Source organism: Humulus lupulus, chromosome 1 (assembly GCF_963169125.1).
Source record: "Humulus lupulus chromosome 1, drHumLupu1.1, whole genome shotgun sequence".
NCBI lineage: Eukaryota > Viridiplantae > Streptophyta > Magnoliopsida > Rosales > Cannabaceae > Humulus > Humulus lupulus.
The window spans coordinates 22,165,253-22,237,341 of record NC_084793.1 but is presented as its reverse complement, the minus strand read 5'-3'; the positions used below and the strand labels follow the sequence as shown (position 1 = coordinate 22,237,341).

The 72,089-nt window shown below is 36.5% G+C and overlaps 4 protein-coding genes and 1 pseudogene across 7 annotated transcripts; 3 read left to right on the top strand and 2 right to left on the bottom strand.

Moving 5' to 3' along the window:
• The first annotated feature begins 25,597 nt into the window (after positions 1 to 25,597).
• Positions 25,598 to 29,407, top strand: LOC133788955 (LL-diaminopimelate aminotransferase, chloroplastic-like). Its single transcript, XM_062226644.1, has 10 exons — positions 25,598 to 25,807; positions 26,004 to 26,080; positions 26,178 to 26,245; positions 26,844 to 26,960; positions 27,250 to 27,312; positions 27,560 to 27,664; positions 27,756 to 27,806; positions 27,959 to 28,279; positions 28,380 to 28,586; positions 28,867 to 29,407. The coding sequence occupies exons 1-10, from the start codon at positions 25,722 to 25,724 to the stop codon at positions 29,158 to 29,160; spliced, it is 1,389 nt and encodes a 462-aa protein (XP_062082628.1). The 5' UTR covers positions 25,598 to 25,721; the 3' UTR covers positions 29,161 to 29,407.
• A 6,213-nt stretch (positions 29,408 to 35,620) lies between these two features.
• Positions 35,621 to 40,811, top strand: LOC133788978 (LL-diaminopimelate aminotransferase, chloroplastic-like). The gene is made up of 10 exons (XM_062226683.1): positions 35,621 to 35,803; positions 36,002 to 36,078; positions 36,198 to 36,265; positions 36,493 to 36,606; positions 36,875 to 36,937; positions 38,522 to 38,626; positions 38,721 to 38,771; positions 38,943 to 39,263; positions 39,889 to 40,095; positions 40,255 to 40,811. Exons 1-10 carry the CDS (start codon positions 35,709 to 35,711, stop codon positions 40,546 to 40,548), a joined length of 1,395 nt encoding a protein of 464 aa, XP_062082667.1. The 5' UTR covers positions 35,621 to 35,708; the 3' UTR covers positions 40,549 to 40,811.
• Positions 40,812 to 41,094: 283 nt separating this feature from the next.
• On the bottom strand, positions 41,095 to 44,749 carry LOC133788962 (uncharacterized). Of its 3 annotated transcripts, none has more exons than XM_062226653.1 (4): positions 44,598 to 44,749; positions 44,409 to 44,454; positions 43,811 to 43,922; positions 41,095 to 41,622 (listed from the first exon to the last, which is right to left on the bottom strand). In XM_062226653.1, exons 3-4 carry the CDS (start codon positions 43,905 to 43,907, stop codon positions 41,393 to 41,395), a joined length of 327 nt encoding a protein of 108 aa, XP_062082637.1. In that variant the 5' UTR covers positions 43,908 to 43,922; positions 44,409 to 44,454; positions 44,598 to 44,749; the 3' UTR covers positions 41,095 to 41,392. The 3 variants fall into 3 exon arrangements, with proteins under 3 accessions (XP_062082637.1, XP_062082655.1, XP_062082646.1); XM_062226671.1 differs by having other exon boundaries at positions 44,559 to 44,735; XM_062226662.1 differs by lacking the exon at positions 44,409 to 44,454 and having other exon boundaries at positions 44,598 to 44,740.
• A 1,074-nt stretch (positions 44,750 to 45,823) lies between these two features.
• On the top strand, positions 45,824 to 47,282 carry LOC133796767 (ubiquitin C-terminal hydrolase 12-like; annotated as a pseudogene).
• A 3,306-nt stretch (positions 47,283 to 50,588) lies between these two features.
• LOC133788945 (uncharacterized) lies at positions 50,589 to 54,198 on the bottom strand. 2 transcript variants are annotated; one of them, XM_062226622.1, is made up of 2 exons: positions 54,029 to 54,198; positions 50,589 to 52,890 (listed from the first exon to the last, which is right to left on the bottom strand). In XM_062226622.1, the coding sequence occupies exon 2, from the start codon at positions 52,739 to 52,741 to the stop codon at positions 50,984 to 50,986; it is 1,758 nt and encodes a 585-aa protein (XP_062082606.1). In that variant the 5' UTR covers positions 52,742 to 52,890; positions 54,029 to 54,198; the 3' UTR covers positions 50,589 to 50,983. The 2 variants fall into 2 exon arrangements, with proteins under 2 accessions (XP_062082606.1, XP_062082616.1); XM_062226632.1 differs by having other exon boundaries at positions 50,589 to 52,792.
• Positions 54,199 to 72,089: the final 17,891 nt, after the last annotated feature.

Genomic DNA, 72,089 nt, shown 5'->3' with positions numbered 1-72,089 from the left:
TTGGCCACGTGTCAACTACGTGTGAGAAATCCCTGCCACGTCATCAGCAGCCATTTTTAGGGTAAACAAACGTCTTCCCTGCCTGATCAGGAACTCAATCTCATCTTTCAACTGGTTACATTCATTGGTGTCGTGCTCGTAGTTGTTGTGAAAACAACAGAACTTTGTCGTATCTCTCTTGGAGATATCTTTCCTTAGTTGTGGGTCATTTGTAAGGCACGCTTGAGCTGGTCGCCTAGTAGACTTCAGCTCGGCTTTCGACAAGGGTAGTGTAGTTGGTGAATCTTGGCTCGTATTGATTGCCTTTGGGGCATTTACTCTTAGAAGCTGAGGGTTCATTGTTCGCCCGTTTTCTACCGTTCCTACCATTGCCATTCCCGTTGCCCTTGTCGTTGCCATTGGGCTTTTCCGACACGTTGGCGGCTTTGGCGGGTTCTTTCTTGGGCCCCTTGTCTTTTGTTGGCGATTTCCCTTCGTTAGCAATCGCGTCTTCAAGCTTAATGTATCAATCAGCCCGATCCAAAACTCTTGGGTACTTCTTACCCCATTCTTTCTGAGGCTACTCCAGAGGGGTGAATGGCGCCTAACCCCAGCAGTTAGAGTCATCATCTTACCCTCATCGCCCAGTGTCTTGACTCCAGCAGCTGCTCGCATGAAGCATTGGACATATTATTTCAAGGGCTTTCCTTCTTTCTGGCGTATCTCGACCAGCTGGTTGGCCTCTGTGGGGTGTACGCGACCCGCGTAGAACTGTCTGTAAAATTCCTTTACGAACATCTCCCAAGATACTATACTAGCAGGAGAGAATTTAAAAAACCACTCCTAGGCGGTGTCAGACAGTGTCGCAGGGAAGATCCGGCAGCAGGCGTCTTCCGGCACTTTCTGTATATCCATTTGTATCTCAAACTTATTAACAAGAGATACCGGGTCTCCATACCCGTCAAAATTCGGCAATGTCGGCATCTTGAACTTACTGGGGGTTTCGGCCGCAGTAATCCTCTGTACAAAGGGGGTGCCCCTCCTCCTAACGTACTCAATATGGAACGTTCATCCCCCGACCAGTTGCTGTACCGCCTGGTTCAGGGCATCAATCTGAGTCTGAATAGCTTCTGGGACTGCTGGGGCCACCAGTGCCGGGGGAGCGTACTCATCGTGCCTCCCACGGCGGTCGTTAAGTACATCCCTTAGATCTTCGTCTCTACGTCTCTGCTCGCTAGCTCCTAACTGACTAAAGACGTTCTGCTACCTTGGTTGCCCCCTAGTGTTGTGGCTAACTGGCCTATTTTCTCTAGGTGGGGGGCTTCTGCCTCCACCTCTTTCTTCATTTCTCAGCCCAGCATTTCTTCTACCAGAATTAGCTTCATTATAGTCATGGACATCTCTGAATTGTGGCTGACTACAGCGTGACTGGCTGTTCACGCTATTTCCTCCTCGGGCTGGCATTTCCCGAGCGTCAAGGGGAGGCCTACGCTGGTCATTGGGTCCCCGTGCATTGTTATGCTATGGGGGGCCCTTGACCGCAGAGCCTGACTCGATGTTCCTCCTATTGGCAAAAGGACGCTGCCCCCTGCTCGGTAGATTCAGCTCTTCATCCCCTTGGCGTCTAGGGCTACGGGGCAGCTGCCCTGCCCTATTCTGCCTCGGGCGCTGGGGATTGCCTCGACTAGCCAGGGATGGAGGCTGCTGCTCAGGATCCCTAGGTGGGACATCATCCTGAGCCACAGGCAGCTGCTCCGGCCTTTGAGGGCTTGCTGGCTGGAGCAGAGGGCTTGGATTGGGACCTCTTTGAGGTGGTGCATTCAGTGGCTGATCTGGTTGGGAGGCTAGCACAACCTGACTCCTGGCCAGTTGAATGGCAGCTTCAAGGGCGGCCATGGCATCCCTCTGCCGACAATCCATTTTCGCCTACCGCTCAATCAGCTCTTGGCGTTGGCGTTCTATTTTTCTTTGCTGCAATGCCATTGTCTCCGCATCATTCTCCTGATTGGCCCTCAGATTAGCCAACTCATCTTGCAACACTCCTAGCGTTGCCCTCAGTGTTTTAGAATCTAATTCCTCCTCATCGAACTCCAAATGTGGTTCATTCTCAGCCATATTTTGGGGAGGAGGTTGGGATGGTGCAGCGCCAGTAGCCTGTCCAATCTTCTTGGATGTTTTCGCCATTAGATTTTTTCACAGTTTTTTGTCAAACTCTCAATGAAAGCACCAGAATGTTGACCCATGATTTGGCCAACGACATGGAGTCAAATATACGGCAACAAATAAAATGGCAAGTAAGAAAGATAATCTAATGGAAGAGAAAAAAACACCAAGGATTTATAGTGGTTCGGCCCCAAAAGATGGTAATGACCTACGTCCACTTAGTACTATTATTAAGATTGAATCTCAAAGCAGTGATCAAAGAACTAGGGTTCTTGAGTTTCACAAACCTTAGAAGAAATACAATAAAACGATGGATAATTGCACTATAGCTCTCTCTTTTTCTCTATCTTAGCCAAAAGATTCAGGGATCAAAAGTCCATTCCTGGAGCTATTTCATGCATATTTATAGGCTCAAGGAGGGTTACATGGGCCATATCTTTCCTTAATAACCGCATATCAAGGTCATAATGAGGAAATATTCAATGTATTAATTATAAGATTGCAGTTCAAGAAAGAAACAAATCAAGTTATACGACCAGCCTGGTCATATCTAAATGTTAAGCCCCGATGAAGCGATATGCTTCTGGTCGATAGTCGAGCAGTACTTTGGCCACGTGTCAACCATGTGTGAGAAACCCCTGCCACGTCATCAACATCCGCTTTTAGGGTAAACATTTGCCCTCCAAGTTTATTTATTGTGACTAGCAATAAGTAAACTTAGGAAATTGACTCTTCGAATACCCCACGAAATCTGTCAGAGCTGCCCATGCTTTCTCGAAAAAGGGTGATCAATCATGTCCAATCAAGTCTTTTCAGTTTCCCAATAACTTGTCTAATGGTCATTGCACTTCCCCATGTTTTGAAAAGTTACCCTTTATGATCACCTTGGTAACCGCTCCTCGGCTAATATAAATTACCCTTCAGAATCAGTTTTTACTTTTTACGCTTTAACTTTATCCTTAAGAAAACTGAAGAACCGGGAGCTATATTTCCAGAAACCCAGAAACTCAGATGGATCATGAAGCTCTTGCCCAATGGAATCAATTTAGCACCTTAGAAATTTACTCCATCTTTCATTCAAGTATGTTTCTTCAAACCTTTCAGTTGTTGATACGCCATGCAACACTTGTTTATCTCTATTTCTGATTTCTGAGTTCTTGGAGTTTTTTACTGTTCTTGACTGAAACTGTTTTGGGGAAATTGGGAATGTTAACCGATGCTTGAAAGAGTGATGAAACAACGTCTTGTAGGAGTTAAGAGCCAGTTTGGTAGTCGATATTGTAGATTTAGGGCGTAAAATCGAAGTAAAAATTTGATTTTTAGGCTAGTTGAAAAACTGGGTTTTTCCCGCCCCTTCGGAGTTGAAAAAGCTTTTTTCTCGAAAAACTTTTTACTTTCGCTTTTCAATATGTTTTTCAAACTGTTCGTATAGAACTTAGTGTTTTCGCTAGAATGTTGCTGGCCGTATAAAAGCTTAACTTTTTATACGCGAGCAACGTTACTCTAACTCGCAACACAGATTTTTAGGCTTTACGTTCTCACCTCCCCCTTTCTCTATTCGCAGCTTTTCATGAAAGATCCATGAGGAGGTGAAAGGCCTATCAATGGTGACTTGCTTGCCCAATTACTTGAAGACGAGGAGCATCCGTCGCTGCTGATACCAGAAATTCCTTTTTCTCGAACCCCACCCAATAGACCTTAGTCAAACCTTCCAGCCATGGGTAGAGTAAAATCCCCTGCCCAGAAAAAGAAACCTTCAAACCCTTCTAATCAGCCTGCTCCTCAGGCTGGAGTTCCCTCGACCAGTGGTCAGGAAAGAAATATCCCTGACCCTAACATTCAAGCTCGCGCTCAGCCTTGAAACGCCGTTCAACCAGATGTTGAATGGTACGTCGCCCCTGTCATCCAGGTAACAATCAGGATGATCGCTAATTATATTAAAAAATACAGACTTCTCAGGTTGACACTAGTTCAACCCACTCAAGACCAACGGGAAAACTTGCCTGGAGGCGCCTTCAGTGCTTGGTCGAGGTACCACATCGAGGCAGGAGCGACGCTGCCTCTTCATCCTTTTTTCCAGGGGGTGGCCAATTACTTCGGGGTCGCCCCTTTTCAAATAACTCCCAACAGATATAGAATGCTTGCTACACTCTATATCCTCTATAGCCACAAGAAATGGCTCGTCCCCACACCACATGAGGTCAACTATCTGTTCGACCTAAAATCTAACCCCAACCAAGAAAACACGGGGTTTTTCCACTTTTGTCACCAGGAAACAGGTCGCACTTTCTTGAATGACACCACTTATATCTCGAACGCGGGGAAGTACCATAAGGAGTATTTCCTGACGACTGACATGGTCGCAAACAACTTGGCCTTCACTCAAGGAGGTAAAGTCTTTGTACCACTGGTCGTTTATCTTTCTTCAATTTTTTGCTGCATTTTCCTTAGAAATTTAGCGCGTTTCAGGCCCATGGTTGCGACCAGACCCTACTCCAGACATGGAGATGAGATCAGCCCTCCTGGCCAGCATGACCGACATAGAGAAAAGTGTCAAACAACTGGTCATAGAGGCCAATCTGGGACTGGTTGGCCTTTTGGCCCCTCATCAGGATGTGAGGGAGTCAACAACGGGGAGTGCCACTGGTGGAGAGGTTCCCAAGTAGCACCCAGACGTGTCACAACCCCCTCCGAGGAGGGCCACTGGAGTGACAATCAGGGAACCCTCCAGCACCCCGCGGGCTGCTGCTCCCCCCGCCCCAACGAGAAAGGGAAAAAGAAAGCCAACGAATGTCTCGAGCCCCTCGACGAATCTTCAGATGAGAACGGTACTGATCTCTCGCTCTTAGATAGTTTGCCAATTCCCTGCCACTTATTTGATGGGGACGACAATTTTAAGTACGCTCCAAATTTAGATTCAGACTTCTTCATGCCAGAGAGTGAGTGTAACACTAGTAGAGTATATAATGTAGCGACCAATAATGATAGCTCGGGTATTTCACTTACAATTTTCTTTGTTTTTTTTCCTGACGTAACATACTCAATCGTTTATACTATCTCACTATTCATGTATTTGCTTTTCTTACAGACATGGACTCTGAGAATGTGTTCGACATATACAGTGCCCCCGAGGCTCTCAAAGCTCCCTCGAGCAAGAGGCATCCCAGGGAAAGCAGTAAAATGCCTCAAGCCAAGAAAGCCCGTACTGAAGGCCCTTCGGCAGACGGACCCTCAGCAAATGTAACACCACCTCCTTCTCCTCACTAGCAGCAAACTCCCCCAGCTCCAATCTGGTCGACACCTTCTCCACCGACCCCAACTGACCAGACTCAGCAGGCTACTCCTGCTTCCACGAGGGGCGACATATTGAGTCGCGCCTTGAGATCGGTAAAAGACAGGGTGGCCAAATTTTGAAGCACGAATGCTGCCGAGAGGCGATGGCTTCAACGGAGACGATGGACGTCGACCAGATCTTAACCCGCGCATTGAATGAGTTCGCCAGTGTAAGTTATCTTTTTCTGTAGAGACAGCCCCCTTTATACTCTACAGTCAGTCTAACCTTTGCTTTGATCGCAGGCAATGCTAACCCTTACTGTCGGTTGGCTTCGCTCAGGTGCCGTCACCGAGCAGTCCAGGACTTTGGAGCAACGACACATTGAAGAACTCAAAGCTGCCGAAGCAAAATACGCTGAGCAACTTGAGGCGGTGCTTGTGGAGAAGAACAAACTGGCCGAGGAGCTAAGGGAGAAGCATACTGCTCTTGATAAGGCCATCGAGCAAAAAGACAACTTCAAGGAGTCTAACCATATCAACTATCGTGAGGCTAAAAAGCTCGAGCAGGAATTGGTTGTGAGTAGACAAGAGACTACAACCTTGGAGGGTCGGATCGAGAAGCTTGAACAAGCCAACGCCAACAATTTGGAAAGGTACAAGAACGCCACTGCTAAGTGTTTCTATGACTTCTGGAAACACAACCAAGAGGCTGACTTTAGCTACCTTCCCAAGCACTCAAGGCATGCTAAGATAGCCCGCTGCGTTGCTTGACTGGCGGAAGAAGAGAGAGCAAGGGTACCTGCCTCGCCTGAAATCTCCTTGGCAACTGGCGTGGACGGGGCGGACAATGAAGCTACAAATGTTGTCGACCAGGGCACCCCTCAAGATCCTCTAGCCTCGTAGTCTGCTATTTTTCTCTCTTTAATTTTTCAAATACACGACCTACAGGTCGTGATGTAAAGACACTTATTTTCAAGTTGACTATTTATTGCTGCATTGGCAGCTTTTACTTTTAATTGAACAATTACATCCGAGCAGCGACTGCTCGCGGTGTAAAAGGATACATTTTGATATTATAATATATTTGCATCTTATTATAACATATGTTCGCATGACCGAACTTAGCATAGTACTTTGGTTTGATTTAACAAACTACAAAATTTTGAAAAATACTCTAAGTACCCTAGTATGCTTTCACTTATTTTGCTCATGTGTTTACATATCTTTCGATATGCTTTGCTTACTAGATACCTTATATGCCCCCAAAGTGATCGAGGAGCTCTAGGTCCTTGGTCACTTGCCTTGACCAAAACCTGTTTGAACAATACTGCTCGTAGCAAAATAATTAAAAATTGTAATACAACAAAACAACACACGTAATGAGCAAATACTTATATAAAATACAATAATTGGCAAGAATGACTGGCTGCGCTTATTCCCTTATATTTCTTGTAATAAATGGACAAAAAGTGTATGTACGAGTGATAAAAAAGATCTTACACTTATAAGCAATTAGCCACATAAAATGACCAACCCTTTATCATAACTTGTAAAAAGTAAAATTAATACAAGTCAATCCTTTAAGAAGGATTGTACATTGATAGTACTTGCACAGGTGTTCTCCATTCCAATAGCGAGGAACGAGATCTCCGTTTAAGCGAGCAAGTTTATAGGTGCCTGGGTGAAGGACTTCTTCAATCTGGTATGGCCCTTCCCAATTAGGTCCAAGTACTCCAGCAGCTTGATCGTAGGTGTTTAGAAAAACTCTTCGGAGTACTAGATCTCTGACATTGAATTTCCTTTCTCGCACTTTAGAATTGAAATACCGAGTGAATTTTTGCTGGTACGCAGCTACTCGGAGTTGGGCTTGCTCACGCTTCTCATCGATTAAGTCTAGGGATTCCATCAGTAGTTGGCTGTTCGAGCCTTGATTGTACGTTATTCTGCGATGCGAAGGCGGATCTAACTCAATAGGCAACATAGCCTCATATCCATAAGCTAAAGATAATGGAGTATGACCTGTTGTTGTTCGATGGGAAGTTCTGTACGACCAAAGGACTTCAGGCAATTGTTCTAGCCACGCCCCCTTAGCTTCTTCTAGTATTTTCTTCAGTGTATCCTTTAGCGTTTTGTTGACTGCTTCGACTTGTCCATTTGCTTGGGGATGAGCGACTGAAGAAAAGCTCTTGATAATGCCATGTCGTCCGCAAAAATTCATGAATAAATCACTATCGAACTGGGTGCCGTTATCCGAGACGATTTTCCTTGGCATTCCATAGAGACAAACGATGTTTTTGATCACGAAATCCAGCACCTTCTTGGTTGTTATGGTTGCGAACGGCTCAGCTTCGGCCCATTTAGTGAAGTATTCGATGGCAACCACAACATACTTAACGCCGCCTTTTCGTATGGGCAAAGATCTGATTAGATCTATGCCCCAAACTGCAAATGGCCACGGACTTTGCATCTGTTTAAGCTCATTAAGGGCTGCTCGTGGGATTTTGGAGAACCTCTGGCACTTGTCGCACCTCCGCATAAACTCCATCGAGTCTTCATTCATCGTGGGCCAGAAGTATCCTTGCCTCATGATCTTTTTTGTAGGGGTGTACACGGTTTGGTTTGGTGCGGTTTAGAAGAATTTTGAAACGAAACTGCTCATGCGGTTTTTTCAAAATGAAAAACCAAACCAAACCATTAAAATTAAAAAACCAAACCAAACCAAACCATAAATAAACGGTTTGGTGCGGTTTGGTTTGGTTTTAACTATATAACTAAATTATTAAAATTTTAAACTTTTTTTATTATAAAATAATTAACTAAATAATTGTATTTAAATAATAATAATTTTAGCTTTACTTTTAAGACCATAAAAGTCTACAAGAAGCTTATTTTCTTTGTTGTTGTAAGTGTAAGTATTTTGAATCATTTTATAGAAGTGAGAAAAAGAAATGTTTACTTTCTAAACAATGTGGGACTTTACATTTCTCTTTTTTTAGTTTTAAAAACTTGTGCATGTATTAAATACTACTAAAAACATATCCTAAACAATTAAATTGTGTTGGCTTGGATGGTTTGGTAGATTTTATATTAACTTAAGTGTAGGGGTTCAAATCTTTGAACCATCATTTCTAAAAACTATTTTTTTAGAAAAAATCACGGTCCGGTCCGGTTTAATTGGTTTTAAAAAATTAGAAACCGTGACCAAACCATTAAAGTTGAGCGGTCCGGTTAAAACCGAACCATCAAAAACGGTTTCACCGGTTATGGTTTTTGGCGGTTTGGTGCGGTGCGGTTTGGTTCCAAACCACGGTTTGCGGTTTATATGAACACCCCTACTTTTTTGACAAGCTTTTCCCCCCAGCGTGGTCTCCACAAAATCCTTCGTGTACCTCTTTCATTAATTCTTTGGCCTTTTCTTTTGAAATACATCTGAGGAGTGACATTGAGTATCCCCTTTAGTACAAGATTCTATCGACCAGGATATACCTAGCAGCTTGCCGCTGAAGGGTCCTAGCTTTGTTTCTGGCCGTTGGTAACACGCCTTGCGTTAGATACTCTATATATGGTGCCATCCATGTATCCGCCATCTGGATTACCATAGTGGTCTCCTCTACTCGGATGCTTGGCATAGACAGCTTCTCAACCGGTACTATATTCAAAGTATCAGCATCCTTTGCACTTGCTAATTTGGCCAAAGCATCAGCATTGGAATTCTGGTCGCGAGGTACTTGCTGGAGGGTTTATTTGTCGAACTGAGCCAATAGATCTCTTGTTTTGTTTAGATAGGCAACCATCTTTAAACCTCGCGCCTGGTATTCTCCCATGACTTGATTCACCACCAACTGAGAATCAATGTAGATGTGAAGCACCTTTATATTCATGTCCCTGGCTAACCGCAACCCAGCGAGTAATGCTTCATACTCGGCCTCGTTGTTAGAACCAGTGAAATCAAACCTGATTGCGCAGTGAAATTGATTCCCTTCCGGCGTTATCAATATCACTCCTGCTCCAACGTGGCACTCGTTAGAAGAATCATCTGTAAATAATTTCCACGAGGGAGCTTGGTTTTGACACTCAGGCTCATTAGGCTCTTCAATCTGCTCGCTATCTGTAAGTTCAGTGAACTCTGCAATGAAGTCATCCAGGGATTGCCCTTTTATCACTGCTCGCGGCAAGTAAGATATATCGAACTGCCCAAGTTCGACTGCACATTTTAACAATCTACCCGCAGCCTCTGGTTTTTGCAAGACTTGTCGTAGAGGCTGGTCGGTCAAAATCGTGATGGGGTGAGCTTGAAAGTAAGGCCGCAACTTCCTGGAGGCCAAAATTAGGCAATAGGCTAGCTTCTCGATGGGCAGGTACCACTGTTCTGCTCCAATTAGCCTTTTGCGTACATAGTAAACAGCCTTCTGCATGCCTTCTTCCTCCCTTACTAAAACGGCACTAGCAACATACTTTGTGATTGCCAGGTAGATGAACAAAGTTTCCTTATCAACCGGCTTTGACAGGATGGGTGGTTGCGCCATGTGAGTTTTTAATGCTTGAAAAGTCTGCTCGCACTCCTCCGTCCATTCAAACTTTTTGTTGCCTCTAAGTAGATTAAAAAATGGAACGCACTTATCTGTTGAATTCGAAATGAATCTACTGAGAGTGACAATTCTTCCGGTTAAACTTTGAACATCCTTAATCTTTGCTGGTGATTTCATATCAATCAGGGCTTTAATTTTCTTGGGATTGGCTTCAATTCCTCTCGAGTTAACTATAAATCCCAAAAACCTCCCTGATCCTACTCCAAAGGAGCATTTAAGGGGATTCAACTTAATCTGATATTTGTTCAAGATGTTGAAGCATTCCTGCAAATCCTTTATATGCCCTTCTGCCTTCTTCGACTTGACCAGCATTTCGTTGACGTAGACCTCCATGTTTGTGCCGATCAACTCTTTAAACATGTGGTTAACTAGTCGCTGGTAAGTCGCACCAGCATTTTTCAAACCAAAAGGCATTACTTTGTGGCATATTCTTTCAAGGGCTCTCCCTCTTTCTGGCGTATCTCGACCAGCTGGTTGGTCTCTGTGGGGTGTACGCGACCCGCGTAGAACTGTCCGTAAAATTCCTTTACGAACATCTCCCAAGATACTATACTAGCAGGAGGGAATTTAAAAAACCACTCCTGGGCGGTGCTGGACAGTGTCACAGGGAAGATCCGGCAGCGGGCATCTTTTGACACTTTCTGTATATCCATTTGTATCTCAAACTTATTAACGTGAGATACTGGGTCTCTGTACCCGTCAAAATTCGGCAATGTAGGCATCTTGAACTTACTGGGGGTTTCGGCCGCAGCAATCCTCTGTACAAAGGGGGTGCCCCTTCTCCTAACGTAGTCAATATGGGACGTTCATCCCCTGACCAGTTGCTGTACCGCCTGGTTCAGGGCATCAATCTGAGCTTGAATAGCTTCTGGGACTGCTGGGGCCACCGGTGCCGGGGGAGTGTACTCACCGTGCCTCTCACGGCGGTCGTTAAGTACATCCCTTAGATCTTCGTCTCTATGTCTCTGCTCGCTAGCTCCTAGATGACTAAAGACGTTCTGCTGCCTGGGTTGCCCCACGGCGTTGTGGCTAGCTGGCCTATTTTCTCTAGGTGGGGGGCTTCTGCCTCCACCTCTTTCTTCATTTCTCCACCCAGCATTTCTTCTGCCGGAATTAGCTTCATTATAGTCATGGCCATCTCTGAATTGTGGCTGACTACGGCGTGGCTGGCTGTTCACGCTATTTCCTCCTCAGGCTGGCATTTCCCGAGCGTCAAGGGGAGGCCTGCGCTGGTCTTTGGGTCCCCGTGCATTGTTATGTCGTGGGGGGCCCCTGGCCGCAGAGCCTAACTCGGTGTTCCTCTTGTTGGGAGAAGGACGCTGCCCCCTGCTCGGTAGATTCGACTCTTCATCCGCTGGGCGTTTAGGGCTACGAGGCGGCTGCCCTGCCCTATTCTACCTCGGGCGCTGGGGATTGCCTTGACCAGCCTGGGATGGAGGCTGTTGCTCAGGATCCATAGGTGGGACATCATCCTGAGCCACAGGCGGCTGCTCCGACCTTTGAGGGCTTGCTGGCTGGAGTGGAGGGCTTGGATTGGGACCTCTTTGAGGTGGTGCATTCGGTGGCTGATCTGGCTGGGAGGCTGGCACAACCTGACTCCTGGCCAGTTGAATGGCTGCTTCAAGGGCGGCCATGGCATCCCTCTGCTGACGATCCATTTCCGCCTGCTGCTCAATCAACTCTTGGCGCTGGCGTTCTATTTTTCTTTGCTGCAATGCCATTGTCTCCGCATCATTCTCCTGATTGGCCCTTAGATTAGCCAACTCATCTTGCAACACTTCTAGCGTTGCCCTCAGTGTTTTAGAATCTAATTCCTCCTCATCGAACTCCAAATGTGGTTCATTCTCAGCCATATTTTGGGGAGGAGGTTGGGATGGTGCAGCGCCAGTAGCCTGTCCAGTCTTCTTGGATGTTTTCGCCATTAGATATTTTCACAGTTTTTTGTCAAACTCTCAATGAAAGCACCAGAATGTTGACCCATGATTTGGCCAACGACACGGAGTCAAATATACGGCAACAGATAAAATGGCAAGTAAGAAAGATAATCTAATGGAAGAGAAAAAAATACCAAGGATTTATAGTGGTTCGGCCCCAAAAGATGGTAATGACCTACGTCCACTTAGTGCTATTATTAAGATTGAATCTCAAAGCAGTGATCAAAGAACTAGGGTTCTTGAGTTTCACAAACCTTAGAAGAAATACAATAAAACGATGGATAATTGCACTATAGCTCTCTCTTTTTCTCTGTCTTAGCCAAAAGATTCAGGGATCAAAAGTCCATTCCTGGAGCTATTTCATGCATATTTATAGGCTCAAGGAGGGTTACATGGGCCATATCTTTCCTTAATAACTGCGTATCAAGGTCATAATGAGGAAATATTCAATGTATTAATTATAAGATTACAGTTTAAGAAGGAAACAAATCAAGTTATACGACCAGCCTGGTCGTATCTAAATGTTAAGCCCCGACGAAGCGATGTGCTTCTGGTCGATAGTCGAGCAGTACTTTGGCCACGTGTGAGAAATCCCTGCCACGTCCTCAGCAGCCGTTTTTAGGGTAAACAAACACCTTCCAATTCGCGTTATTCCCAATATTCTCAAATGCTAATAAATCATATCCCATTACCCTTTTATTCCCGGTAATGAACTAATCCTCAAATTACCCCGAGACTCACCCCGAGCCCTGAAATTAACCCCGTTATGACCAGACCGATAACTTGCATTCAAGATCGTCTCATGCCGAATGGCTCGAAAAAATCCACATATAATGTGGTCTTACTCACAAATCACCAACATGCATGAAAATATACAAATATGCCCTCAATGGGCCAAATTAGCAAAATGCCCTTATAATTAAAAATTTACCCATATGCATGCATTTATCATCATATTATAATATAATTCACATAAACATGTATATAATTATTTAATGGCATAATAAATCAGTTATGACCCTTCCGGCCTCCTAATCAAGGTCCTAAACCTTAGTAGGAAATTTAGGTCATTAGAGTCTCTTTGGTCATTAAGTGACCGAGACCTTTCTTTCATTTTTTTACTTAGATTTATATGGTATTAGAAGCTTCAAGATCCTATCATGTTTCTAATATTGCTTCCTTTCTCTGAGCTATTCCAAAGGTGGACAAGAACACCACTTCTCAAGATTCTGCACCTCCTGTTCAGTCCACAACCTCGTCATCCCTAGCTCTATCGTCTTCTTTTTTTGCCCTTACAGTTCAGCAACAACAATTCATGGCCCCCTCCTAAGCCTTGAATCATACACTTCCAGTCAAACTTGATCGATCCAATTTCCTCTTATGGCGAGCCCAAATGGAAAATGTTATATTGGCCAATGGCATCGAAGACTTCCTTGATGGCACCAACATTGCTCCTCCTCAAAAAATTTGAGAATCCACTGCTCTCAGTCCTGAATACACCAATTGGCGTTAGAAAGATCGATTAATTCTCAGCTAGATCTACTCCTCCCTTACTCCAGAGATAATGTCTCAGATCATGGGTCATACAACAAGCGCTACTGTCTGGACTGCCCTCCAACATATCTATTCCTCGACCTCCAACGCTTGGATTATGCAGCTTCGTTTACAACTGCATACGATAAAGAGAGGCACTTCCAATGATTGATTACATTCTCAAGGTCAAGAGTCTCACAGACCAACTTCCTGCGGTTTCAGAATGAATCTCCAATCGAGATCAAGTATTGTATCTTCTTGTTGGCCTTAGTGCCGATTACAACTCCTTTATAGTCTACGTTTCTTTGATATCCAAAGGTATCACATTTGAACATGTCACAAGAAATGAAATACTAAAAAAATAGACTAATCTAAAAAGAATTATTTTTAATAGTTATTTATAAAATTATTAAGATTTTAGAATCCACAAAAAATAATAATATTTATAAGTATGTTGACTTCCCAATTTTTAGTGATAGTAGAAATCAATCAAACTATCTTTTCGAAAAAAAATTCTCTAAGCACTCTTTAATTAAAAAATATAGATTTTCCTTCACTTCAATAGTATAACTTCAAAGCATTAATTGTGAATCAATTTAATGAAACTACAAAAAAAATCTAATAATGTTATTTCTAAAGCAAAACGTAGTATTTTTGTTATAAGCATTGGATGTGAACAATTTAATGACACATCTTGAAGAACCAAGTAAAGTATGTTCTAACAATCTAAAATACATGATATTATAGATGAAGGATATATTTAGAAGACGAAAAATCATAGTCTTTTATCACTCAAAGTTTGGGAGATCAACATACAACAAACACTATTTAGTTATATTTTGTTTCATCCTCCATCTTAATAATTTTAAGAGGATGAGAAACTCATAACTATCCAAAAAAAAAAAAAAATACAACATAAATAGGAAAATTTGGAGGAAGAGCCTCCAAATTATTCCTCTAAAAATACATAAAAACTACTCTAAAAAGATAAAAAGATGGAGAGAAAGAGAGATGGAAGGAGTGGTGTAAGAGAAGTATCTAGAAATAACAAAGGACTATATGCTGATCTATTCGGGTGGATCACTGGACCCGATAAGCTACACTAATTCTGATTTTCAGACGGATGTTGATGACCAAAAGTCTACTTCTGAAATTGTGTTTACTATTGGGGATGGAGTTGTGATTTGGAGAAGCGTTAAGCAGTCTGCCATTTCAGATTCCACCATAGAGGCTGAGTACATAGTTGCGTCTGAGGCGACTAAGGAAATAGTCTGGATGAAGAAGTTTTACACGGATCTCGGTGTTATCCTAGGAATGGATAAACCACTCATTGTATTGTGACAATAATGGGGCTATAGCGAATTCGATAGAACCTTGAAGTCATGAAAGATCAAAGCATATAGAAAGGAATTACCACATCATTAGGGATATGTGGCCAGAGGTGACATCAAGGTGATGAAGATAGTGTCAGAAGACAATTTGGTAGATCCCTTTACCAAGACTTTGGGAGAGAGCATTTTCGTGAAACATGTAGAGGGAATGAGTTTGAGAAACATGTCGCATTTGTTTTAAAAGGGCAAGTGTAAGTTTTTTGGGTTTTATGCCCTTAATAAAACCATATTTCTTATGCATCACATTTTTATTATCAATAAAAGAAGTATAAATCATTTTGTTTATTCAATCGCACTATTCACTTGTTTTATTACATATTTATTTAATTAATACAGATATTCATAAAATCCTGAACATATGGATAGTTACAATTATAGTGATTAGGTCACAGTGGATTACAATTGTAATTATATGTTCAAAAGAACGAGTCCTAAAAATAGATTCCTGCATTGAATTTTCACTGATTAGGCAATCTACAATATGATCTACTTACACATTTGGGGTGTGATCTCTTGTCCAAGGCATTGACCAAGTAAATAAGATCATATGTATTTGGTTACATTGGACTAGGATTGATATTGATTATTGATAGATAAATAAGTAACGTTGTTATCGAATATAATCAATGTCACAACGTTGATCATAGATCAAGTCGATCTTAATTCAAAGTGATAATCTTCTGCTAATTATATTACTTAAATCTTTGACTTGCTCGTTACTAGCTTACCCTACGATCTAGCTCATACTTACATCTTGGAGATTTAGTAGTGTAATTGAGTGAGGGTACTATTCATAGATATGAAATCTATAACTTTTGTATGAGAAGTAAAAATATGATTTCCTTAATTGCTTTGCTCAAAAGGTTAAATGATTGAGATCTCATTTTTGTGATTAAGTTCACGAAAATATCATTACAAGGAACTTAGGGGGAATTAAGGATAAAATACTGATGAGGGGTAAAACAGTAATTTGCACCTAGCTTGTTAGTTAGACATCGATAGAGGATTGACTGACTGTAATAGTTATAACAATGGATAACATATTTGTGGTTTGGAAAATACGTTTTGTGAATTCAAAAGTTTAATTTCGAGTCTATAGTGGAGTCACTAGGAATTAATAAGGTAGTAAAATTATTCGTAAATAAATTCATAGTAACTTATTGGCGTTTGATTTCATGGATTCATAGTTCCCACATCACCTTTAAGTAAATTATCTAGAATGTCTCAATTTATTGATTTAATTATCAATTATGATTTTTAAAATTGACTAGGCCAATTTTAGAAAAATTTACAAAGATATGAGATTTAGATAATGAAATAGAATATTAGGCATATTTATTAATAATGACAAATTTATGTTAATATTAATAAATAATATTAAATTAAGTTTCAAATTATAAATAGTTAATTTGAATAAAAATTTAATTATTTGATTGATTGATTAATTATAAAATGTATAAATAAAAGGGTTTGGAATTTGAGTTCATTGGGCCTTAAATTTAAGACACATATCATGAGTCCAACCCATATAGTGTGGGCCAGCCATGATAGAGCTTTATTTATATTTTATTTTGGAAAATTTACAAAAATGCACGAAAAGTTAAAAAAATATATATGAAAAATATGGTGCATTTCAAAAATACATAATTTTTGGATAAAAACATGGAGGCGCAAAAGTGTAAATCCGGAGTGGAAAAATCATAAATAAAAGTGGTAAAATATTTTTTTTTTGTGATCAATGTTTACAAACTTGTAAATATCTGGTACAAAATTGTAAACATATGTTACATGTTTGTAAATAATATTTACAAAAATCAGTTTTAGAATTGTATTTTTTTTCGTACATAAAACTTACGAAAAAATTTGTAACTAAATTTTTTATTTTTGTAACAATAGTTTACAAATTTAGTTTCGTAACTAAGAAAGATATTTTTGTAACTAACATTTACGAAAATAATTTATTGTTAAGAAATCGTAACCAAAATTTACATAAAAATATTATACTTTTCCATATTGTTACAATATTGTATCAAAAAATGACAGGAACCATCATATTTATACTATACAACTTAAAAATATAAATTTAAGATATTCATTATTTATAAAACACTTTATTAAAGGGAAGTTTACAAAAATAAATTAAAATCTAAAAAAGATATGAAAATCTATTACAAATTTGTAAATACCTGTTACAATTGTAAATATTTGTTACAAATTTGTAAACATCTATTACTAAATGGTAAACAACTTTTACATTTTTGTAACTAATATTTAGAAAATTAGTTTAAAAAGAGATTAAATTGTAACTAAAAAATTTATTTTTGTAACAAAAGTTTCTAAAACTAGTTTTATAATTAGAGAATATATTTTTGTAACTAATATTTACAAAAATATTATATAATTTTTATTAGCATAATTGTAACAAAGATTTATAACTCTAATTTAAAAATATTAAAATAATAATATTGTGACGGCCGTTAACATATAATTATTAAACCAATAACTAATGTAACTCATGGATATTGATTTTTTTTTTAGTAATCGTGGATATTGAATTCAAATACAATAAATAAAACATAAATTTATTTAGTTTGATCAATTTTTTTTAATTATTTATCCTTTATTATTTTTATCTCATCTCTCAACATATACACTACTAATTTATTGATTGACTTATTTAAAATAAATTTATTTTTAATAATAATATTATATGTTCATAATTATTTTGTTTATATAATGATTTGTTAAACTATTTAAATATCAGGTAAAAAGTAAAATATTAATAAAAAAAAAAGGTAGAGGAAAAAAATAAAATAAAATGTAGACTACGAAGACAAAAAATTGATAATATTAGCAAAAAGAAAAAATAAATTTAGTTGATATATATTTATATATAAAAGTAGCATATTATAAAAAAAAACATTTGTACTATTGTTTGAATCATTGTGTGGGTGATTCAGAATAAAAGAAAAATAATTAATTTGTGGGTGGAGACTAAAGCAAAAATCACAACTATGTGGCAAATGAGAGAGAACGAATAATTGTATCATAAATTTGTAATGATTTTATATAACCATATATTTAGATTTTTTTTTCTCAAATACCGTACAATTTGTAATTTTTTCTTTTATTTTTTAATTAATTTAAATAAGAAAATAAGGCCATAGATGTGTCTATAAGTAGATAATGTTATAGCTAGTGTATTCTTAAGTCATATGACAACAAGAGTCCAACATAGGAAACTCTAGAATCACACTCTTCTAGCCATTCTCTTATTCTTCTTTTTTAGATCTCTATCTCATGTGTTGAGGTTCAGTCAACACTAGTTCTAGGTTGATCAAAGACTTGGTGAGAAAGATTGTATTGATAATCTAGTTCAATCTCTTGATAATACTCTGCTATAGAAATGAATCAATAGTTAAAGAGATTGAAGAAATGAGTTGTTTCGATTCTGCTGCATATATGTAATTTTCTATATTTTACTCTATTTTGTAACAATTTCATAGGAACATATATAGGAATTTACATATTTATTTGATAATATATAAATTACATAAAAATAAACAAAAATACTTGAAATATGTATGTAATATGTATATTCTACGATCCTTACTAAGCATATCTTAGCAACTCAGTTCCCAATTTTATGTACCAAACTGTCATTTCTTCCAAGGCATGTCAGTTTGAGGGGATGTTAACTAATTAGTTGTTAGTTGCTCAAGTTGTTAATTTTTAACTACTTTGAGTTGTATTCTGTTTTTTGCTTCTTGTAACTCTTTCATATATAAATAAAGACTTTTGGTCTCTTTGTTCATTAAGTGACCGAGACCTTTCTTTCACTCTTTTCACTTAGATTCACAATGCAGATACAATCGAACTGAAATGTTGCGAAATTTGATTTCAAAGGTGGGACCGCTTCCACAAGAAATTCAATAGAAGCTCAGTCACTACGAGGAAGAGAGTTTAAAGAAACGCATCTTTGAAAATGTACATGTCTAAAATCAATGTCGATTTGGCTGTGGTAAGTCATGCTCGTGTGTGCCTTCTTCACACTAGTTTAGCTTTATAATAAGGTTTGCATGATTCCCACCAGTAGAATATTGCTTTATAGTTGATTATGCGATAGCGGTACAATGTAACATCAATAGTACACTTCTAACTAGTGTATGGCAAAATAATTTTTTCAGTCACTTTCCACATTAACCTCATTTTAATAATTCTTTTTAAAATGATCAATTAGATGTACTCTACACATCCTATTAAAAATTTTGGCACCTTGTGTAGAAGGCTACTTTACAATAAATTATCACATTGTTCGGACCAAATCTTAAGAGCAATTTATGTTTCCTAAAATGAAAATGGTTGTACTAAATCTTTCTCGATCTTCACTACGTCATGTTATATGTCTCTTGTTGACTAAATTAACTTTGGGGTATCTTCTTCAAAGAACCGAACTTCAATATAACCAAATGGTGGGTACCTGCACTACTAAAAAATGCATTTTCTCAACGGGCCTGGCCCGTCGAGAATTTTAGTGCTGAGATTGAAAATATGTGCCTGTCTCGATGTTTCTAGTCCGCCTATATAGGCATCAATCTTGACGGGAGAAATCATAATTTTGCATTTTTTTCTATTTCCTCTTCTATATTTCATTGATTATATCTAGACATATTATAGAATATATACCTTATAGCTTGTTACCTAAATTTTAGCCAAAAGCTCGTAAAAAAAGTGTATATATATTGTGAATTAAAATGAAAATAAATTTGACAACTATAGTTACTAGTTAGCCAATAAACTAAGCAAGATATCATAATAGAGTCATCTGCCTTATCTATTGCAAACTTTATGAAATATTCAACTTCTATCCATATTCTTCAGACAATCTATTTTTTTTTCTTCCAATCTCAATCCATCTCAAACTAAAACTACCTAAAACAATCTGATACTATTATAGGTTAGTATATATATATAGGGAGCGATTACAACGCATCCCTTTTTTTGCAACACCAGTGCATCATTTTTCTACTTTAGCACCTGGATAGTTATAATCCCAATTTTTTATATAATGGTGTACATTATAGCTATCTAAAACATCCTACAAATTTTCAAGAATTTCTTAATAAAATATGGTACCGAAACAAGGTTTAAATTGTCTATTGCACGCGTGCTTGTTTTTTTGTGTACACGTGTAAAATTTGACAATTTGAACTATGTTTTCGGCTTCGTAAACTATTTATAATTTCTTAAAAATTTGCAGGATATTCTAAATACCTACAATGTACATCGTCATATAAAAAAAATTAGATTATATCTATCCAGTTGCCAAAAATAGAAAAATGATGCACCATTGTTGCAAAAAAAAAAAGAATGTGTTGTAGTCGTTCCCTATATATATATCGTCATAGGTTGGGAAAAAATAGAGGGAAAATGAGGGACTCTATCTCAGTGGGCCCATTAGGCCCGTCGAGATAGGGTATTAAAAATAGGGAAATTCACAAAATACCTAAGATTTAAAAAAATACTAATAATATGGAATCAGGAAAAAATTACAAAAACACATAGGGACATAATAGTAAATATAAAGTTTTTTTTTGTGTAAACAAAGTTTACAAATTTGTAACAATATAATTTTTCTGTAACCAAAATTTACAAATTTGTAACTAAAGTTTACAAGTTTGTATCCATATGTTACAATTTCGTAAACAACATTTACAGACTAAAAAAAAAATTGTAACAGGCAGTAACAACACTATTACAAACAGTTATCCGTATTTTTGTAAAATTTCATATTTTTAAAAAAAAATTAAAATTTATAGTGCTATATGTAATTTTTTTCTTAAAAATAACTAATCTCGGCAAGCCCAACCGAGAAAGAGTAATTTTTTTTAAAAGGCTACCAATCTCGACGGGCATCAAATGGGCCGCTGAGATTGGTATGATGAAATAGCCCAATTTTTTAGTAGTGCTGCAAGAAAACTCTTCGATGTTCAAGTCAATTTTCCTTCTCACAAGATTTTAACAACATAACAGTATAGCAAAAACCCCGAAGAAAGTCTACATGCAAATTACAAAGTCAACTATTTATAAAAAAAAGAGTAAAGAAAAAGGCTTATAATGACTTGTCGTCATTAGTCCATATGTCATTTTCGAACTCTTTTTGTCGTTCAATCGTAACCAAATTTTCCCTCCCCATGCTAAGGCGTCTGCCTCTTATCAGAGGCTTAGGTATACATATGTTATTGCTAAAAAGTCTATAATTAGATGTATTAGGTACAAAAATCATAATTTATTGTGTGACTACTAAATATATTTTTAGTGAAAACAAAATTTAAATTATATTATAAATAATTAGTTAGTGACAGCTTGATACTATATATATAGGACAATTTTCCTATAGGGACTTCATTTTAAGCCTTACTGGTCGGGCTCTCAGTGTTCTCGACCATTGAACAGTTTTCGGTGCGATTTTTTTTATGACCGTATATATTGTAGTTATTTAGAGCATCAGCGCAATTTTTAAAAAATTCTGAATAATTTACAGTACTGAAAACTAGGTACAAACATGTTGTTGCATGCGCGACTAATTTTTTTTATGTGCGTGGAAAATAACATGTTTGAACCTAGTTTTCGGTACTGTAAACTATTCGAAATTTTCTGAAATTTTACAGGATGCTCTAAACAACTACAATATACACGGTCATAACAAAAAATCGTGCCAAAAACTGTTCACGAGTCGAGAACACTGAATAGCCCCACTAGTAGGGTTTAAGCTAGGGATGCACATTTTCCCTATAGGGATGGGGCCCCGCCCCTAATGGGGCGGGAAATCCCCGTCTAAATGGGGAACGAGGCGGGGACAAGGATAATATTCAATCCTCGAATGTTAATTGGGGCGGGGACTGGGATAGCACTCCCCGCCCCGACGAGGCCCATTTAAATTTTTATATATTTTTGTAATATTTTATATGTATTTTATATATTTCTTTATGTGTTTTTGTAGTATAGTATTAACTTTTTTAATATTTTAAAGTTTATTTAGGGTAATGTTTAATATTTTAAATAATAAATATTGTGCAATATTTTAATTTACAATTTTTATTTTAAAATTTAATTTTTAAATAGATGGGTCCCCTGTGGGGATTCCCCGCCCTAATAGGGGATTCCCCACCCCGTCCCCGACGAGGAATAAACGGAGATGAGGCGGGGATGGGGATTAGAAATATAAATGGGGACAAGGACGGGAGGAGCACTCCCCGCCAATTCCCCGCCCCGTGTGCATCACTACTTTAAGCTCTTCCGGTGGGACTTTCAGTGTTCTCGACCTTTGGAAAGTTTTGAACGTGATTTTTTTTATGACCGTGTATATTGTAGCTATTTAGGCATCATCACGATTTTTAGAAAATTCTGAATAGTTTACAGTACCGAAAACTAGGTTCAAACATGTTGTTGCACGCGTGACTAATTTTTTTTTATGCGCGTGGAAAACAACATGTTTGAACATAGTTTTCGGTACTGTAAACTATTCAAATTTTTTTGAAAATTTATAGGATGCTCTAAACAATTACAATATATACGGTCATAAAAAAATCGTACCGAAAACTGTTCACAAGTCAAGAACAGTAAATAGTCCCACCGATAGAACTTAAAGTGAAGTCCTTATAGGAGAATTGTCAATATAACACAATTCTTCTATAAAGGCTTCACTGTATAAATGACAAGAAAAAGAAAGAATTAAAAATGACCATATTTATGATCCAATATGTATATATATATATATATATATTTATATAATTTTTTCTTAGTCGTCCACATACTGGAAAAGCAAGAATTAAAAATGACCATATTCAAGGAAAAACTTGTGGAATTTTCGTTCGACAACAACAACCTAGTTTAATTAAAAACTTGGTGCGCATTGCTTTTAAATCAAGATAAGCTCTACAAGAACAAAGACTTTAACGACTTAAACCATAAACCGATTGAAAGTAAACCCCTTAATTTGCCTTGTAGAGTCGTAGTGAATGATTTAGAATTGGCATAGAAGTCAATTTGAGTCAATGCTTATTAATTGGCATAAGCACGATATATTGTTACCGTTGAGACACTAGATATGCATTAATACTTTAGTTACAATTTATATCACTTTCACCCAGGAGAATTTAAAGTTTGGGTTACATCTAGGGGGGGGGGGGGGGTTCAATATCTTTTCTTACCTTCTTGTGAGATTTCTATCAAAACACGCTTTTAGTAAAACACGCGTTTTGATGATATTCATGAAAATAACACAATCTTCAACATGACTTTATTAGTCTCGTGAGCATTAGAGATGTAAACAGGACGGAGGGGAGATGACTCTTCCATCCCCGTTCGTTTCGAGGTCAGGAATTCATCGGGTAATCGTTTAATAAACATGTTTATTTTTTTAAATTGATCAAATAAATTAAAATAATTAATACGTTTTAATATAAAATAATTAAAAAAATAATAAAATGTACAATTATGAAATATATATTTTTATATAAATTATTATATTATAATTTTTAATAATATATATTAAAAAAATAAATTAGAATATAAACGGGGTGGGTCCCCACGGGAACCCTCCCCATGAGTTAAATTGACATCCTTAATGAACATGATATCATTTTAGTTACATTCGTGATATATTATTATGAATATGAACATTATATCATGCAAGTATAAAAAAAAATATTTAATCAACACATGAGCAAAATGTCCTAACAAACATTAGAAATATATTTATTTTCACTAATTACTCTTAAATTACATGTTAATGATTTCTTGTCATTCAATGCATTTTCTAAAACGAACTGATGCTGAGCAATTTATCTCGAGGGAAAGTTTGTTCTTAAAAAGCATAAACTAATTACTCTTGTAATGAACATGGCTTAATAGAAAAGCTCACAAGCTGATACCACCACCACAATTAGACTTGGAGGAATAAAAAAATAGATAATATAATAATCAAGATGAATGTTTCAATTGGGTTATAGTGAATTATTTGATCTTCAATCCTTGCCTGTCAAATTGATAAGTACCAAAAGGAGATCCCCTAGCATAATTGTAAAGTTGTGTGCAAGTTACATATGCTTGAGGGTATTTAAGAGTATTGCTATATCATTCACACTAATTTCTCTACTATATTTTTCAAAATATATTATCAAAATTTTATTTTATTTTTTCCTATTTTACATAACTTCATAAATCAATTTCTCTATTTTTTTACATTATTTAAATATTATATTTTTAAATACTATTTATTCATTTAAATAAAAAAATACTAAATATTAATAAAAGACTCACTATAGTAGAGAAAAATAAAAGTAAAACCAATAAAAATGAGTGCTAAATAGACTTTTTAGGCTACTCTCTTTTGCATTTAATGATATGTGTCATATTTTAAACAATGTCTATTTTTACAAGATAATGAGTCATGATATTTTAATTTTATTATAATTATGTCACCATCAAATACTTATTTTATTTTTCTATATTAAAAAGATGAACTTTTTATCATATTCATTACTCATTACCATATTTTAAAAAAGAGCACGTTTAAATTAACCAAATATTATATGAAGTTTTGCTTTTTTCTTTGAATTCATAATCTATTGATGAAGAGCTCCACCACTTCATCAAGAGAAGATTTCAAGTATGCATATTGATTTTCATCAAATTTTTAAATATATTATGAATAATACAAGCAATATACAATTTTTTGTTATTTCTTTTAAATAAATTCATATAAATATTTTATTTTCCTTATTTATATATTTATAAAAAAGTGTTTCCCTTTTATTATTGAAATGTGTACATAAGTGTTTCAATTTTATTATCATTATTATTTTGACCCATTTTTTTGTAGTGAAAACTTTTTTTTGTTAATGGATATCTATTAGTTAGTTATATATTATTTATTGTTCTTTTAATATTAAATTTTTAGAGAATCATGTAGTAATAATATTATTTCTTCTTCTATATTCACTATAACAAACCCCATAAATTAATTAGAAAAAAAATTATTCTCTTTTTATTGGTCATTGGATTTTTGTTCATATAGTTAATTTGATTTCTATAAATAAAATTGTGTTTAATGATGACATAATTGTAATAAAATTAAAATATCATGATCTATTATTTTGTAAAAAATAAATATTATTAAAAAGATGAAACATGTCATTAAATTAAAGATAAAGTACGGAATAGAGTAACTTAGAAAGTCTCCTTAACACTCATCAACAATAATATATTAATTAATTTGTTTTGAAGTAGCTTTATTGTCCTCTCTAAATGCAGAAAGAAATAGTAAATTTTAAAAAAAATTTAAAGTGAAGAATTAATTTCCATCATTTGATGGAGGGTTTTCAACTTGATTCTTCAAATATTTGAAGAATTCTATATTATAAGGCATTTAATGGGCTATAAATCAAAGAATAAATTAGAAATATGTTAAGTATAACATATATTTTATTCTTAGAAAAGGGAAAAGAAAAATTTGTATCCTAATCAATATAAATAGGAGTAGTTTGGTCAAATTTAATTAAATTATTTATGTGACTATTTATAATTAACTTAATATTAAACTTAATGAGTTTTTTATTAATCTTGTACAATCAGAAAAACGACACGTAGTTTGTAGTCCAGAGTGAAAAAACGACATCGTTCTGTTTAAGCTTAAAAAAAGACCCAATTATGTATGGGAAGGGAATTAGTTAGATTCAGGGCAGCGTCTTTGGTTGTCTATCTCAGTTCATATCACAACTTAAAGCAAGCAGCGCCGCCTCCGCCTCTTCTTCTGTAACTCCCCTCGGCGCAGCCTTTCTGACCAGACTTCGAAAATGTCAATTACGCAGAGTTTTGCTTCCTCCATCTCAATCTCATCCTCTTCATCTGCTTTCCTCGTTCCCACCAGCTTCGTCTCCAGGTAAAACTTCTTTATTTTCTTAAACCAAAACTTTCCACGGTCATTGATGATGATGGACACCACAAGCTTTCGATGCTTTCTTTTACTGCTAGCTTCAAATTATTAAACTTTCTTGAAAACCAAACACTGGGCTTTCCTTATTTTTAAGTGTTTCGTTTTCTCTCATTTGTTGCGTGTTCAAAACTGGCTGCTGCAGAGTTCAGAATGTTCAGTTTCCGGGAAAATCCATTGGGGTCTGTAAATGTGTTGCTACGCCCCAAGAACAGGAGACTGGTATAGCTTTTTCCTTTTGTTCCCAACCCCAAATTTGAAATTCTTTACTTGTTTGATGTTTTATGGTGTTGATTATGTTTTCCTCGTTGGGGTAAAGTTTTCAAGACCAAGGTCTCGCGCAATGCGAACATTGGGAAGCTCCAAGCCGGTTATCTTTTTCCGGAGGTATGCTTTCCTCTTTGCTTTGCATACTAATTTTCTGCTTCTGCTTCAGAGCACCTTAAGAAATGGTATTTATCACTATTACAATGCCTACAGTTAGTTTAGCTGTAAACAAAGAAATACTCATTGTCGTTGTGGATCATATTTAGTTACTTCATTAGTATGATATTCTAGACGCAAAGTTGACTTGATATGTGAGAGAGATGGAGAGAGAATCAGTTCATTTCAGTGTTTTCATCGAGATTTTACTTCTGCTTTATGTAAAGAATATCTTTGGTGGCTGTTCTTAGTTTTTCCACCTACACAAATTTTCCAATTTATTCTCTAGTTTGAGATGGTACCCTATTTTCTATTAAAAGAATTATAGAGAGGAGTCAAACTTTTTTTTTTCTATTAAATTGGTCAGTATGCTTATGCATGTAAACCATATCTATTGCAATTCACGCTTTCTCTTTTCTAAGATTGGGATATCCCTCTCTCTCTTTCTCTCTTTTGGCTAGATTGTTAATCTGTTTTAATTGGTTTCTTGTTTATTTGCTTTGCTTTTCAGTTATATAATAGGTGGATCATAATTATTAATCTTTCATTTTTGGTTCAATAGATTGCTAGAAGAAGGAACGCACACTTACAGAAGTACCCTGATGCAAAAGTGATAAGCCTTGGAATTGGTGATACTACAGAACCCATTCCAGAAGTTATAACGTCTGCAATGTCAAATGTACTATCTACCTCTTATGTAGTGTATGTTTTGCTACTTCCAGAACCGGAGATGGCCTTTTAGTTTGGGCTTCCTCACTTTTGTTTCATTGTCTATTGTTGATTCTTGACATATCTACCATTATGTCTCTATTCATAAGTTACTTATGTGGTTATAATTGCTTGCTTGGAATTTTAATGCCACTGCAACTTGACATGGGGTTTGAGAGATGAAATCACAGTTTAAGCAAAAGTTGATATGCCATCAACCTAATTCTGACCACACTTTCATAATTATTTTACTTTCACAGCGATCGCATGCCTTGTCCACCCGAGAAGGTTATAGTGGTTATGGAGCTGAACAGGGTGAAAAGGTATTGTTTGTTTTGATTACTTTTTTATTGTTCAGTAAGAAGTTCTTCAGCTGTAACTAGTAATTTAAACTCTAAAGAATTTTAAATAGTTTTGCACAATTTATGTGTTATTCTTATTTTTCATGCTATCTTTCTTGATCCATAATAAGGTTGTAGAGGGATACAAAGTTGCCCTTTCCTGCTAATTTTTCATGAATAGATTAAATAGTGTTATTGAAGACTTAAAAATATTTGCTTGTTTGTCTAGCCATTGAGAACTGCAATTGCTTCAACATTTTATCGCGAGTTTGGCATAGAGGATGATGACATATTTGTATCAGATGGTGCAAAATGTGATATATCACGACTTCAGGTTTCTTTCATTATTGAGTCTCTTTTATTTTAATACTGATTGTTGAACACTTAAAATTTGTTGTCAGCTGTTATTTGTTTGCACTTTGTAGGTTGTTTTCGGGTCTGATGTTACAATGGCAGTCCAAGACCCATCCTATCCGGTAATTTTAGCTGCTTTGAGTTTTTTATGAGCAAAACATTATTGTAAGATATGCAAAGGATTGTATGAAAGACACTCATCTAGACATGTTAATGATGTTTTCATGTTTTACCTGGTTAAATACGAATTAAAATTTATTCTCTTTTTCTGCAGGCTTATGTAGACTCCAGTGTTATTATGGGTCAGACTGGACAGTTTCAGAAGGATGTCGAGAAATACGCAAATATTGAGTATATGAGATGTACTCCTGAAAATGGCTTCTTCCCTGATTTATCGACTGTTTCACGAACAGATATAATCTTCTTTTGTTCGCCAAACAATCCTACTGGCTCTGCTGCAACAAGGGAGCAACTGACCCAACTTGTAAAGTTTGCTAAGGATAACGGGTCAATTATAGTCTATGATACTGCATATGCTTTATATATGTCAGAGGACAACCCCCGGACCATCTTTGAAATCCCTGGTGCCAAAGAGGTGAGTAACTTCTTTATTATTACCTTTCATTTAGTATCTCAATTCTCAGTGATGAATGGATGGATGGATGCATGTAAGTTTTTACACCGGGGTATTGCAGGTTGCAATTGAGACATCATCATTCAGTAAGTATGCCGGCTTCACTGGAGTACGATTGGGGTGGACTGTTGTTCCAAAACAACTGCTTTTCTCCGATGGATTCCCTGTTGCCAAGGACTTTAGCCGCATTGTTTGTACTTGCTTCAATGGAGCATCCAACATTGCTCAAGCAGGAGCTCTGGCTTGCCTTTCACCAGAAGGCCTTAAGGTTAGTTTCTGTCTCTCAATTGGTTCGTAACATCAAAAAAGATAAGACCACACATAGAGGACTGCCTAGATATTAGTTTGACACCTCTGTCTGTTCCTCTGCAAATGTTATGGATTAATGGTCCTTCGGAGTCGAGTGATGGTTCTTGCAGGAACATCTATGGTTCAATGTGCTCAAAACTGGAGGCTTTGGTAGTATAATGCAATGTCTCCTTAAAATAACAGTGCAACAACTATTATGACAAACTGTACATTTAGTTTATTGTTCTATTCCCGTGCAGGCTATGCACGAGGTGATTGGTTTCTACAAAGAAAACACTGAGATAATAGTGGAGACATTCAACTCACTAGGGTTCAAGGTGTATGGAGGGAAGAATGCACCCTATGTGTGGGTTCATTTCCCTGGCCGAAGCTCATGGGATGTTTTTAGTGAGATTCTTGAGAAGACTCATGTCGTCACCACACCTGGGAGCGGTTTCGGACCCGGTGGTGAAGGTTTTATCAGGGTAAGTGCATTTGGTCACAGGGAGAATGTATTAGAGGCCTGTAGAAGATTCAAGCAGCTATACCAGTGAACCACATGATCTGATTTTGCTCCTTTACCTTAAAGCCGACAATAATGAGTTGCAATTATTACTGGCTCCATTTATTTTGTATTGGTTACTTGTAAACTTAAACCATGACAATTTAGTGTTCGACCCTAGGCACGTTGTTTAAGTTCGTCTTGAAAACCTGGATCATCAAAAGTCAACCTTATTTGCAAGTCCTCTTATAAATGTACCCTTTTGAATGGAAAATTTATACACTTTAATGTCTGATAAACTTTGGGGGTGAAAAATTTAGAATTTTTGTTAAAGAAGTAAGAGCTTGATTGTTATTGTTTAAACTCAAAAGCTTTATTGTTAAATAAATGTATATATATATATATACAATATGTGTGTATATTCAGGTTTATGCTATAAGTTTTAACTTAAAATTGGTCTATGAAAATGTACTTCAAACCCGACTATTTATAATAAGATTTTCAATTGAATGTTGTATAAATTGAATGTTGAATTGTTATGTGATATTGTTATAACATATAGAAATGTTATTTTGTATTTTAATGCTTTACTTGTGCGTTAAACCCTCTAAATTTTAATGTTACACACATGGTAGGTAATAGCAATTAAGGGCACTCTTCGCGTTAGTGCTAAACTCCACAAGAAACCAAGTTCTTCATTCAACATAAAAGTTTCAATTAACATAATCCACCATATATATCTCATATTAACAAAATCAAATAAAGAAATACAATAGAAGTGGTAACAGAATTTGGTTGCCTAAAGTCTCTCTCCTCAGCGTTGCTCGACCATTACAAATTCTTTCAACCATCTTGGCCTCACGCGCATTCGTTTCTTAGGTGATACCCTCCTTTGTTCGTCTCAGCTGATGTGTTTGTTTCTTCAGCAACAACTTGTTGTTTCATTTATGTATAACTATCCTCCTGGGCTTTATCTTCATGGGCTGCTTGTTTGGTCAAACTTTGCACTTGGGCTTGTATTGCTTGGGGTCTAATAACACTTCGCCTTGACTATCACTACTCCCCTCCTAAAAAATGACCTTGTCCTCAAGATCGGAGATACCATATATCCGACAGAAAGGCTCAAAATCTTCCCAAGTAGAGTCTTCCAGCAGGCTATGTGGCCATTGAACCAAAACCTGTTTGATAGAAGTGTGGCCACATTGAATGGTGCGACCAACTAGAATAGTCATAGGCATAAGCAATGATCCAATTTTGCTAAGGGTTAGTACAAGACATGTTGTTCACTGCGGAATGGTTTGAGCAAGGACACATTAAAAGTTGGGTGAATATGACTCTCCGACGGTAACCCCAACGTACAAGCAATGAGTCCAACACGGGCAACAATTGGAAACAACCTAAAATACCTTTGAAAAAGCTTATAATTAAGTTGGTGAACAGCTGTAGTTTGTCGGTAAGGTTATCTTTTGAGCAACACCAAATTTCCAATATCGAATTTAATATGACGACGTTTCTTGTTGGCCCACTGACACAGTTGATGTTGAGCTATATACAGATTGATCTTCAACAGCCGTAAAATAGCATCTCGAGTGACCAACTCATCTTCAACAACCTAGATAGAAGTGGAATTGCGAGTGTAAGTAGGAATCATAGGAGGTGGCCGACAATATACAACCCGAAACATAGTCATTTTGATAGTTGAATGTTGGCTGGTGTTATAATGATGCTCATCCCAAGAAAGAAATCTACTCCATTGCTTGGGATTCTCAGCCGTGAATGCTCTTAAATATTGCTCCACATAACGGTTGGTCACCTCAGTTCGAGGGTGATAAGCGGAACTCATCTTCAAATGAGTGCCCAGGAATTCAAAGAGTTTCTTCCAGAAGGTGCTGGTGAAAATAGGGTCCAGATCAGAGACAATAGTTCTCGGCAGGCCATGAAGTCGAATGGCCATATTATAGAATAAGTCTGCAACTTTGATGGCTGTATATTGAGTGGGAAGTGCACCAAAATGTGCATACTTGGTGAAACGATCAATGACAACCAAGAAAGTGGTGAGGCCATGAGAATTAGGGGGACCCATAATGAAATCCATGGAAAAATCTTCCCAAAACCGCTCAGGAATTTCGAAAGGTTGCAAGAGGCCATAAGGAGCTATTGGTTAATACTTCACCATTTGACAAATGAGACAAGCAGAGACAAAATCCTGGACATCATTTCGCATGCCTTCCTAAAAGAAATTGGTAATTAAATGTAGCAAGGTGGGTTCAACCCCAACATGGCCACCAATAGGTGTAGCGTGGAATTCATGTAGCAACAATGGCTTCAAACGTGAGGAGCTGCTAATGACAAAACAATTTTTACAACAACAAGCCACCTCAGACAGTATATGGGGTATCAGACAGGGCACCCTTGTGCACTTGCTAATGAAGCTTAAGTAAATCAGGACAAGTTGTATTCTCCTTCTGTAAATCGACCAAGAACTCAAATATGCCCCCGATAGAGCTGCCCCAAACTGTATAGGCATTGCTTCATCACGTCGAGACAAGGCATCAATCGTTGATTTATATTTTCCTGCCTTATACTAGATTGTAAATTGGTAGCCCAATAACTTGCTCAAGCAATATTGTTGTTTTAGAATTTGGATTACCTGTGTGAGAATCTCTTTCAAACTCTTATGATCTGTCCTGGTGATGAAATGGCGGCCTAAGAGGTATTGTCTTGAATGAGTCATGACTTCTACAACTGTTCGTAACTCTCTAGTATAAGCGGATGCACTAAGTAAACAAGGTCCGAGCTTCTTACTGAAATAAGCCAATGGATGTCCATCCTACATCAACATACCACCCAATCCCACATTGGAAGAATATTTCTCCACCACAAAAATCTTTGAAAAATCAAGCAATCGTAGTACTGGAGTAGTAGTCATAGCATGTTTCAGATTAGTGAAAGTCGAAGTTGCTATTTCATACCATTGGAAACTATCATTCTTCAATAGTTAAGTAAGTGGGGAAGCGATCAAAGCATAGTGGGCCACAAACCGCCGATAATACGAGAAGTCCCTCTAACTGCTTGAGATTTTGAGCATGAGGCCAATCTTCATGGGGTCCACACCCACCCCATTATGAGATACAATGTGGCCCAAGTAGTCAATGGAATGATGAAATAGAGAATATTTGCTACCCTTAGCATAGAATTTGTATTCAATCAGCTGCTGGAACACCAAATGAAGATGTTGAATGTGGTCGGCTTCACTGTGACTGTAAATGAGAATATCGTAAAAAAGAAAACAATAACAAACTGGCACAAATAAGGTTTAAAGACTTGATTCATGGCTGCCTGAAATGTGGCAGGCGCGTAGGTGAACCCAAACGACATGATGAGGAATTCATAATGACCCTTGTGTGTCCGGAATGTTTTCTTATAAATATCGTGTGAGTCCATCCAGATTTGATGATGTCTCGCTCTCAAATCCAATTTGGAAAAGATGACAGTCGTGCCCAACTCATCTAAGAGTTCATCAATGGTGGGAATTGGAAATCAATCTTTGATTGTAATGCCGCCGAGAGCTCTATAATCCATAAAAACCTCCAAGTACCGTCCTTCTTTTTAACCAGGAGGACATGAGAGGAATAAGGGTTGGTACTCTGGAAAATAAACCCGGCGTCTGACATTCCTCTAACAAGTTTTTCCATGATGTCCTTTTGAAATCACAGGCACTGATAGGGTCGAATGTTAATTGATAAGGTTTCTGGTTGCAAATGAATTCGATAATCCACATTCTGGAGTGATGGAAGATGAGTTGGAGTCTAAAAAACAATATGAAATTCTCTAATTAATTTCTGCCCCACCGGTGGAAGCTTGGATTTAAGTCGATCAATGTCTGTAGCACTCGGAGAAGGCTCACTAGCTGTAGGAATTATCCTTCACACACTACTTATATCCCCTTCCATCATCATGGTACTAAGTTGTGCAAAAGAAATCTGTTTAGCATGCCAGGTAGGATTTCCATCCAACTTCACTATCTGCCCACCCCATTAAAACTCCATAGTTAAGGTCTGATGGTCATATATACATGGTCCCAAAGTATGCAGCCATTTCATTCCCAAGATGACATCAAGCCCCCAAATTGGTAGGATATACAAATCCACCACAAACTTATGTCCCTGTAACAATAGTGTCATGTTTTTTCATTGCTTGGAGCAAGTCAAGTACTGCCCATTACCCATATGAACCTTGAAGCTCTTAGTTGGTTCCACTGATAGTTGTAGTTTCTCAGCTAGGGACTTTTGTATAAAATTGTTATTACTTCCAGTATCTACTAACACCTCCAATGATTCATTTCCATGTTTGGCCATCAATCTAAAAATTCGAGAATTCCCATAATTGGATAAAGCATGAAAGCTTATCTCTTTTTCGACCTCTTAAGTTGGTTCTTCCATTGGTTCAGAATCTCTGCCATCATCCCTCCTCTCCACATAACATAAGCACTCTATTCTTGCACTTATGATCATAATTGAAACACAGTTCCCTATCCTGTCGCTTCTTCAATTCTGCCAGCGAGAGGTGCTTGATGGGAAACTTGGTCACTTGCAAAGAAATTCCTGCCGATACAATCGAACTGGAATTACTGTTAACAAAGTTACCACTTATTTTGTGACCCAAATTGGTGTCTGGTGGAGGCCCCTTGCGACTCGAATACCTAGAGTAATAGTGATTGGAACAAAATCGTCCTGAGAGATCTTCATGGCGATCCTCAAACAGTTGGGCCTTAACCATGGCATTCACCAATTCAGTGGGTGTTGCCATGAGTAATTCTCATCTGATTTTTAACTTTAAGCCTCAAATAAAAAAAATTGAGAAACATAGCTTCAGACACACTTGTGACCCTAGTCATGAGTTCTTCAAATTCATATCGATACTGAGCAATCATTCCCGTCTGTGTGAGCTTTGAAATTCGCCCCAGTGGATCATCGTAGATTGATGAACCATATCACTTGCCTAACTCCTGTATAAACACATTCCAACTAGTGCGTAACACACTCTTCTCCATCCACTGGTACCAAGTAGTCGACCCTCCATCCAAGTGAAGTGCCACTATAGCAAGTCTCATCTCTTGTTCCACATTATGGAGGTAAATTTTTTTGTTGACTTTGTAAATTCAATTCTCCACATTGTTACCATCAAATTGGGGCACTTTTACCTGGAGAGTCTTGAGAATGGAGTTCAAGTCCTTCGTTGGCGAATCCCCTCCATTTTGGCGACCCACGATGCGGCTCTGTTCCACTTCAGCTCCCTGATTCAACTCGACGGATGTAGAATTGGCAGAGGCCTGAGACATCTGACCTAAGCGTTCTTCTGTAAAAGCTCGGTGTTGGTCGAGTAGGGAGGTGAAGTTCTCCATTTGGGCCTCTGAATGCTGCTCCATGGCCTTTAGCATCTCTGCAATCTCATCATTCTTCATGGCTCAGGTCCTCTCAATGAAAGCACCAGTAATAACAAAAAGGGCACTCTTCGAGTCAGTGCTAAACTCCACATTCTACATAAAAATCTCAATTAACACAATCCACCATATATATCTTAGATTAACAAAATCAAATAAAGAAATAAAATATAAATGGTAACCAAATTCGGTTGCCCAAAGTCTCTCTCTCTTCAGCGTTGCTCGACCATTACAAACTCCTTCCACCATCTTGGCCTCACGCGCGTTCGTTTCTCACGCGATACTCTCCTTGGTTCTTCTCCTTTGTTCGTCTCAGCGAATGTGCTTGTTTCTTCAGCAACAACTTGTTGCTTCATTTGTGTATGACCCTCCTCCTGGGCTTTATCTTCATGGGCTGCTTGTTTGGTCCAACTTTGCACTTGGGCTTGTATTGCTTGGGGTCCAATAACACTTGGCCTGGACTATCGGTCGGCTACTTATGTTGGTCTAATAAATCTGAAAAAAGTCTAAAAGATTGGGTGTTTGGGAGGGACGGTACAATTTTGTCTAGCCTCTAAAGTAATATTTAGCTTGTGACTATTTTAATCCACTTAAAAGAAGGGTTAAAATAGTGTCATGGTGAAACTTTATGAATTATTTTGAAGATAACAAACATGTGATTTATGTTTTAACAAATTTATTAGAATATGTAGTAAGAATATCATAAAACTCGAGTACCATTAAGCATGAGAAGACCAAAATAAATTCATGTAGACTTGAAGATGACATAAGAAATAAAGCTTAAAAGAGAAGATCCAATCCATACTCAAGAACAAGTTAAAGTAGGTTTATAAAACGAAACAGCTAAAACTTAATTTAAATGTTCACAGTTGAAGGAATACATTTGGTACATAAATTAAGAGAGAATAACTAAGTTTTGGTCAATTTTTTGGTTTATGGATATTTATAAACGACTTGTCGTTTTTAATTAAGAGAGAGAAAAACGACATGTTGCTCATTATTTGCGTTCTAACTAACATAACCACCAACAATGTGGGGCATTATATTCAGGGCAGTGCCTTTATATGTCTTCATCATCTGACTCATCTCCAAAGTCAAAGGAAGCAACCACTCTTCTGTAACACCCCCGGCGAAGACTTTTTTAGCAGAGTTCGAAAATGTCTATTACCAAGAACTTTGCTTCCTCCATCTCAATCTCAATCTCATCCTCTTCATCTGCTTTCTTCGTTCCCACCACCAGTTTCGTCTCCAGGTAAAGCTTCTTTTGTTTTCTTAAAGCAAAACTTTCTATGATTATTGATTATGGACACCACAGCTACCGATGCTTTCTTATACTTCCAGCCTCAAATGATTAAACTTTCTCGAAAATCAAACACTGGGCTTTCCTTATTTTCAAGCGTTTGGTTTTCGTTTCTCTTCTTTGTTGTATGTTCAAAACTGGGTGCTCCAGAGTTCAGAATGTTCAGTTTCCAGCAAAGTCCATCGAGCTCTGTAAATGTGTTGCTACGCCTCAAGAACAGGAGAGTGGTATATAGTTTTTGCTCTCTTTTTTCATTTTCCCTTTTTCGTCCCAGACCCCAAATTCGAAGTCCTTTAGTTGTTTGATCTTTTGTGGTACTGGCTATGTTTTCCTCTTAATGGTAAAGTTTTCAAGACAAAGGTCTCTCGTAATGCGAACATGGAGAAGCTTCAAGCGGGTTATCTTTTCCCGGAGGTATGCTCTCCTCTTTCCTTTGCATACTAATATCTTGCACCTTGAAGAAATGGTGTTTATAATATTTGCAATTCAAACAGTTAATCTAGCTGTAAATATTTTTCCATGTTGTCTCTTTGGATTGTAATAGATAGACATAAGAAATGCTCATTGTGGATCATAATGATAGTTACAATCTTTATTGAATTGGTCAGTATGTTTATGCATCTTTCATTTTGGTTCAATAGATTGCGAGGAGGAGGAAGGAACACATGCTGAAGCACCCTGATGCGAAAGTGATAAGCCTTGGAATTGGTGATACTACACTGCCCATTCCAGAAGTAACATCTGCAATGTCTAAGGCACGTACTGTCTAGTGTCTTGTAGTGTTTGTTTTGCTACTGCCAGAACAGCAGGAGGTGGCCTTTTAGTTTTGGCTTCATAATTTGTTGACTTTTTCATCTTTTCCAGCTTCAAACTTTTGTCTCATTGTCTATTGATTCTTGTAATTATCTACCTCATTTGTTGACTTTATCCACAAGTCTTGTCCATGGGGTTTGGGAGATGAAATCACAGTCTAAGCAAAAGTTGATGTGTCAGCACACTCAAATATTTGTTTTTCTTTGACAGCGATTGCTTGCCTTGTCCACGGGGGAAGGTCATAGTGGTTATGGTGCTGAACAGGGTGAAAAGGTATTACTATTTGTTACTTTTTTTTATTACTGTTCAGTAAGGAGTTAATTCTTCAAGTATTCAATTTTTTATCTTTATTGAATATCTTTGAATTAAAGTTTTGATCTTTGTAGTGTTTTTTGTTTTTAATAGACAATGGAATGTGTGCCCAATCAGTTTAAGGCAGAGAAATAATTAAGTATTGATTTCCTTGCTGGTTTGATCAAAGAACTCGATCAAATTTGGGGGAGTTTGCTTTGAATTAAACCCTTGAAAGTTTTATAGGTTACAACAAAGATGGAAATCGAAACCTTTTATTACCAAAGTAGTAATAATACTTGAGAAATTGTTAGAAAGTAGAAACAATGTTTAAATTAAAAATACATCAATTTAATGATAACCAGGGGGGTCATTATTCTATCATTTACAAAATGTAGACATTTTGCATGTTTAGAAAGGATAATTTATTAAGTGTAAATTAGACTCGGTACCCATTTTAAATGATTCACCTTAATTTTTACCTACTACTTTTAACTTTTATTTTAGTACCTAAATTTTCAATTATTGTACCTATTATACCCATTTAATTACATGTTTTTTTTTTCTCTTTAAACACGCTACAATTAGGATGCATTTCCAATTTAACTATAATATGACACATATAATACACATTACAACAACATTTAGAACCATGTGATCAAATAAGAGTAATTTGGGAAGTTTCATGATAATAATATGTAAAATTTAACTAAATATATTTAGTGTCTAATTTTAGTTAACTACTCCTAAAAGTGGGTAGTTCTCAACTTTTCCCATAATTTAAGCTTAAAGGGATTTTGTCTTAATAAGGCAAGGGTTGGGGGGTTGGGCCTCAAACCTTATATTATAAAACTATTTTTTTTTTTTAAATATTATCATCACTACAATTTTTTTTTTCTTTCTAAAAATGTGATAATATTAAATGATCTAGAAACAAGGCTTAAAAACTTAGTGTTCCTATTTTGGACCTACCAGTATAGGATTTTTTTTAAAAACATAGATAAGTTGTATCCCTTCAAAATTTTAAAATGTTGAAATCATGATTCATCTTAAGTAATTTCAGGTACATATAAAAACCAAATCAGGCACAAATGCAATAAAATTCAATCCTTCTAAAATAAATATATATTCACACAAAACCAAATCAGGCACAGATGCAATAAAATTCAATCCTTCTAAAATAAATATATATATTCACGCAAAACCAAATCAGGCACATATACAATAAAATTCAATCATTCTAAAATAAATATATATATTCACGCAATAATTATCATTTCAAAAATTAATATATTCATTTAAAATAATAATATAATAATTTTAACTATTAATTTTCTATCAATCTACCTATTTCACTTTTATTACCATACAACTTAAATGAGGGCTAGTATCCTATCCATTCATGCTACACTTCCTCCTTTCAACAGAACATTGCCTCAAGGATTTTAAGTAGTTTTCAATAATTTAAGCCTTGTATTCTCTCATCATAATCACCTTTCTTGATCCATAATAAGTTTATATATATATAGTGTGGCTGAAGACTTGGAAATATGTTTGTCCGTTCAGCCATTGAGAGCTGCAATTGCTTCAACATTTTATCGAGAGTTTGGCATAGAGGATGATGACATATTTGTATCAGATGGTGCAAAATGTGATATATCACGGCTTCAGGTTTTTTTTCACTATTGTTTTTGTTCTTGTATTTTACTACTAATTGTAGACTTCATTGAATCTTTGTCCACCTATTATTTGGTTGCACTTATAGGTTGTTTTTGGGTCCAACGTCACAATGGCAGTCCAAGACCCATCATATCCGGTAATTTTAGCTGCTTTGTGATTTTAATGAGCAAAAGAAATTATGTTAAGTTATGCAAATACTAAAAAAATAATATAGTTGAATTTTGTATGATTAAATATCACTTTTATTGGCAATAATAAACTATTTGTCTTGACTAAAATATAAAACTTCTTCTCTTCTCATCTTCAGGCTTATGTGGACTCCAGTGTTATAATGGGCCAGACTGGACAGTTTCAGAAAGGTGTTGAGAAATATGGAAATATTGAGTATATGAGATGTACTCCTGAAAATGATTTCTTCCCTGATCTATCGACTGTTTCAAGAACAGACATAATCTTTTTCTGTTCACCAAACAATCCCACTGGAGCTGTTGCAACAAGGGAGCAACTGACCCAACTCGTAAAGTTTGCCAAGGATAATGGGTCAATTATAGTCTATGATACTGCTTATGGTTTATATATGTCAGAGGACAACCCCCGGACCATCTTTGAAATCCCTGGAGCCAAAGAGGTGAGGTGAAGTTTTATCATGGAACTTTGATCTAATATGAACAAATTGTTTTCTCAGCCCTTTCTGATGTCTTATGTATGGTTTTGAACTTATCAAATAGTATATGCTGGCTTCTGTTGTACCTATTTTCTTTTTCTGTCATGTTCTTTGTTTATTATGTTGTTGAATTTAGATGTCAAGTTGATCAAATTTTCTTTCAAAAACTTAGTTCTGCAACTAATGAGATTTCAGGGAAGATCTTGAGCTCAAGATGATTTTACTAGAGGGATTACTGCTGGTGAAGAGAGTTCATCTTATTGCTGTTCTATTAATTAAACAGGAAGTTATAGATCTTCAAGATTAGGATAGTCTATTAGAAATGAGTTTTAATTTGATTGTCTTTGTGAATCTTGATGTATTTCTGACTCGTTTGTTTATTAGTGGATTTGTATTTTTCTGAACAAGATCCTATAAAGGTAACCATATTGTAGAAGCAGTTGGGGGGGGGGGTGTCGTTTCTTTGCTGATTTATTTCTTTCATCTAATCATACGCAATGAAAGTAACAATGTCAAGATTGGTAAATGTGAAAATAGCATATGATACTGTGAGTTTGGTATCTCAATTCTTCTCAGTGATGATTTGTAGGTTGCAATTGAGACATCATCATTCAGCAAGTATGCTGGTTTCACTGGAGTACGTTTGGGCTGGACTGTTGTTCCAAAACAACTGCTTTTCTCCGATGGATTCCCTGTGGCCAAGGACTGTTACCGCATTGTTAGCACTTGCTTCAGTGGTGCATCCAACATTGCTCAAGCAGGAGCTTTGGCTTGCCTTTCACCAGAAGGCCTCAAGGTTAGTTTTATAACATCAAAAAGACAAGGCAAGGCAAGACTAGAGGCTTTTGATAGTACGTATATAATTAATGCAATAATGTTTCTCCTAAGAAAACTGGGCAAGAACTGTTATGGCAAACTTTACCTTATTTAGTTTATTGTTCTACCCCATATGCAGGCTATGCAGGAGGTGATTGGTTTCTACAAAGAAAACACTGAGATAATAGTGGAGACATTCAACTCACTTGGGTTCAAGTTGTATGGAGGGAAGAATGCACCCTATGTGTGGGTTCATTTCCCCGGTCGAAGCTCATGGGATGTCTTTAGTGAGATTCTTGAGAAAACTCATGTTGTTACCACACCTGGGAGCGGTTTTGGACCTGGTGGTGAAGGTTTTATCAGGGTAAGTGCATTTGGTCATAGGGAGAATGTAATAGAGGCCTCTAGAAGATTCAAGCAGCTATACCAGTGATCCACATGATCTGATTTGCTCTCCTTGAATTGAAGCCAAAAATAATAAGGATTACATTGTTGGCCTTCTTTGTATATATTCTCTGACTAGTAAACTTGAGTTAGTAGGGTAGTACTATAGCTACCTCTCATGTCTTGGATTGGAATAATTCAAATGCTTCTTGTTACCATGTGTGGAAAAGCATGATATTAAGCAGAATGTATTGGAGTAGGAACAGTCTCCAACCAGATCATACCATTGTCTACCCTATCAGGATATTAAGACAGTCCAGGAGCTGCTGCATTTACAGTTTGACATGAACACCAACTTGATTCAATGTGATTGACAGCATTAGATAATTGTTTGAGCATCTGTTTCTATGACGTGAAAGCCAAGGTTATAAAGCCACTGCAAACTGATAGAAAGGGCTTTGGCCATGACTAGCTTCCACTACAGCATTAGATAATATCTGTCGTAATAATATATTAAAAAACAGGAAAGAGATGAAAAAGAAAAACTGTAAATGTCAACAATTTCCTTAGTGCTTTACTAAAGTAGACAATGTCATACTTAAGAAAGGTATGCTTCTCACTTTCAAAAAAACAAAAAAGGTATGCTAGTGAAACAAAAAGAAGGGTTGCAGTTACAGAGTAAAACACAAATATGTTAATCCTTGATGCCACTTGTATATCAAAACAACAAGTAAGCCAAAATCTTAAATCAATTTGAAAAAAAAAATAATAGAATTCTCGCAAGCCTTACTTGTATCGTATTTTGTTATAATGTTATATAAATCTCAAATTTCTAGTTCAATAAAAGTAAATACTACAAAACATGTCAGTATGCACAACAACTGTATCTCATGTCACTCTTGTTTCTTTGATGATTGCAATGATTTACTGGAATCATCCCCAGACTCTTCAGACTGGTTCACACTAGCTTTGGCCGCCGCAAGAAAAGCAGGATCCGGCTCATGTTTATTTGAAGGTTCCTTCATTGCCATGTATATATAGAATGCAATTACTATGTTGACTGATATTACAGCAAGAAATCCACTCAATATTGTCAGAGAATGGGGAGATAAATCACTTGAACCTGCTCCAAATGAACATACACCGTTCAGATTATAACATAGTAACATCTTAGATAATCAAAGTCCCAAGAGAATTCGAACATTATATTTTTCAGTATCCTCATATATTGATATGGTTAATCTAAAAGTTTTCTTTCTTTCAATAAAATATGAATCAGCTAAAGCTCAAGTTATTACTAGTTCTGTATGTTAAAAATTTTGCATTCATTATTTTAAAAGATACAATTATGATGTCTTTAACCCACACCACTCACACACACACACCTCCATATTTTATTCCAAGGCTGGCATTTTGTCAAAATACAAATAAAATTATAACATTCATAGTTAATCTCAAGTTTTCAATCAGATAATTGAGTCGATTCTTTATTCAAGTTCCATTCTTATTCCATCACCATCATTATTCCTTGCCATTCATTCTATCAAGAGTCATCTATAAATCCCAACAAAATCAGCTTCTGAATTCTCCAACTTATTATTTTTTTTTGTAAGAAATAGTTACCTTAGTCCTAAGTGCACTTCAAACCCCAGACTCCTTACACATTCATCTAACCACTTGAGCTAGCTTCATGTGGCACACATCATGCAATTATTTTTAAAAATTTCAATTTCTTTAAATAAGAACTTCTGAAAAAAATTGGTCATTGCATGCCAACACAAAACAGTCTGCTGATTGATATAATGAGAAGAAAAACAATGTAATTTTTAAGATACGCATGCAGTGAGCATTCAGCAAGCGAGTCTTATAGCATGTAAGTACATGTGTATTTCACATGAACAACCTTATTTATCCTCACATGGCTAGTTACTTATTTCTCACGCGTGCAAAATTTTCTATATGATCAGTGTTACCTTTTTAATCTTTTCTAGTTGACACTCTTGTTAGGAGACCTTAGTTGTAATTTCTACAGCTATTATTTGAGCTCTTTACAAACTTTCTATGAACTTGATGAATCACAAAGATCAAAAGTAGAACTAGCTTAGATGTGGGATAAAATTCTCTCATTCCAGATTAGAAGATTATAAACTTCAGAGAGTATATGCCGAACAAGCAATTCACAAAGAATTTGACTGATAAGATTAACCCAACTGGTGGGGGTGTCCATGGGATTCAACCTATGGTGGTTACTGGTTAGACTCCAGTTTGCTCCATATTCTTGTAATTCTCTCAAAACAATTACCCCTTGGGTTATTTAAATAATAAGAACAAACCAAGTCTATATGTCCATATCAATCTCTACATCAACCACTAACCCTGATAATTGAAAACATTTAGTAAGCTATAAGCTGCTGCTTGCTAGAATTTCCTGCTGCTTAACTCAGCTACCCTGTGTGTTTACTAGCCACCAATACATTCTGGTCTGCCATTAGTATTTCAACTATATGGACTTTCTTCAACTATTTGAAATCCCAATATCACATTAAAAATTTCTAATACAGAGCACATGTTCTCTTTTTTTTTTTTTTTTTTATTTCCTTTAGCTAATAATAGCAAGTTGATATCTCATCATCACAATTCTTAAGTGCATTTTATATGGGACACTAGGATACTTGAATAAAAGATTAAAATAAATAAATGTTAAAATCTGCATTCATCAGAGCCTTAAGGCAAGAAAATGCTACTCTAATAATTTGGCCATGCAAATTCTTGCAGCATATAGCCCAGAACTCAAGAAAGGTTAAAAAATTCCAGCAATAAGAAGCTGCCAGCACTACCCTAAAACAAGGACGAACCCAGAAATTTTGTTCAGAAGAGCCTAAAAATTTAATGACAAACTTAAAATTATTAGAATTGCTCTTGATAGATTTGTGGGGCTAATAGGCATTTGTTTTGGTGGGAGTTATATATATGATTATTTTAAGTATTTTTAAGGGGATATATTTTTTTCTTCAATTTTCAATGGGGGCTTAAGCCTCTCACTGAAACTAAGCTAAATCCACCCCTGACCCTAGCTATTAAACTTTAAAGTTAGAATTTAGAAGTATGGTCTAGTTAAATGGGTAGAAAATTTTATAAAGTTTCTATCGAAATAAGCATGTAGCATGTAGACCGTACGTGAAGAATCAAAGGGTTTGTTCAACTCAAGGAAACTTACATATGAAGCAGCATTACTTGTAGCAGAGTTCCATTATATAAATTGAAAACAGTATACAGAAAAATTTAACAAAAAAGTGAAAAAAAAAACTTACCAGGAAGCAACTTATGGTTAAACCCGTACAAAATCGCAACAGGAACCATCCACATAAACATAGACGCAATGAAGAATTTCTGTATTACTCCTCCCATTATTCTTTAATCTCTCTACAAAAATTAGTATATCAGATCAATCACACAATGAAGGGAAAAAAGGGATTCGACAAAAATGAGAAATTGAAGTAAAGCTGTTTCAACTATAGATTAATGAATTGGAGAGTACAGAGTAGAGTTATCTGACTGAGAAAAAGAATCACTAGCAGAGTAAAAGAGAGAATTGAAAATTTTGGGGAAGGAATAAGAAGCTAATGTGGAAATCTCAATGAAGCATTTCATCAAACACAATGCAAGCAAACAAGCAACAAAAATATTTATTTCAGTCGTCTTCATAATTTAACAATGACCAACAAAAGGCTAAAAGACCCTTAACAAAGCACAAACCAATCATAATAAAAATGATAAAATTATTCACAAATTGGGACAATAAGAGCATATCATAGGTTATAATCTACAAATACCTTCATAATAAAAATGATAAAATTATTCACAAATTGGGACAATAAGAACATATCATAGGTTATAATCTACAAATACCTTCATTTCAGTAAGAGTTGTAGGCCTTTCTCTTGGCAAAGTAGGCCTAAAATTGATTGATTGTTGCATTTGTGATTAGACTCAAAAAATAAAAACTAAATCTAAAAAACAAAATCAGATCAGAAAACAAAATCAAATCTGAAAAACAACCAAGAAGAAAAAGAAGAACGAGGGACAAGGAAAAACTACTTCTACTGCGTATGATGTGGGTGCCGTCGGGAGCTGGGTGATGTTGAGGGGGACTTAGTGGTAGACCTCAAATGGCTTTGCTTGCTATTCTCGAGAGAGAAGAGGAAGAGACTAAAAGGGTGAGTGAAGATATTTTATGATTTTGTTTATGGTAATTTCGTTTTTATATTTTATTGAATTAACATATTATTTTTAACTTTTTACATATTTTGTCTTGTGGCATATCTTATCTGTCCATAAATATAAAAACTAACTTTAATTTTACCGTATTTTTGTAAGTCTCTCTTAAAACAATATTGCATAACATATATTATCGGCTTCTCATAGATGATTTCCAAAGATATTGTGGCTTTTTTTTAATCAGATTTTTTGGTGGTTTCCTCGTATGTTTTGAGAAAGAACGCTCTTCACTTTAGTGTTCACCGTGCCTTGATCTGGAAGCAAAAAAAATATGGATTAGAATTTGAAATATGAGATGAAAAAAAAAAGGAAATGACTTAAAATTAATAAATATCCACCTATATTAAGTGCTTTTATTCTTTTTGTTAACAAACTATTTAATTTTGTTTTTAAGATGAGAAATCAAATCCGGTATTGATTAATTAGTATTATTTTCAATCAATATTAAAATGGGCGGCATATACCTTTTGTCAAAACTAAATAAATAAATGTGTATTTAGAATTAATAAATGCTGCAAAACATGTATACATTTCCCTAAACAATTTCTAATTACGTTATTATTATATAAGTAACGTTATAACTTGCCCTTTCTTATTATCTCTCATTCTCTATTAATTCTCATCTATTTAGTGAGGAAAGTAAGATTATTCTGTGAAAAACCTTATATTGTTCGATCGTCTATATATCTTATATGATCATGAAAACAGGCAAAATTATTTTTATTGTGATAATAACATGAATATGGAATTAATATATGTTTATATTACGTTGTAACACTTGTTTAGAGAATTGAAAATATGAGGTGCAATATTCATGATATATATTTTTCATTGATCCTTGTGGACGACACTACAACTTCCAATTAAAGCCATCTTTAAAATTTGGCTATTCCTTCAACTTCTTGTGCTTCAACTTTTTGTAAAATCTTTTTAAATATATCTACTTTATCCTTCAACATATATCATCAGTTTTCTTTGAAATTAAATCATATTGGTTTACATACATGATTTTATGTGTAATTTTCTTTTATTATTGTTTGCTAGAAATGTCAAAATCTGTTAGAACTGTTCCACCAGCTCACTATTTGATGAAAGCCAAGTCGTACAGCTTGATATCACAGGTGCAAACAAATTATTATAGTTCTGTTTTTGAAGCTGGGGCTACAAATGGTAACTAATCAAGCTCCCATTGCTACTGCTTAAATGATATTATTAAACATTATTATTTTGTACAAATTATTTTTTTTTTGTATTGCTGCAGGAGATTGTCATTTTACCAAAATGGAGACAAAGGGTCCAATAACCATATATCTCTCTTCTTGAAAATTGCTGAGACGAATACTCTTCCTAATGGTTGGGAAGTTAATGTTAACTTCAAGTTATTTGTGTACAATCATCTTAAGGACAATTACTTAACTGTCCAAGGTAGGTATGTTAATCTCATTAGGCAATGTTTCACAAGTAATATTAGATTCATTGAATGTGAATTAGACTAATAGGATAATGAATTAGTTGATGTAGCAATTTTTTTTCAACACCAACCATCAACTCAACTCTCTTTTCTAAGTTCGTTGATATTGAATCAATTTATGAATTTTTAACACTTATTCTACTTTTGGAACACAATCATTGATCTCGATTTTTCATATATAAATGTAACTAATGTATCTCTTTTGAACTAAAAAATTTGATTGGATAAGTTGAAATTATCATTAAGTTATCTCTTAATAGGTGGATTAAGTAAGACTAATACGTGGATTAAGTATGTTGTTAGTATAATTTTTTCAATATTCTTTCTAATTTCATAACAAAATCATGTAATAAAAAATTACTCAATACCATCAAACCTTAATGTACAGCTAGTTTCAATGAGCAAATTAAGAAATTTTATAAAAAAAAAAATCTATTTTTTAAGTAATGAGTCATGCAATGATTTCTTTTTGTTTAGATATTAATGGAATTGTAAGGCGTTTTCATGAGATGAAGATGAAATGGGGTTTTGAACAATTAGTTTCACTCCAAACTTTGAAAGATGCATCTTTTGGATATCTCCTTAATGACTCATGCGTGTTTGGGGCTGAAGTTTTTGTCATAAATCCCACTCTTTCTTGGGAATCTCTTTCTGTATATGAACCCCGTTTTGCAAGTAATCCTATGTTATTAAGGAGTTCTCTAAAATGAACAAAATCTTATTACGACTCTCAAGTGTTTAGTGCTGGAGGAACAAATTGGTACGTAAGTTCATTCGAGGATGTTAAGTTTAAGATGATAAATTTCACACATTTTTTACTTTTCATGTTCACAGCTCACAATTGGTTTGGTTATGAGCCTTGTGACAGTCAAGGTTTGGGTTTTCACATTATGTTACTAGAAGATTTGCACAAATCATCGAATGGTTACATTGTTGAGGATACTCTAATTGTGGAAGTTGAGTTCTGCGTCGTTTCACAAACTAAGACTTCTTCAAAAACGGCAGCAACATTCAAAAGGGCCAAGATATCTTAGTTCCATATCTTTTTTATATAATATATTTAAAAAAGACATTGTTTACTTACTAGTTGTTATAAAAATGTCTCTGAATTACAAAGATGTTTCTATTGTGATATTTTTTTTAGGATAAACTACAATCTTCACTGTAATATTAAATTTTTTTTTTTTTACGATATACTAAAATAATTACACATTCACGGTAAAATTTGTTCTTACTTGCCGTATAATACATCTCCTCCCCTCAAAATTTATTTGGTGTCATTTCCAATCCTCAAACTAATATATTATCTATATATATTTATATAATACATATAACTAAAAAAAAAATTGTTTGTTGGCCACTTTTAAACTGCAAAATAAATAAATATATATATTTATACATATATGATAATATCTCACGTATCTCACTTTTCTTTTTCCATTATTTACACTTTTGTTTTTTTTTCTTTTGTCTTTTTCTCGTCACTAATTTTAGTTCATTCATACTTTTTGTATGTTAATAATAATAATTATAAATTAATTTATTTTACTTATAAACATTTAAAATAAATATAATTATTGATATTAAATAAATATTTATACTTATATAAATTATTATATATTTAAAAAATACATTTTCTTTATTAGTAGTTACAATTTAAAAAAAAAAAATGATACTTGTTTAATGAAATTTAATATTTTTGTATATATTAGTTACAAAAACAAAATTGTATCTTTTAGTTACAAACTTAATTTTATATATTTTTGTTACAAATATGTTAACTTAATTCACAACTTATTTTTATAAATATTAAAATTAGTTCTGTAAACCTTTGTTACAAAAATAAAAAAAATAGCAAATAATTATTTTATAAATATTGTTTACAAAAATATAAAACTTGTTTACAAATTTGTAAAACTTTGTTATATATTTGTAAATATTGTTTACAAAAATATTTTTTTTACGAATCTCAAACACATGTTTACGAATTTGTAACAACTGTTAACAAAAAAAATTGTATTTAACTGTTACTCCATATTTACATTTTTGCCCTCTGTATTTTTCATAAAAATTCGTTATTTTTGTAGGCTACCGTATTTTTCATATTTTTTTTAATGTTAATGTATTTTTTGTGAATTTCCCTATTTTTTAACTAGCAAAGCATCAACAAATTAATTCCTATGAAGTCATCCACACATTCACAACCATTTGCTATTCTTGACACACAGTGGTACCTGATCAGGACTACCTTGAGTCAAAACATTAATTTAACAAATTGGAAGACGATCACACAATATTCTACTGGGTTTATTTGTTGAAAATACTTTTGAGGCATCACAGCATTTCAAAATAAAAAATTATGCCATGATCCAAACTCAATATATGATACCAGGAAAAAAATTTCCAAATTGACAATGAGAAAGCATTTCAATTCTATACTTAGAAATTTTTTGGGTATTGATCTAAACCTCCTTGCAAATACAACTTACAAATTTATGTAGATTTTAGATGTTGTGGCCGAAGACTTGAAAATTGTTGTTTGTCAATTCAGCCGGCTTCAGGTTTCTATTCTTGTATTTTAACATTGACATTGAATTTTTGTTCTTCAACTATTATTTGCCTAGACAATGGGTTTTCCTGACTAGAAGAGGTTCCTCCTCCAATCTCTCATATTTTCCCCTCTTGAATAATATAAAGTCTATTCCCACAAAAAAAAAAAAAAAATGGTTATAATTGTAGGTTAATTTTGGGTAATTCTAACATTACAATGGCAGTCCAAGACCCATCCTAGCTATGCGGTAATATTAGCTGCTCTATGATTTTGATTAGTATAACATACTAAATGTTACTTTTAGTCACACCAAGAAATTGTTTGCGACTAAAAAGTAAAAGAAGATAAAAGGGAAAACACACTCATATTGTTATGTCAATGATGATTTTGTTCGTAAACAGGAGGATTAGTGGACAATATGATTCACAGAACATTTCAATAGATCTTCCATTAGAAATGAGTTCTAATTTGTTTGTCCTTGTAATTAAATCTTGATGTATTTCTGACTTTTTGTTTGATTAGTGGATTTGTATATATCTGAACAAGGTCTCGTAAAAGTAAGTCACCATGTAGAAATATTTGGAGAGTGTTGTTTCTTTGCGTATTTTTCTTTCATGTGATGATACTCAATGAAAGTAACCTTAACAATGGTAAGATTGGTGAATGTAAAACCATACTGTGCGGTATCTCAGTAGTAAGATTGAGACATGATCAATCGGCAAGTATGCTGGTTTCACCGAAGTAGTACATTTGGGGAGGATTGTTGTGCTCAATTAAGCAGGAGCTCTGCTCTGGCTTGCCTTTCACCAGAGAAGACTTTTAAGATTAGGTTTATTACATCAGAGTAGTAAAGACAAGACATGACAACATTGCTAACATCACATTTGAAATGAACTTCAAAACAAATAATGTCATGGGAAGAAACATCAATTGGGGCATTATTTATTATGCAATGTTTCTCTTGAGAAAACTGGCAAACAACTGTAATGGCTAACTTTACATTTAAACTAGAGGTTTTGGAACTGGTGGTGAAGGTGTTTTATCAGGGTAATTAAGTGCATTTGGTCATAGGGAGAATGTATTAGAGGCTTGTACAAGATTCAAGCAGCTATACCAGTGAGCCACATGATCTGATTTGCTCTTTCAATTAAACCCAACAATACTAAGTAGCAAATATTGGCTCTACTTTATTTGTATTTGGTGACTTGTAAACTTAAGCTAGCTAGTACTATAGGACTGTTATTTCAAGTTCTGGATTTAAAATATTGCAAATGCTTCTTGTTATCATTGTTGAAAACCATGAGAACTTAATGACTTTACTTTGGGTAGGCTGCTTAAGTTTGCCTTAAAAATCTAGTGAGTCTGAAATCTAAACCAAAGCCTTGATTAAAAAAGAAATTAATTGTCCCACATCAAACAATCTTGTATTTAAATTAAAAAGTATGTATGTAAAAGCTGAACAGGCATGTTGTGCGATACCACCCAATCATCAACATTCAAAGGTTGGACATGCTCTTGAAAAATAAAAACTAATTTGAGGCATCTTTTATTAATAGTACACCTTCCTCCTTCCTCTGAATCCCATAATAAATACTTGGTTTATAATAAAATTTTAAAAATATGCAGCAATAATAAAATAAAATTTCATATAAAGAAATATTTTTTAAAAGAAAAAAATGCTAATTTTGTGCATTAAAATAACATTTCTTCTCATTTTTGTAAGGAGTGATCACTCAACTATATATTGTAGAAAATCCATTATGTTAAAATGAAATTCTAATGTCTTAAATTGAAACTAACAAAGATATAGAACTTTATCCAATACAATGCTGTCTTTTTATGCTGAGAATAACACAACACTATTTTAATTTGTAGATTCTCTACTCAAACTTATAATAAAAAAAATGGCAATACTGTGCATCAAGCCACTTGATATTATGACTATATTACATAATGTATTGAGAGGACTTCCGCAACTCTATTCCTGATCCAGTCACCCTAACAGGGGCGGCCAAGACACTACTCACATCTAAAACTCAATTAGACTCACATTTATCCAATCCCCGAAGATCCAACGACGCATACATTTAAGATACACAACTGGATATTTCCTACTTTACATGATCCAGACAAAGCAGCTCTGCTCTATTCTCTCTCTATATATAGTACAAAATTATGACACACCTAAAATTGCTCAATACTATTCATCACCTCTGCTTTGCAGGTTGTCTTGTAATGTCCTGTTTGGTTACACCGGCTACAATGTACTGTGTGTTTCTCACGATCGGGTTCCTCTACACAAATTCGTTTCTTTTCAGGGCGCCCTGGTGGTCGGCGAAACTTTGGCGGTCGTACAACTCGAGCATCATCATCTTCATCTGCAGCAGCCTCATCTGTCTTTCTCCATTTAAGTTTTGCAGGAATAGGGTATATTTCTTCAGCATAACTCTCACGGTAACTAGCAGTTGTAAAGCACTTCTCTGTGAAGGTATATACATCTTTGCGAGATGAGATGATGGCTGCAATTGCATGGGAACACGGTATTCCATGAAGCTGCCAATCTCGACAGGAACAACTATGTGTACCAATGTTCACAATGTCTGATCGCTCAGCTAAAAGGACTTCAAATTCAACTTCATCAGATCGAAGAACTTGGTAAGTCGATGTGCGGCTCATGGATTCGATCATTCGCTTTTCAGCAGACGGGGCAAGTACAGAAAACCATGAAGTACTCTTCACACGGCGTTCTTCAAACTCAGCCATTAATTTACTGTGGATCCGCTCAATCACCTGGACTATGGGCAATTCACGAGCTTCAAGTATCCATCTATTAAACTCCTCAATATTCGATGAGAGATGACCATAGCGTGTTCCTTCAGAATAGACCAATGCCCATCGAGAAGGATCAAATTGCTGTAGCCACTTTGCAGCTTCAGAAGAAGCCTCTTCGATCTCAGCTATTTTTTCTTTGAAACCACTAGTAGTGGTGGAATATGCAGCTCTCCACAAAAGATGGACCAGCCTTGAGTTCTTGAACTCTTTGCCAATGCTTTCACTCAAGTAGCGCATACAATACGCATGAAAAGAGTTCGGAAAGTTTCTTCTTATTGCATCAACATTGCCCTTTTGTCCATCAGATAAAAATGTAAGCCGCGGTAAATTCTGTGTGTTCATCTCAAGTGCCTTATGCAACTCTGATAAGAACCACATCCAGCTCTCGTCATTTTCTTCATCAACAACACCAAATGCAAGTGGAAATAACCCTCCATCAGCATCAAAAGAAGTTGCCGAAAGCATGGTGCCAAGGTACTTGCTTTTAAGCTGGATTCCACCAAGTCCAATGACAGGCAAGCAACCATTCAGGAATCCACAAATGGACGCATAAAATGAAACAAAGAGCCGCTGGAAACGGTTATCTACACCAGTGGTGAAAACCTCTGCAACACTGCCAGGATTGGATTTCTTTATTTGCTCACAGTATGAAGGAAGCAGGCAATAACCTTCTTCAGAAGACCCATAAATTGCAGCAAGTCCCCGTTCCTTTGCACGCCAAGCTTGTTTGTATGGTATTGTGATTCCATACTGTTTTTGTATGTCATGCAATATATCCTTTGGTTTATAATTAATGTCATCCCTTAAACGCTCCTCTATGAAACTCACAATCCAATCAACAGAAGCTTGATGATGCCCATTGTGTGCATTTCTACCACAAGTATGTGTACCTTCGAGGCTTCTTATTGTAAAAGTTGGGGCATTGGAAAGCTTCACAGCACGAATTCGCCATGGACATCCCTCTGTTGCACATTTCGCAAGGTAACGAACCAAATCACTTTTGATAATTCGAAGCTCAAAATGCTGTGCAATTGCAGCTTCTTTTATTGCATTCCGGAAGGCCTTAACATCGGGAAACTCTTGACCAACAACAAAAGTATGGTCCGCCATAGGGATTGTGAACTCAACTCCTCAAATGCATTGATTTGACTATTCCGGTCTCTGTGAATCCAGGGAAGCAAATATAAAAACTACATCTTCCATAGTACCAACAGATATAATTGGAAGCATTCGAAACTCTGTTTCCATCATGAACTGGTCTGCAGGAAGCGAAGGGGCCACATTCAAATTTAAGCAAACCAAAAGGAAAGAACTGGGTGTTATCCAAAGAATGGAACAAACCCCATATAAGGATTAAGCATTAGTCTCCTAGAGTTCTAAAAACTATTTAATTCTCTGTCTTTCTCCATTACACAATTGATTACTTATTAAATATAAGAACTCAACTTTGAATTTAATAATCATGTAATATACTCACAAGTATATGTTCCCATTTGGGTTGGATCATGGACCCAGATTTTATGTAACTTGCAGTTTCTTTTCTTTTTTATTAACATGTTTAATTTCTCTGCTAAATTGAGGTTAACGAAAACAATCCCGATTGAAGATGACCTTTACATTACTACATAAAGGGTTTGTTGTCAAAATATACATATAGCTCGAAAGAAAAAAAAATCACAGGCAAAAATAAACCAATCACCTATAAGTATGTAACAGACTCACAAGTATATTTTCAGGTTAGGTATAATGAAGCATGTAATGGACTCACAAGTATATTTCCGATAATCAACAACATAGAGGACTTCATCCTCCACCCCAAAAAATATTGAGAGGTTCTAAATAACATTCTTCAGTTAACTATAGTATGTGGAACTTTGTCATTTCAAAGAAGCTAATATCCCTCAGTCAGATGTATAAATTCCATACCTTTACTCAAAACCAGAATTCAATACTGTCTAAACTAATATTTTTCATTGAACCCTAACAATTTTCATATGAACTGTATTTCATTTTTTCGTTAATTTTGCAACTGACAAAATTTGTGAAAAAAAATATTATAAAATAATAAATTTTACCCAAACCAAAAAAAAAAAACTTCTCCCAATCAAAAACAACATAACCCAAATCTAGTCAGAACAGAACACCATGAGGTTAGAAGCAAGCTACAAGATTATCCTTATTTTTCTGTTAGAACATTATAACAAACAGGTGGTGGACAGACAGTAGTCAATATCTAACGAAAATACACCAATTGCCCCTATAAATATGAATCAAAATAGAAATGAAGAGTTACGCGTAATGAAATAAACAAGACCACATACAGAGAAGAAGGTAAAAGAGTTTTAGATCTACACAAACGTTATTAGGGCACCAAAGAGAGGGAGCTAAGAAATAGACCTGAGGGCAATGGAGAACGACGAGGATGAATGTGGAGAGCCAAGGAGTGCTTTCAGAGTAGCCAAAGAGACAGCTCCATCGATAGTCCTCACTTCTCAGAGCGTTTTCTGAGATTGATGACAACTTTCCTCAAATTTCTATTTTTTTTTTTGTTTTAATTGTGCCAAGCTTCCATCAACTATTTTTTTATTAAATAACGACAAATTTATATAAAATATATAGGATTACAAAATAAATTTATCACATTATAAATATACTTAACCTAATCATAAATATACTTAATCATAATTGTTTTTTAGGAAAACAATCATAATAGTTTATGGTCGAATCAAATTATAATTAGAAATCATAAATATACTTTACTTAATATAAATATATATATTAATCATAATCATAAATATATATTGAGATAATCATATATATTTGACACAATGATAATAGTTTTTTTTAAGGAAAATGACCATAACAGTTTACAATCGAATTAACTAACTAACGATTAGATTGATTTACATTGATGAATAGGTAAATTGCAGGAATTGAAGTTAAAATATATTTTTTAATTAATGTGCTTAGTTTAATGTAAAACCAGAATAAATTATTTGTGTATTATAATTAAAATATAAATATATGTTAAAAATTAACTTAAATAATAATTTGTCTTTGTATTAAATTTTACTTAAAATAATATGAATATTTAAATTTTAATTTATATACATGTTTTTGAAATTTATAAAATCATTTTCAAATCTTAACTAATAATTTTTTTTTCTTATCTACAAACAAAAAAAATTAACCACTTATATTTTTAAAAGTATATAATTTCAATATTTAAATTATAATAATTTAAACCACTATTTCAAAAGTTTTGTTTAAAAATAGAAACCAATCAATCATTTAAAAACTCTAGTAAATATGCAAAATAAATTTAAAGTTTTCAAATATTGAATAAATAAAAAGTAGCTTATTAACAATGTTCTTATCTCTTCTATATAAAAAGATACATAAATGATTAGTTTTAATGTTTTTATTGGTTAACTTTAATAAAATATTTCAAATATTAAATAGAATATATACGTTTAAAATTAATTAAAAATAAATATTTATTAATTATATTAATATAAATTCAAATATTATAAAATATCATTAGATGTTTATTTATTATATTAATATAAATATAAATATTATAAAATATAATTATTATAATAATATATAATACTAGACTAGATATTTATTAATTATATTAATATAAATTTAAATGTTATAAATATCATTATTATAATAATATATAATACAAAACTAATAATTATAACAATATAAATTCAAATATTATAAAATATTATTATTATAATAATATATAACATATAATATATAAGCCACCAACCAACTTTTTGGTTGCACTTGTGTAGTTATTTAACTATTTTAGCACTTAAATAATTTTTTTTATGACTGTGTACATTGTTGTGATTTAAAACTTCCTGCAAAATTTTAAGAAATTCCAAATAGTTTACAGTGCCAAAAATAATGTTTAAACAACTGAATTTTACACGCGCATACAAAAAAATAGACACGCGTGCAACGACCTTCTTTTCAGCACTATAAACTATTTGGAGTTTCTTGAAAATTTGCAAGTTGTCTTAAACGAATACAATGTACACCATCATAAAAAAATGAAAAATAAAATTATTTAGGTGCCGAAATACCCTACTGGCTCCACTGGTGCAGCCAAAAAAATGGTTGCACCGAAGTACGCCCCATAATATATTGTTGTGCGTGTTTTCACCCAAGGAAATGTGATCATCCGAGTAGGACACATGGCAGTCCAAGTAGAACATGTGGCAGGACGTGTACTTCTTTCGATGAGGCCACGCCCCGAGGATCAATCCTCGAGGGGTTGGTCCTATAGTCGGAGATTACTCCCCTCAAATAGAGGAAGGATGCAGACATCTCCCCAAGGCCATGTCCCGAGAGCTACGAACATCTTCCTAAAGCTATGTCTCGAGAACTGCTTGGTAGTCCATGGGTTTCTTACCATCAGTTATATTCCAGGGCGAGGACCTTGTCCTCTGGATCTAAAAGATGAGCCAGGTGTCAGCTAATGCAGGTTAACAACATCAAAGGAGTACCTAACAACCTTTTTGGGCGATCCGCCTACAGTGTTGTTAATTGTACGACTCAACAACTCGCACTCGCACTACACTGTCTGACACAAAAATGCGTACAACATGCCCTGATAGTACCAAGGGCATGTTCCCCATAAAGTAGGTACTTTTCTACAGTGGGCTTTGCGGATCTCGCTTGGGTCGTGGTCTCTATTCAATGCAGCCCAGTGCATTGAATTGGTACTAACCCCCCAATAACGGGAAGAATGTATATTAATGAAAAATTATTAGTATTAATTACCCCAGCCTCTATAAATAGAGCTGGGGATCTCATTGTAAAGGGTTGGATTTTTTAGAGAGAAAATACTTTGTACTCAGAGTAATCTAAACGCTGCCTGAGAATACACCATTAGAACTTGCCATCACCAGCTTCCAATCCTCTTAATACCAGAGACTCGTGGACTAGGGTTCTTTTATAACCTGAACCATGTAAAAATCCTTGTGTTTGTATTGCTTGTTTCTTTAATCTATCGTTTCAAGGTTGATAGCGAAAAGGACAGTCAATATTTTATTACTTTCATTGAGAGCTTGAAGAAAGCATTTGGAACACTCACAGTCATGGCAACTACACGAAGAAATGTTACAGAGGATGTATTCCCTCCTACCGGAGTCGAAGGAAGGGAACCCTGTCGGCAACCACCTCAGGACGAACCTGAGATGGTAGAGGATTACAACGAAGACGCCAAATAAAACGACGAAGATGACGGCGTCGACCAGGGGTACTATGAGGAAGAATACCCTCAGCCCATGGATGCGAAGGAGGCGCCAGAGGTGGTGATACTCCGTGAGTAGGTTGCCATCCAACGACAAAAGATCGATGCATAAAAGTGTAACAGCGCCGCCCTACAGAAGATGAAGCTTATCATGAAGGCCACTCTTGCAGCCCAGGGGTTGCAAGTGGACCCTAATGGTAGTGCACCATCTGGGCACCCAACTGGTGTGCCACCTGCGCACCTCATTGGAGTGCCACCTGTTAATGCAGCTGGAGTGCCTCCTGAGCACCCGACTACAGAGGCGCGAGATCCGCCAGCTGAGGTGCCTGTCGGACACCCAGTGGGAGTTGGAATCCTGATGCCACCGCAGGATCGTGGTAAGGGAAAGGTTCGTTAAGAACCCGAAGGCCACCAGGTTCCTCATCAGGCTGGCAAAGGTAATGGCCTAGGGGCCAGAGGGCACCGCCAAGTAGTCAGCGCCCATGGACCTTGGGGCATTCTGCCCAGACGCGCCCATATGGACCGCGCGAGGCCTGGAGTTGGTGTCCTCTCGAGACCTAACCAGCCTCGTAGGAATAACGATTCAGGGATCCTCTCGAGGAATGCCCTGCAAAACTGAGAATGCAGTATCAGTATCTCGATAAATGAAAACACCGGGTTCGATGAAGAGACCGAAGTGGCTCGTCCCAAGGGTAACGGTGTGTTACGAGGACAGGCTGATCTGCGAGAAAACCTCAATGCCCATAGATGCAATAAGGCAGGACAACACGAGCTAGCAGGGAGAGGTCTGTCAGACCTCTAGGATAATCTCAACGCTTGGAGAAGAGATAACCTGGCTCAGAGCATCAACCGAGATCGTGACCCGCTTCGTGCAGAATTAGAAAGTCTGAAGCGGATAATGCTTAGGATTGCCAGACGACAAGGCCACGAGTCTGACTCAGAAGATGAAGAAGTGGAGCCATGCACTCCTCACATTGTTGAATCCCCTCTACCACCAGGCTTCAAAATTCCATCCATACCGCTCTGTGACGGTGGTTGGGATCCCACAGACCACCTGTCTAAGTTCAATAGGATAATGTTGGTGCATCGTGTCTCCGACGACGCTAAGTTTCATGTATTCCCTATCACCCTGACAGGATCGACAGATGAATGGTTCAAAAAGCTTCGACCAGGATCCATTCAATCGTGGTGTCAGTTATAATCTGCCTTCCGAAGACAGTTCATAGGAGGTCAGAAGGTAAGCTTTGAGGTCAATGCCTTGGCCAATATAAAGCAAGGGGCATTTGAGACTGTCAAGGCGTACATTCAAGGAGGAAGCGGCGAGGACCAAAAGGGTTGATGATGACTAGCAATTGATGGCAATGCAAGCTGGCATCTGTGTGGGGTCCCCGCTGTGGGACAACCTCCAGCGGAAGGGATGCCGATGACTCGATGACTTCATTTGTCGAGCACAAGAATATATCAGCTGGGAGGATGCCCAGATTGGGGCATTCGGAGCACCCGCCATTTTCCCTACTTCGGCCGCACCTGGCCCCATGACTTCGGGAGTCCAATGTTTCCCTTTTGCTCCCGTCCAACCGAGCTCGGGGGGAGTTCACCCCAGCCAAAGTGCTCCACCTTCTGGTTATAGCACCGTACCCGCTCCTGGATTCAGTATGGCGCTAACAGGGTACGGGGCAGAGCCCACTGGATACAGTGCTTCACAACCTGCATTCAATGCTGGAGTTGTTGTCCCCTCCCAGTCTGCCGAATCTAGTCGAGCTCCCAGAAGCAGTAGGCGCAGGGGGAAAGGAAAGGACCGGAAACCTAGGGGAAGCAGAATCGCACAGGCTGAGCAGCGAGTCACATCTGGCGTGAAGTATGTCTCGCAGTATTCTGAGTACACCGACTTGGTAGACTCCCGAGAAAATATCTTCGTGGCCACAGCATAACACGTTCACTACAAGAAGCCGCAGCCCATTCAGAGAGATAAGGAAAGGCGGGACCCTAACAAATTTTGTGGTTTCCACAACGACATAGGGCACCACACCAATGAGAGCCGCCAACTCAAGGATGAGATTGAGAATCTCATCAAGCTGGGACACGTCCATCAATATGATAAGGGTGGAGTGTGTCAAGCACAACCTCTCGTGCCAGGACCGGTTGTACCACATGTTGCACCACAGATCCCAGTAGTAGCTCATGTAGTTCCCCAACATCCAGTGGCCCAAGGACTTCCTCCAGTGAACGGGCAGGTAGGAACCATCTCAGGAGGGCCTCACTTAGGGGGCACTTCATGAAGCTCGCAGAACAGGTATGCGCGAGCCTTGAATCACGATGATGAGGTAATGGCTTTGGCCTAGTTGTCTGCCCAAATGCTGCGAATGACTGACCAAGTCATAACATTCTCCGAAGATGATGCTCGGAGAATTCATTTACCACATCATGACCAGTTGGTGATTGAGAGCCAAATCTCCAACAAAATGGTGGCGCAGATTCTAGTCGAAAACGGGAGTTCGGTGAACATCCTGTTTAAGTTAGCCTTCGAGAATATACTAACCACGACAAACTTGTCCCCGTGCGCCTTGACACTCTACATATTCTCGGGAGAAGCCCTCATCCCGATGGGACAGATAAAGCTCCCTGTGATGCTTGGAGAGGTGTCACACTAGGCATTCAAATATTGCACCTTTGTGGTGGTGGACTGGTCCTCGGTGTACAACGCCATCTTGGGACGACCTGCGCTAGTGGAGTTCAGAGCCGTCACCCGAAGTCTTTCGTTAAAAGAGACGGCGAAGGGAGTGCAACAAAACGGACCTAATTAAGGTGACACGGACAAGTGTGAGTTGTGAACTAAGCACTATCGGACCTAATTAAGATGACATGAGAAGATACAGTACTTACCAACTGTAGTGAAGTCCAAGAGTAATGTGGGGTTGGTCCATGTTGGGAAGCCATCTACCCAAAAGAATTGTTCCTTGTAAGCCTAAGTGTGATTCTCATTGCCGCTTGGGGCTTTGTAGCCTCTCCAGGGAACTGTGTGCTTCGTCAGGGTGTAATATCCCCCTTTCTCCCCCTTCTTTGTACATTGGCAAAAACTGTAGATGTACAATATTTTGGCTGGGGACGGAGTGGGCCAGTTCTGCCTTTTGTATAGTACATACAACCTTGCCAGTACCTGATATCCATTTGGGGACAGTTGGAAAGTAACTATGCCGACAAACTTAAGAAAGTCGACATAGTACTAGTGTAGCGGCAGGGCTGCACCCGCTTGGATATGAGAGGTGTTCCAAGGTCTGAGTCCGTGAATTCTCTCACGTGCCCTCTCGTCCTCTCGAGCTAGATGCACCAATATTTTGCTATCGTTCCCCCGGTATTTCTCAAGGATTCACTTCAAGGAACCTTTATGCTGAAGCTTACTCAGGATGTCTATTGCTTCGAACCCTATGGCAAGGCAAAGGGAGTCTGAGGGTGTCATGCTCGTATTAGCTTCTTCTTCCGAGAGACCTTATCATTGCTGGTTCCGAGCTCTCCGGTACTACGAAAGTCTGCTACCAACCACTTGTTTCCCATTCTCGGGGTGTCGTTCCGCTTCTCGAGCCATTTGAAAGATTTCATTGTCGTAGGTGTAGAAACCTTAATGATGGAGCTGATGAAGCTCCTCGGACATCTAAAACAAATACCAAGTAGTTAGCGCATTGACCCAAAGAAAGTTAGGCCAAAGCGGGAACCCCTATGACAATTGCTCGAGGAAAGGGGAAGAAAGAAGAATTATGGCACTGGGGTGTCCTTTGAGCCAGACCCCTGGCACTGGAGACACCACTGAAAAATATAAACACCATCGAAAGATGAAGAACATCACCAAAATCTGGAAATTTCCCAGATTCCGGTTGAGGTCCAAAATAGCGAAAAATGCCTCAAGATCCCATAGAACGTCTAAATATGCCATTGAGGCCATTTTCGTTGACAAATAAGGTCAAAATGACCTCTAAGAGGCTTGAAAAACAACTCCTAAGCATGCATCCTAAGTTCTCAAATATGCATGAAAACGAAAAGTCTCAGTTCAAGGATACTTACTCGAAATGTAGCGTCGGATTGTTCTGAACTGAGTGCGAACTCTGAAGAGCTGCTTGTCGTTTACCCAGTAGTAAGAAGATTCACACCAATCGTCCAAGGTGATAGGAATTAAAGGTGCAGAAACTGGGAATCAAATTATGGAAAGGAGAGAAGTTGGAGGTCGAAGGCACGAGAAATTTGAAATGGAAGATTCTCGACCTTTTATAGGTCTGATGCTTGGGGAGAAAAGTAAATTCACCCCAACCGTAGGATTATCTAGGACATAGATTGTGACGCCCCACGTCACTATGGTTGCTTTCTGGAATGACGACTGGCCCTACAAACCAACACGAGTCTTTTCAGCGTGCTTTGTCCTCACTCACATGCTTCCTAGGAAAACTTCCCAAGAGGTCACCCATCCCTAGATTACCCCAGGTCAAGCACGCTTAACTTTGGAGTTCTTAAGTGATGGACTACCGAAAAGAGGATGCATCTTGTTGATATAGGTAGTACCCATCAATCCATTTAAGCCCTCTTCAACTGTGTAGTCCCATACCTACACAGTCTTAGAATCATCACACTTGACCTTCCCCAGGCGGTGTGGGATTGCACAGCTTACCTGGTCTTTCCCCTTACGGATCACGGGATTCTGACTGTCACATTCCAATGGCCGAAGATCAGAGAGGTGTGGATCGTGATCATTGGCATTGGAAAAGGGAAATCTTGAGTATAAGCTGTAAGAGCACCTAGGGTATGGAAAAGACGTTTCGGGCAACAGATTGACCCTTCATTAATTGCATGAATATATGGGCCTAGCAATGGGGATTCAGAACGTGGCAAGAATTCTCGTAGTGACATCAGCAGAAGTCAAAACGTTTATATTCGAGGATTTTTCGAGTTTTCTGCAGTTTTAAGTCTCCATTGTTCGGGGATGAGTAAAGACTTGGGGGGCAAATGTTGTCCGTGCTTTCACCCAAGGACACATGATCGTCCAAGTAGGATACGTGGCAGTCCGAGTAGGACATGTGGCAGAACATGTACTTCTTTCGATGAGGCCATGCCCCGAGGATCAGTCCTCCGGGGGTTGGTCCTACAGTCAGAGATTACTCCCCTTGGATAAAGGAAGGACACGAACATCTCCCCAGGGCCATGTGCTGAGAGCTCCGAATGTCTTCCTAAGGCTATGTCTTGAGAGCTGCTTGGAAGTCCATGGGTTTCTTACCATTAGTTATATTCCAAGCCGAGGACCTTGTCCTCGGGATCTAAAACATAAGCCAAGTGTCAGCCAATGTGGGTTAACAACATCAAAGGAGTACATGACAACCTGTTTCAGCAATCCGCCTACAGTGTTGTCTATTGTATAACTCTACAATTCGCACTCCCACTACGTCGTCTGACACGGAAATACACACAACATGCCCTGACAGTACCAGGGGCATGTTCCCCATAAAGTAGGTACCTTTCTGTAGTGGTCCCCGTGGATCTCGCTTAGGTCGTGGTCTCTATTCAATACAGAGACTCGTGAATTATGGTTCTTTTATAACCTAAACCACTTAAAAGTCATTGTGTTCGTATTTCTTGTTTCTTTAATCTCTTGTTTCAAGGTTGATAACGAAAAGGGTAGTAAACATATATAATCCTAATTTTTATAAAATTTTACAATAATAAATATTTAGTAATTATATTAATATAAATTCAAATATTATAAAATATTATTATTATAATAATATTAATACAAAACTAGATATTTGATAATTGTATTAATATAAATTCAAATGTTATAAAATACAGTTCTTACAACAATACATAATACATAATAAATACAATATATATAAGTATCGTGTGTATACCAATAATATGAGTGTGTAACTAAATAAGAAATTATAATAATATTTATCTTCTATCAAGAATAAAGAATTTTATTCTCCAATCATTGAGGTGTGATTTGAATAATATCATAAATGTTTTGTACATTAAATATGGTAGTTTGTGATTTAAAATGTTATCGTATTATTTAAAAAAAAGAAAAACCATAAATAATGTTTTGGTTTAATTTTTCTTTTAATAAGTTTGTGTCATTCTTTTATATATAATATTGTTTATTTATTTAAAAATTATATAACAATCATAAAAATTTAATAAAAATAATTAATAAATTTTCTAAATAAAACTAAGCAAACGTGCATTGCACATTTGCTTGCAACTAGTACAAATATATATTTGAAATCTTAGTATTTAACTTTAGGTGACTAAAAAAAAGCTTTTTGCACCTCTAAACTCGCAACACAAAAATAATTTTTATGTTGCGTATGCTTGCAGTGCAGAAAGTTTAGATGCAAAAAAGCTTACTTTTTGTGTCATGAAATTAGAGGTGCGAGACTATTTTGTGGCTCACTTACTGCAGCAAAAAAGTTTGCCTGAAACAAAAAAAAAATTGACGATTAATAACCCAACTTCGAACCCAGATTCACGAGCATAAAAATGTAGGAAAAGAAAAATAAAATCATAAAATTCAAACTTTCTTTATCTAAGAATAATACAAAAATCTCAAATACAAACCAAAAACATCTCAAATCTACACTAGATTTACAAGAAGAAAAAAATCTAAAAAATAAACCAAAACTTGAAGAGAAAAGCCTTGCCCCTCTGTTTGTTCGTCTATTTTTCCCCTCTGTAAAAAAATTATTAGTAAAAAAATGTATTTACTATAATAATTATTTTATAATTTTGGTGTTTAACTTTTTGTTTTAATAATTCAATTATGGGATGAAATAATTTTTATTAATCTAAATAGTATAGAAAGTGAGCTATTTTTTAAGTTTTTCTTGCAAAATTATGATCTGCACTACATCAATCTTACTCAAACTTAGTCGACCTCTTTTCTAATGTAGCTGCGGGCAAAATCTCTTTTCCCTTCACATTAATCTTGCCCCACCCATACCCTATGTTTTTGTTGTTGTAAAATTTTCCTCCATATAACCGAAACATGCTATAATAATAACATGATTAATTAAGATAGCATTCCTAAAAACCTAACATAAAAATAAGAATATATTTACAATCATAGCCAATTCATACAAATCATGAAATTGATAAGCATGAAATTGATAAGTAATTGAGATCCAATTTCCAGCAACTTAAGCAACCTCAAATGCAATCTACATCAACTAAATCAATATCATATGAAACCAAATCAACTTATAAATCTAAATATGTAACCTACAACAACTTAAGCAACTCAATGCAACCTACAACAACTTAAACAACCTAGTGCTTAACAAGTTGTTTTATGAGTTGCGTAGAAGTTTCAAGGGTTACTTTATATGTTGCTTATGAGGATTATACATTGCTTAATATGTTTCTATATAAAGTTGTTTAGAAGTTTCAAGGATTATTTTATATGTTTCTTATGAGTATTTGTTGTTATATAGAGTTACTTTAGAGTTTCAAGAGTTGCTTAAATAGTGTTTAAGGTTTCTTTATATGTTGCTATACAAGGTTGCTTTAAAGTTTCAAGAGTTTTTCTATATGGGGTTGCTTAGGAGTTTCAAAAAAATAATTTTAAGGGCTATTGTATATGTTGCTTATAAGGATTGTGATTTGCTTAAGAGTTCCTTTGTATGTTGTGTATGTGGGGTTGCTTAGGAGTTTCAACAATTGTTTTAGAGTTTTAAAATTTTTTTTATATGTTGCTTATAAAGATTATATAGCTTAAGAGTTTTAAGGGTTGCTAAAGAGTTTCAAGAGTTTATTAACAAATTTTTTTATGGGTTGCTTATGAATTTTAAGTGTTGTTTAAGATGTTGCTTCACGAGTTGCTTATTAGATTGCTTTATGACTTTCTTGGGTTTTTTAAGAATAATTTGGTCGCTTTTCCAAATTAAATTAGTTGCTTTAACATGATTATTAGGTTGATTTTACATTTTAATTTAAACATTATCAAAGAAAGACATTAAATTATTGAAAAATTATAAAAAGAGTTGGACTTGAAAAATAAAACATTAACAATAAATAAAAGAATAATATGAATAACTATATGAAAAGTAACACTATCAACAAAAACAACTTTAATAAACTTACAAATTATAAGTAGATAAAGAGTTAAAGTTAAAAGAAAAAAAATAATAGTTATTTATCCAATTATCAATCTAAGAATTGTCTTTGCCTTAAATTATCTACCCAATATAAGTATAATTGATGGACCCAAAATGGATATATTTTAAATATTTATATCGCAAGCGCACGAATCGTTCATATAGAATAGTGATGGTGTAACCAAGGATGTCGAACCCAAATGAGTTTTCTAAAATAAAAAAGAAAACTATTTTAAACCAAATTTATTAAATTCTAACCTAGCTCCAAAGATTGATGAGATTTAATGTTATGAACATAAAATAAAAGATTTAAAATAAAGCTATTTAAAAGAATATAAATAAACCATTTATGATTTGAAAATAAGTTGTGAAAGAAAGATTATTAAGATACTAGAATCCACAAAATGTAAGTTTAATAATACTTATAAGTATATTAATTCCCAAGTTTTGGTGATAGTTAAAACAAGCCAAACTATCATTTTCCAAATAAATTTATAATTTTAAGTACAAAATATTTCTAAAAAGATAGGATTTTTCTTCACTTTTCGAAAAAATATAATCTCAAAGTATTTAATGTGAATCAACTTAATGAAACAAAAAAAAATCAAATAACATTATTTATAAGGCAAAACATAATATTTTGGTTCTAAGCATTAGATGTGTACAATTTAATGACACATCTTACACAAAGAATATTATGTTTTGCAAAATGAAGAACGCAGTGCAATATTATCTAACAATCCAAAATATAAGATATTAAAGATGAAAGACATATACGAAGAAGAAAAATTCATAAACTTTGTTGCATTACAAGGGAAATCAACATACAACACAAATATTATCTAGTTACAAGTTGCTTCATCATGATCTTAATAATCTAATGAAAAAGATTAGAAGCACATGACTATAATAGAAATTACACAATAAAAAGAATGCATACTTGAAAAATGCTCTTGAAAAAAAATACTAAAATGGAAGAGAGAAATGGTAGAAAAGATGATGGTAACCCAAAAATTAAGCCCCCAAAATGGTCTTGAAATTACATATTTATAGCCAAAATGAGATTATTAAAATTAATTAAATTAATAATAATATGGCAAGTAGGGGTAAATTCTAGGGTGTCATGATGAATTTTGTAGTGAAATGTATGTGTAGAAAAATTGGGTAAAAATTGACATTTTAGGGACAAGGGGACAAAATGGGCTCAACAAGTGTGAGAAAGTGGCTGGTTGGCTGGTGGTGGTAGGTGGGCCAAAGGCTGGAGACAGGCCCAGGTGCTGGGAGAGGGCTTCGACTGGGCCTTGTGGCAGGCAGGCCCAAAGGTGGCTGGGAGAAGGCTTCGGCTGGGCCTTGTGGCAGGCGAGCCCAAAGGTGGCTGGGAGAAGGCTTCGACTGGGCCTAGAGGAGGGCTTCGGCTGGGCCTGGAGCAGCTGGAGCACGGGCTGGGCCAGGTGAGTGGCGTGATGGGCTTAAACTTTCTAAAAAAAATGTCACTTTGCTTCACTTCTTTCCCAACTTTACTTCTTTTCCTTTCCTTCACTTTTCTTGTTTTTTTTCTTTTCTTTTCAAGAGCCAAAAATACAACACAAACCCAATAAAATAAATATAAATTAAATTAAAACTAAATATTTTCAATAATAAAATATACAACATAATTTCCATGAAAATATTAATTAAAATTTAATTTACTTTGACATTTAAACTCAATAAAATCACCTTTCTAACTTTTAATCTAACAACACTATTTTCAACTAATTAAATTACAACACATTACAATAAAATATCTATAAAAACATATAAAAATCTAAAAAATTACAATAAGACTAATTAATTCAAAATTATTTAAAAACTTAATAAATTACTTGAAAACTCAAAGAGTAAGTGTTGACGCCGTTTTTCATCAACTTAAATAGTAGAGCAATTAAACAAATGAAAAAATGGAGCAAATGAATTTAGAGAGGAAGACAAGAAGGTTTTAACGTGGTTCAGCAGTTAATTCTGCCTAGTCCACGAGTATATATTATTAAGATTTGGAGTTTTCTGGAAATTCTTCAAAGACGAACTACCAAGAACTTTCTCTCGAGAAATCACAAATCAGAGAATCCTCCTTTACAAGTGGTGATTCCTTCTCTATTTATAGGAAATGTTACAGAGTTCATTCCCACATATTTCGGGAAGATATTCTGTATATCAATCGAAATAATGATATTAAATGCAATATCTCCTATATACATGGAAACGTCCCATGAAAATCGGGAACGGATAACAAATTAAATGGTATCCCTTAAATATTGGGATTACACAACAATAAATATGTTCACACGTAATGGGCTATCCCAGGTGACTCATCAAGTCTTCGAGATCAGCAATCGGCATTCTGACTGTCAAGACTTACAGAACTGTCATGAACTTGTCACCCAACTTCAGGCCATGCTCGGGATAAGTAGATACTATCGAGGCTGTCACACCCGAGCGTGCACTTCCCAAGTTCAGACTGTCTTGTTTGAAGACAATTGGTAAAAGATATATCCCAAGTCGGGCCATTCCGAACTCAGAAAATATCCTGAGGTTACACATCTTTGAGGTCGTTGTTTTACTTCCGAGATTTTATGGCTAGACCATATGATATTTTCATACATTTTGAGCTCACACCTGACGAGCCCAGTGTTCGGGGTCATAACCTCTTGTCTCGAAATCTGGGTGTAACATTTTGCTCCCTCAAAAGTATCAGTTCGAATCCTACGAGAATGAAACTTTTGAACTGCTCCTCTTGGAAACTGTACCACAAAATACACTCGAGTGTGGATACGCGTCAGTCGGGCATTGACCAATCAAAGTACTTGAGTGCCTTGGAATCCTGTCCACGTTCGTTCACCTGCCAACTTTATGGCACTATCATTTCTGTAACTCCCCAACTCTAGGGACCATTACAGTGCACTTTGCAAATAGTGCTAAACTCGCTAATCGAGTCGTTTGGCCATAAACGTGTAACTAAGCATGATTAGCAGTTTAGGGGTTAAAAACTTTGGTTAAGATATAACGTTTTATTAGAACGTTTACTGTATACATTGGGATCCCAAAAATATAATTTCAGAGTCTATTACAAGAAAAGATTTACAACAGGCCGTTCTAAGCGGCAAAACAGGGTTCAGCCCTAGTTCCACTTTCAAACCTCGCCCAAGTATTGGTCGAGCAGCTGCATATGTACACGTCATCACCTAAGCTCTCCAACTCAAGGATGGTCCAGCTTCCTTTTTCCTTTACCTGCACCACAAAGCACCTGTGAGCCGAAGCCCAGCAAGAAAACTCATATGCTCATAAACAGTCATATCATGATATCAAATCATATCTGGCATGCCTAGCATTCATAGCTCTATTCAGCATGCAAATGAATTCGAACAATGCTGGGGTATCCAGGATAAGAAATCCTAGCCTTCTGATTGGAGGACTATCAAGTCAATCCTAATTAGATGAGTGTCGCAACACTTGAGGTTCCGATAAACCATGCTGAGTGACCGACAAGCGAGTCACTAACTCAAATGGAAGGGTGGCTGTTGGGTAAGCCTCTAGCCTTCAATTGGTTATGGTAAACCATACTGAGTGACTGACAAGCAAGTCACTAATTCAAATGGAAGGGTGGCTGTTGGGTAAGCCTCTAACCTTCAATAGGTTCTGGTGAACCATACTGAGTGACTGACAAGCAAGTCACTAATTCAAATGGAAGGGTGGCTGTTGGGTAAGCCTCTAACCTTCAAGCACTTATAATGTTCATCGACCTTGAGGTCAGTCTGACATTAATGCTCTTTGAGTCATTCAATGCTGATAGTCGATTAGATCTAATCTCTGTTGGCTTGCGTGATACACGCTAAGGTCGTTCTAACTAGTGAGTCAGCGCAATGTGACCAGTGCCTAGTACCACTACCGAACTTGACTAGTGAGTCACAGCTTCACAGTTGATACTAACACCTTTGCCAAATCTGACTAGTTAGTCAGTTCCATACACAGGTAAGCAATGCTATCAATGTGTATCATATGCCAATTATCCAAGAATAGGGCATTCAGCATGTTTACTAAACAGTTGCTAGCATAATTATGATCATGCACAAACACAGAGACTCAAGCTCTGACCAATCTCATATTCATCGTTCATGGCATGCCCTAATCACATGTTTCGCATGCATCACATGCATCACACTTAGTCATCCAGCATGCCTCAATAATAACCATATGCAAATGGGAAAAACTGCCAATCATACACTATGCTATCAATGTTCACATTCAACATCCAACATGCATCAATCACAGCCATGCATGTCACATATGGGGTGCAGTTTTCTTACCTCTGGTTCGAGCTAGAATGAATAAAAGAACGACCCCTGAGAACGATCAACCCCTTTTGGTCCTTTAGCGGTTACCTGGTCATAACCAATTATGGGATCCCATCAATAAAATTAATAATAAAAGGTTCCCAAACCAAAACCTAGCCTCCGAGACATCAAACACTACCCAACAGGGTACTAGGTTCGACCCCGAGGCCTAAGGTTTGAATCCCCAAGCTAAAAACACCATTCTAGCCAAAATTGCCCTAAGGGCCGCGGCGCGCCCCTCAGACAGAGGCTACCCTCTCTGCCAGACACCATGAGCCGCGGCGCACCACAGCCATGCCGCGGCTCAATACCCAGACCAGCCAAAATGACAACACGCACCAGCAAACTTTCCCCTACGTTTTCCCTTGGAACCAAGCCCTCTAACCAGTTCCAAACCTCCTCCAAACACCCAATTTAACCTCTAAACATCACCCATAACTCACCCTCATCAAAGCCCAAGCTAAACTTCAATCAAAACCTCCACAAATCCAAACTATCATCAAGAAATCATAAACTGAAAAAACTAAAGGAAAACAGAGTACAAACCAGAAACTTATGGATGAACTCACCTCAAATTCGTGATTGAACCTCCTTCAATGGCTGAACCAAATCCACAAACCCAACCCCTTGATTTCCTAGCTTGAAACCCCACTTTGAGCTCAAAAACTCCAAAGGAGAAATGGTGAAGGATGGTGTACGGGTTGGAGAAAAAAGACCCTGTTTTGGCTCTGTTTATTCTATATCCTTCTACAGCCAACTAAAGGGTTATATAAATCCATCCAAATGACCTAAATGCCCTTAGGTAACTTAAGGCTTCTAAAACCATTTCAAGGGTAAAATTGGTACTTTCCACTTATCCCGTTAATCATAATTAACGCTTCCCAATTCCCGCTAATCTCAATATTCTCAAACACCAATAGTTCACATCCTGTTACCCTTTTATGCCCGGTAACATTCTAATCACTAAAACACCCCGAAACTCACCCCGAGCCCCGAGCTTAAGCCTGTTATGACCAAACCGATATTTAACATACCATGATCGTCTCATGCCGAATGGCTCGAACAAACCCACATTATAATGTGGTCTCAAAATATATCACCAACATGCATCCAAGTAAACAATTTACCCTCAACGGGCCAAATTACCATCACACCCCTGTAATTAAAAATATGGACTCACATGCATGCATTTCACATCATATTATAATATAATCAACATATACATGCATTTTATCAATTAATAACATAATTAAGCAAGTATGGCCCTCCCGGCCTACTATTCACGCCGTTAAACCATATTAGGGAATCCGGGGCATTACAATATCATTGGTCCTTGACCGTCGGATCGGATACGAAATCTGGCCAATGGCCCAGATTAGTTTGGCTTTTAACATTCCCAGGGGTCTATAAATACATTTCCATCATCTTCCCCATTTTACTTTTTCCTTCAAGCTTTCAGAAAGAGAAAAGAAGAAAAACTAGAAGTTTCTTTGCCCAACTCTTGCATGTTCTCCAAGCCAAGAAGACAAAGCAACGTTGGCCTCTTCGACTCCGTGAGATCGTCTTTGCAACCACTTATTCAATTATAAATCTCTCTATTTTTGCCGACTACATTGTGTAAGTTTAAGTTCTTAGTTTTGTATGCCCATGTACATGCATTGTTTTTATGCACATTTATATTGTTGCACTGTTGGTTCACTTACTCGTTTGGCACACTAGAGTGTTTAGCCAATAAGTATTATTCTTAAGTTCTAATATCATGGGTTCCAAACCCAGATTCTGTGTAATAGATCCAAATACGGTTCTTTTACTGAGTTTTTGAATTTCGGATGACATATCGTGTACACCAAGATACTAGGTACAAGATTAGGGTTTTCAAATTGCATGTTTCCCAAAAATATCACTTTTTGAGTAACCGCCAACTTTTTTTCCCTGAAATATTGGGATCTTCAAAAATAAATCTACCTTCCTTCCTTTCCGTGGAATACACGCTCTGAGACTGGCCTCATCCTTTATATCGAGCTTAGGTTATCCTAATTTTCATTCTTGATTTCTTGTTCACCTGGCCCTCACCCTTTTGCTCTTTTGCTAGATGCCGCAGAACTTGGAGAAGCGGTGGGGGTCGAAACTCGCAATTCCTTACTCACCGAAAACTCCGAGCCCGGAGTCACCTTTCACCTAGAATCATCACTTGATTCAGGAGCACCAACTAAGGCGTGAGCAAGAAGATACCCGAGATCACTTTCGACGTCAAATCGACGAGGTTGAGGAGAGGAAAAGGAAGAGACTTAGGGTTTCCATCTACCCAGATCCAGACCCCGAGCCCAGACCAATCCCCATTGATCCCACTCTTAGAGTTACAATCGCCTTCTAGCCGGGCGACCTTCAATTTTCACTGATGGGAGAACCATCAAACCCCCCTTCTACCTCACAGTCAACCTCCATTCCCACTTCGAAGAGAGAATTCTTCGAGGTCGAGCACTACTGAAGCTCGGTTTCTTCATTGGGGCAGATTTCTCACATCTTGGCCCTCCACAACATTGGACTGTCGGGCTCGCTGAGGTGTCGAGCTCCGACCTCCCACGAGCGAAGCTACCACGCCCCGAGAGATGGTAATCCCGACAACAAGCTAAGATATGCGACTTAGAGTCAGGAGCACATGAAGGCAGGGGCTTTATTGCCCTTAAAGTCCT

What these genes read in the sequence shown, in the direction of transcription:
- LOC133788962 (XM_062226653.1), bottom strand. Translation starts at nt 43,907, where the DNA reads ATGGGAGGAGTAATACAGAAATTCTTCATTGCGTCTATGTTTATGTGG. An exon ending in TAACCATAAGTTGCTTCCTG is followed by an intron (nt 41,623 to 43,810) that starts GTAAGTTTTTTT and finishes CATTTGGAGCAG; the next exon opens with GTTCAAGTGATTTATCTCCC.
- LOC133788978 (XM_062226683.1), top strand. Translation starts at nt 35,709, where the DNA reads ATGTCTATTACCAAGAACTTTGCTTCCTCCATCTCAATCTCAATCTCA. An exon ending in TAACATCTGCAATGTCTAAG is followed by an intron (nt 36,607 to 36,874) that starts GCACGTACTGTC and finishes TTTCTTTGACAG; the next exon opens with CGATTGCTTGCCTTGTCCAC. An exon ending in AAATCCCTGGAGCCAAAGAG is followed by an intron (nt 39,264 to 39,888) that starts GTGAGGTGAAGT and finishes GATGATTTGTAG; the next exon opens with GTTGCAATTGAGACATCATC.
- LOC133788955 (XM_062226644.1), top strand. Translation starts at nt 25,722, where the DNA reads ATGTCAATTACGCAGAGTTTTGCTTCCTCCATCTCAATCTCATCCTCT. An exon ending in TAACGTCTGCAATGTCAAAT is followed by an intron (nt 26,961 to 27,249) that starts GTACTATCTACC and finishes TTACTTTCACAG; the next exon opens with CGATCGCATGCCTTGTCCAC. An exon ending in AAATCCCTGGTGCCAAAGAG is followed by an intron (nt 28,280 to 28,379) that starts GTGAGTAACTTC and finishes GGGGTATTGCAG; the next exon opens with GTTGCAATTGAGACATCATC.
- LOC133788945 (XM_062226622.1), bottom strand. Translation starts at nt 52,741, where the DNA reads ATGGCGGACCATACTTTTGTTGTTGGTCAAGAGTTTCCCGATGTTAAG.